Source organism: Melospiza georgiana, chromosome 1 (genome assembly GCF_028018845.1).
Source record: "Melospiza georgiana isolate bMelGeo1 chromosome 1, bMelGeo1.pri, whole genome shotgun sequence".
NCBI classification, from domain to species: Eukaryota; Metazoa; Chordata; class Aves; order Passeriformes; family Passerellidae; genus Melospiza; species Melospiza georgiana.
This window is the reverse complement of record NC_080430.1, coordinates 127,885,660-127,946,607: the sequence shown is the minus strand read 5'-3', so window position 1 is coordinate 127,946,607 and position 60,948 is coordinate 127,885,660. Positions and strand designations below refer to the sequence as shown.

At 38.4% G+C, this 60,948-nt stretch overlaps 1 protein-coding gene across 1 annotated transcript; it reads left to right on the top strand.

The window, feature by feature from the left end:
- Positions 1 to 8,989: 8,989 nt before the first annotated feature.
- Positions 8,990 to 46,430, top strand: EMC2 (ER membrane protein complex subunit 2). Its single transcript, XM_058022609.1, has 11 exons — positions 8,990 to 9,077; positions 15,023 to 15,136; positions 15,780 to 15,844; positions 20,043 to 20,128; positions 22,898 to 22,955; positions 33,515 to 33,600; positions 33,773 to 33,832; positions 36,291 to 36,372; positions 37,514 to 37,624; positions 38,514 to 38,618; positions 44,556 to 46,430. The coding sequence occupies exons 1-11, from the start codon at positions 8,990 to 8,992 to the stop codon at positions 44,640 to 44,642; spliced, it is 942 nt and encodes a 313-aa protein (XP_057878592.1). The 3' UTR covers positions 44,643 to 46,430.
- Positions 46,431 to 60,948: the final 14,518 nt, after the last annotated feature.

Here is a 60,948-nt window from a genome sequence, read left to right as displayed (position 1 = left end):
GTTCCTGACAGGAAAAGCATGATGGGTCTTCATGCCAGTGAAAAACTTCCTTCAAGGACACTCTTTTTCAAGTCTGGTGACTGCAGAAGATACGCATAAACTGAGGAGCGTGATAATTTCTTTAACTCACCCCTTAATAAAAACTGGCAAATGTCACTTTTTTACAATAGCTTTAGAAGAGAAGAGTATCACCAGTGTGAAGAAAGAAGATGCTCAGGAGCTTTGTGTTGAGAACTTTAACAGCCTATTCCCTAAGAGAGAGAGATCTCCTAAAAGCAGTTTCTTCTGTCTCGTTTTCAGTGGCTGTAGCAAGGCTTAAGAAAGGACAGGATACATCCCTCTAGAGCTACTTCATCTAACTAAACACAGACATTGTCAATGAAGACATCTGCAGATGAGTTATTCTTTTCAATTCGCTTCACAGTTAATGGAAAGAAAAAGTTGCATTTGGCTGTGATTCAGCTTATGCCTTGGACACCTTCTGTAGGATGAGATGTACCCCAAAATGCATAATTTGCTCCTCTGAGTACAAACTGAACCTGAGATAAATAGCTTGAATATAGACATCTAGACTGTATGGATTTAAAGCAAAGTGAGAGGAACCCTTCTGCTTCTGCTGCTGGCTTTTAACAGGAACAGTTTCCATGGATGGAGTAATTTTATTTGCAGGCAAAATCACAGCCTTGTTTTGATTAACTTTTTTCTGGAGCTGCAGTCCATTTACACTCACTCATGCAGATTGTAATGATGTATTGTATATTCTTTTTAAATCTTATATAACAGCTCTAGTGTGCAACAATGTCACGGTAATTGGAATCACAGTTTTGACTATCATGAAGCATTTTCTGCTTGTGGTTCTAAAATATAATTTCTGTCATTTGGCAGCTACACTGCCAAGAATGTAGCAAGGTGTGGGAGATGTGTAAACAATTTACTCTAGCTTCCATTCCAAATCAAAGCTAATGACACCCCAGAAGAGTCAAAATCATCTGTTTCCACTATCAATCCATGGGAAAACTTCCTCCCCTCCAAAATTTTTCTTCCAAGATCAAGCAAAGAAGGCAAAGTTGAGCCTTCCTAGTAGCAGAGGGTGCAACTTAGGCTGCACTACAAAATGCATCTGTGGAGAAACTCCCCTGGCCATCTCATGGAGCAGGCTCAGAGCAGAGGTTTGCACCTACTGAGGGATACCTCCTATTGCAGTGTCCATGTTCTACTACTGCTCTTCTTCTGTTCCTGCCCCCACAAAGAAGCCCCAAGCTGAAGAACTGAATGAAGCAAAGAGTAGGTTAGCATTGAGAGAACCAGCAAGTGTCCAAATTCAGGATTTTGTAGCAGGGTAAATAGTGAAGACATTCTTGGCCCTTTAATGAATTTCATTTGATTCCCAGCTGAGCTGTTTCAATATGTGTGTTGTGCTTGTGGCTCTGGTATAGCAAAAAACCAGCTGAGGCGGCTGCTATTAATATTGACGTGCTTTACTACTGCAATGATTGTGCTCACTGCAGCTCCCCCAAACATGCCCCACTCTTTGGACTCTACTTTTCTAACCTGTGACTTGAGTATGAGAGCAACTGGTTGGACTGGTAAAACAGCAGCTAGCTGGCAGTGTGGAAGCTCGTAAAGGTTGGCCAAGTAGCCTCCAACAGTTTGTAAGGAAAATGAGGGATTAAATTACAAATAATGAGATATATATTGCCACTAAGTTTCTAAGAAGTCAAGGCAGGAGAAGGGCTGGAATACCTAGAAAAAGCAATGTTGAAATTTGACACCTCACAAACTTACCCAAACTGCAGCAGGACCTGGCAGTGCATGAATTGAGTAGCATGTCAAAGAAATGTGTGTGAATACTAAATAGCAATATGGTCAAAACCAGGAATAAGGACTTTCAATTTGGACAGTTAGATTATGCATAAATTGGGAGTAAATACTTTGTTTTGCTTTAGGAGTTTAGTTAAGTTACATGAACTCCCTGTATTTTAATTTTCTCATCTCTAATACTGAGATGAGAAACATGTATACAGAATCCAGTTATTTTTCTCAGTATGAGGCGATGCCTTGCTCAAGGAACAGCATGGAAATAATTTCTGCCTCTGCTGAAGCAAGAATTGATTATCTAACAATGACAAACTGTCACCATCATTTTGCCTTGGCAAGTAGAATAACTGAGTCCTCTTTCTTTCTTTTTAGGATAAAAACACAAATCACTTTATACATGAATAAAACATGCTATCCTACAAAGAGATAATTTCCTCTCCAAATCCAGTGGTTGCCCAGACAAAATCATCTCAGAAACACCACAAAAATAATGAGATGTAGCTGAACAGAAGGAGAGAACACGACAAAGGGAACAAAGTTAATAAATAAGGATGGGGAAAAGCACAGGAGAATTCTTTTCTGTGAGACAGACACAGGGTTCAGAAATGAGAAAATTTTTAAATGGTCAGGATGTCAGGAGGGCGTTAAAGAAACATTCAGAGAGCAGACTTCAGTCCAGAGAGAGTACTGTAATTCTCTTAACTTCAGTACAATTTATTTCGAGTCAGTCAAAAAAGATCCCAAATGTATATGACACACTACTGCAGCTATGAGGAGATGAGTGACTGGGCTGGGAGCAGTAGAGGTGAACGCAGGACGGAACATCAGACCCTCCTCGACTGCTGCCTGCTGTGTCCCCGCCATCCCTGAAGGAAATCCACGGGACGTGCTGAGCTGTGGAGCCCCAGATCAGAGCCCCTCCTGTCCCTTCCCGAGGCTGGCGGCTCGGGAGCTGGCACGGCTGCTGACCCGGGAGCGAGGCGTTCTCAGGTCCCAGCGCTGCTCGTCCTCTTTTCTTGAGCAGGAGACAAGCCCTCGTCCCCGCCGCCACATAGGCATGACATTTCTTCTGCTCTGCCCTCTCTCAGAGGGGCACTGCCGCCTGCAAGCACGGAGTGCGAGCCCTGGAAGGAGCGCGGGGCCTGGCCCGGCCCGGGCGGTGGGAGAGAACTCGGCGGAGGGCGGCGGCAGCGGGGCCTGCAGCGTGCCCGGACTGCTCCGTCCCGCACCCGGCACGGCTGCGGGGATCGCTCCGTACCAGGCCCCGCTCCGTGCCAGGCCCGGGCCCCGCTCCCTGCCAGGCCAGGGCTCCCTGCCAAGGCCTACAGCGTGCTCGGAGCGCTCCGTCCCGCACCCGGCACAGCTGCGGGGAGCGCTCTATGCCAGGCCCCGCTCCGTGCCAAGCCTCGCTCCGTGCCCAGGCCCCGCTCCGGCCACCTCCGGGCGGGGCTGGTCCCATGCCTGGCGCACACCGGCAGGGAACGGGGGCTGCCCTGGCCTGATGTCCCCTCCTCAGCTCCCGCCTGATCCCGGCAAAGGCGTCTCTTAACTATAAATTGTTTCACTTTGATATAAGGAAAAACAGCTTCCAGCACTAAATTTAAGCCTCGGCAACATATTACGATTCGAGAATTCTTACACCTCTTTAATGCCCGCAGGCACAGTTAAGACTCCGCAAAACCTCTTAATTAAGTATGCAGAGAGGTGTCTTTAGGAGAGCTATTTCAAGCTTTTGTATACTCAGCTAGTAAACACGAACTTACACTACAGTAGTCTGTGGAGTCAGAAACTTGGATCTGCAGTGTTCGTTCGCCTCGCTGCCCTTTTAGAATCAGTCTCAGAAGGCTCTCAGGGTAGGGTTTAGAGTATCAAGCCATAGAGGAAGTGTTGTTTGACTGGCTTAAGAATCACTAACATTGTCAATTCATCAAGTTGATTTATATTTCTTTTCCCTAGCTTTCCAAAATTGTGTCCTCTTTGCCTTTTCTCACGGCACACTGAATGATGTGATTCTGACATGTTCTCCATTCGTGATTGTCAATAGCCAGGAAGATTTATAGCCTAAGGTTAAAAAAATTCCTCTGGCTATGCTCTCCTCTTGTTCTTTAGCTTAGGAATCCAAAACGGGGAATTAGTTTTAAACTGACTGTAAATACTAATGCTGGATTTAAAATTCAAAATGATACCACTTTGCTATGTATGTTTCAATATATAATATTTTGTGTTGGTCAAAATTATATGAAAAAGCCTCAGATTTTTCAGGATGACTGAAAAAATTTTACTTGCCACTTTTTACTGTGGTAAAGCTGTGATAAAACCTAAAAGTATGTTAACATGTTCTGTATTTATTAATCATCATAGTAATTCTTTTAGAGCAAATATATTAATTTAATTTTTACCTATTTTTTTCACTTTGTTAAGTTTTAAATTTGATGTAAGAAAATATCTGAAGCTCTAACATTAAGAAATGAATGCTGACTAGGATCAGACTCAAAGTCACCTACATTAAAGCACGAAGCCCTTTAATTGCATTATTCACATATTTTTAATTCCCTATATTTTTCATCCACTTATTTAACTTCTGGGAGTGATCTTTAGCATCACTAAACAAGACAGTAATACATATAAAAGCTTCTCACATAAAATTAAGACTGTCCATATCTTGCATCTGAACAAGCAAATGAATCATTGATTCACACAGAGGAAAAATTCTCACTTTTTTCATTCACAACATAAATGGATCCTACATGTGTACATTCTTCCTTGTGTCATGGCTGTCCTGGAGTTATTTCTCTTATGTCCTACTTTCTTGGAGGATGCCACCTTTGTTACATTACTAAATGAATCCCCCAACATTACTGAACTAAAATGGGTCCTAGATGTTATTTGGTGAGCCCAAATGTCTCTATATGCCTGATATCTCATCCACAGGATGCAGACTTCCATACTTTGCTTCCATTTGTGAGCTGCAAGTTAAACTATTCTGTGTTTCTTCCTTAGCAAGTATCACTTGTCTGAACAGCAATTCTAACTGGATTATTATTGAACTAACAGACTAATTTCACAATAAAGAGAAAGGTTTTTAATAGCACACTGAGAAAAAAAAAAAAACAACAAAAAAATTACTTTTTTTTTTCATTTTCAGTTGTTTAAATGAAGAACTAGCTGTGGTACCTACCAAATGCAGGTGGCAAGATTTCTGTGCTTTAAAATAATGCCCTCAAACAACCTTTGCATTTACAACTTATTATGTGAAATTGGGATCCCTACCTTCCTACTTGGTTCCCATAGAAGTGGCAGAAAATAACAGATCCAGAAAGGAGATTTCACACACTGTTCTCTTTTTAAAACATTTTAAGCTTTATTAACAAAACACTTTAAACTTTGAATTAAGTGATGAAGCTCCTTGGCATCAGAAAACAGCTTTGAAAACCACTTTTTTAGTTTCCAAGAAGGAAAAGCTTAATACCAAAACCATTTCTGTTTCCAACTATAACAGTATCTGGCATAATGTGATATTGTAACAGCAATTCCTGTCTCTTGGTGAGTGTGGATGGCTTTCTGTTCCACAGTAAGAGCAGAGGTATGCAGTGCAAGGGTCAGCTTTGAGCTTGGCAGAACACAGCATTTGTGATTTTAGGCAAGTCGTTCAAGACCACGTCCAAGAAAGGCAGCAGGCAACACTTACAGTGCATAACTTCAGGGCCTGGTCTCCTCTTACAGCTCAGGTGAAGGACTGCACAACTGGGGAATTGTCTAAATCTGGCTAGGACAGAGGTCACTGAGAACAGTAACTGGACTGAGTGCCTGTGGTGTGCCATTGCCTGCCCCTTGCCAAGACAAAGTCGTGGGCAGGTGCACGAGCGTGGAGCACAAGCACGGAACCAAAAGTCCAAACCCCTCCCAAACGCTTCAAACACACATTTCTGAAATTTCAACTCCTTCAGTGTTAGATGATAGCTGATGGAGCTGTTAAAAGGATAAAAATATTGGATTTATATGCCTAAAAGTTCTGTGTGTCCCACATTAGGCATTCCAGCAGCACTGAACTCTCCAAGTTAATTTCTCTTTTTACCTCAGGTACTTTAGTGTTACCCATAATGTGCAGAGCCATGTGTGTGCTAAATTCTTTTTGCATCTGGATCATAATCATTCTGTATTCACTCCTTTATACGTGGAACAAGAATATCAGTTCCCTACTCATATACTATGAGAACAAATATATAAATATTTTTGTAAAGTGTTCAGATAATACAGACACTGGCATTTTAAAATTAGATGGAAGTACAGCTATGCTGTATATATGCTTATACTTCCATCTAATTTCAGTTCTAAACAATGTAGTCAGTTAGAAGATCAAAAATCACTTTAGAGGGAAGAAAAATCAGGCACTTCCCCTCTTTCTATGCCACCATTTGAATTCTAGATGAGGCCTTTTAGCTATCCAAGTTGTGATAGGTAATTACACTGTAGATAGCATTAAGAATTACTAGTTTATTCTAGTCAGAAGAGGAACATAAATGCAGAAAGCATTCTTTCTACTAAGGTTCATTTGTTGATGGAGCTAAGGGATTGATTTTGATTTTGACTGAGAGATTTCCCATGAAAGGTCTTGTCAGAATTAAATGTCAGACAATTAAGTTTCTGGTGATATTTGCTAAACCCCAGTTTCTTTAGTGTACATGAAGTTAAAAATCCATTACCTTTTTTTCCCCAATATGTTCAGCACAGCTACATGTATTTCTTACCAATGATACAGTATTGAAATCAGGAGCCTTATTTACTAAGAAACACTTTATCTCCACAGCAGAAGCTGTGATGCCAGAAGGTAAATAGTGGAGAGGACACAGAGGCGGGCACAGCTGGCCCCACTCCTGTCTGCAGATACCTCAGAGCTTCTGACCATGGTTGGAAATTATCCCTGTGGTGGTTCACTGCCCACGGGGTGTCTGGGGCACATGAGTGTACTGGTTTTGCACAGCCTGGTTTCTGGTAGCAGAGGGGCCAGAGGTGGCTCCTGTGGGAAGCTGCTGGAAGCTTGCTGGCCAAAACTGGGCCAGTGAGAGAGGCTGGTAACAGCTCTGTGATGACATATTTGAGAAGGAAATCACAACAAAGTCAGCTTTTTCTCCTAGTCAGAGAAAGAGAGGAGGTGAGAACATGTGAAGGAAAATGGCATGGTGACACCAAAGTCAGTGGAGAAGCAGGGGCAGGAGGTGCTCCAGGCACTGGAGCCGAGACTCTTCTGCAGGCTGTGGTGCAGACCATGGTGAAGCAGCTGTGCCCCTGCAGTCCGTGGGGATCCACGGGGGATGGAGATCCACCCACAGCCTGGGGGATCCACGGGGGATGCAGAGATCCACCCACAGCCCCTGGGGATCCACAGGGGATGCAGAGATCCACCCACAGCCCCTGGGGATCCACGGGTGATGCAGAGATCCTCCTGCAGTCCGTGGGGATCCACGGGTGATGCAGAGATCCTCCAGCAGTCCGTGGGGATCCACGGGGGATGCAGAGATCCACCCACAGCCCGTGGGGATCCACGGGGAATGCAGAGATCCACCCACAGCCTGGGGGATCCACGGGGGATGCAGAGATCCACCCACAGCCCCTGGGGATCCACAGGGGATGCAGAGATCCACCCACAGCCCCTGGGGATCCACGGGTGATGCAGAGATCCTCCTGCAGTCCGTGGGGATCCACGGGGGATGCAGAGATCCTCCAGCAGTCCGTGGGGATCCACGGGGGATGCAGAGATCCACCCACAGCCCGTGGGGATCCACGGGGAATGCAGAGATCCACCCACAGCCTGGGGGATCCACGGGGGATGCAGAGATCCACCCACAGCCTGGGGGATCCACGGGGGATGCAGAGATCCACCCACAGCCCGGGGGATCCACGGGGGATGCAGAGATCCATCCACAGCCCCTGGGGATCCACAGGGGATGCAGAGATTCACCCACAGCCCGTGGGGGAGGTGGCCATGCTGGAGCGGGTGGATGCCTGCAGGAGGAGGTTGTGATCCCATGGGAGACCCGGCGGAGGGAGAGAGCCCTTGCTCCCAGGCTGGAGCAGCCTGTCCGTGGAGGACTGCACCCCAGGGAAGTGACCCACACCACAGCAGTTTTGAGAGGATTGTCTGCCTATGGAAGACACTCACATTTGCAGCAGCTGTGGTGGGAATCGACCCACGCCGGAGAAGTTCACGGAGAACTGTATCCCGTGGGAGGGACCCCACGGCCTCACAGGAGTAGGATTCCTTTCCTGGGGCAGGATGAAAATCTCGGTGATGAATTGACCAAACCCCCACGCCCTGTCTCCCTGGACTGTCGGCGGGAACGAGGGAGGAGCTGAGTGGAAAAAGTTGTTTTAAGGGCTTATTTTATGTCTCGTTATCCTCCTCTGATTCTGTTGGTAATAAATTTCACTTTGCAACCTTAAATTGAGCCTGTTTCCGCCTTGAAGTGTTTCTCTCTGTCCTTACCTCACTCATGAAACTGGTGTTAATTTTTTTTCCCTCTCCGCTGCCCAGCTGTGGCCGGGGAGGGTGAGCGAGCGACTCTCGTGGGTGCCTGGAGATGGGCCGGTGTCAAACCACGCACAGAGAAACCGATGGTTCGCCCTTGACGGTTCATGCCCGTCACCAGGATCCTGGGGGCAGTACAAACATTGGCAGTTCTCATGCTGAACCCAAACCACACCGGGCACCTCTGCGCTCGGCGTGTGTTTAAGGTGTACAACCTCATCCCGTGCGAACTGGTCCTGGACAGTTTATAAGGACTGTACCACAGGAAATTAACCTGCAGCCCTTAGTGCCACCTGCAGTTCGGGCTCTGAGGTTTTAACGCCGGTGCCCGCGGGCGGGACAGGAACGGCGCGCCGCGGACTGCGGGTCACGCGTGGCCCCGTCACCCCGCTCCCGACGCGAGCACGGACTAACGGAGCCCAAAGAAAGGCCCGGCGAGACGGGCGCTGGCTGAAGCTCCGGCCTTTCGGGGAGTCCCCTCCAGCGGGCCAAGGCTCTCTCTGCTCGCCGCGACGGTGCCGGAGGGGATGGAAGGAGCCCCGCGCTGCCCCTGCCGCGCTGCGCGGGCGCTGCGGGCGTGAGGCGGGCGCGCACCGCTGCCGGGCTCTGCTCCGCCGGGCCGGCCCCGCTCCCGCCCTCCCGCCAATGACGGCCGGGGCCGTCACCGCGCTGCGTCACGGCGCGGCCGCCAAGATGGCGAAGGTGTCGGAGATGTACGACGTGACTTGGGAAGGTAACGCCGCGCAGCCGGCGGTCCCCGCCCGGGGCAGGGGCTGTGCCCGGCCCGACCGGCCCCCGGCCGTGGGGAGAGGGCGGCGCTCCCGGATCGCGGCGGGCTCGGGCCGGCGCCGGGCGGCCGTACCCAGGTCTGGGGAACAGCAGCGAGGGGCGGCGGTTCTGGCGGCCGCCCGGCTCCTCGGGCTGTGGGCAGCCCGGCCGCACAAGAGGCGACCTGTGCTCGGCCCTTCGGTGCCCGCGGGTCCCGGACGGTGCCGCGCACCTGGCCGAGTGTCCCGCGCTGCCCCGTGCGCGGCGGGCCGGCCTCCCCTCGCCTCCGCTCCGCGGGGACCGGCCCCGCGTCTCCAGGCACGGTGCGGCCGCCGCGTCGCCGCTTGCCGGCCTTCTCCCCCTCGGTACAGCGCTTGCCAGCAAACATGGTCTCTTGGCAGGGTCAGCAGTTCGCGTCATAGTTCATCTTTTGGTGAATTAAGAATTTCCAGATACTCTCGTAAAGTTCGATTATAAGCATTTATGGGGCAGCTTCAAGAAGGTCTGAAGTGACACAAGTTTTTAAGAATCCCACCCTCCGGGTCTTTCCAGCTTTCATGTCTGTTCGATCAAAATGGTGATTTATTTTTCATATAACAATACTGTCTGAGCTTTATTTGACATTCTCAGTGGTTATTTTTCCATAATCGATATTAACATGTGAGCTCAAGACAACACTCAAGCCCTATCAAGAATCCTCAGTCTCCTATCAAGAATAAATGAATGGTTTAGAGTAACAGTTTTGGCCATAAAGGGGGAACCTTTTGCTATGTACTATGCACTGCAAGCATCATAGTGTAGAGAAGATAATGCAGACAGAAGTTGCGTGATCTTGGGTTTTCATTTACGTACTGCCAATCTGTGAAGAAATAATTGAGTAGTAGAACAATTCCCCAATCATCAATTAATGCTTAGTTTGATTTTATAGCTAACAGGAGGAACGTTGGGAAAACCTTGATTAACCATTCTTTTATATCTCTTGAATGAAGGTATAGGACTTGTGAAGCTCAGCTTGGGTGGAGATCGCATAGATCATTACTGGTATTACTGTTAGATTTTCACAGAAGTTGCCCTAAATCACCTTGTGTTGAAAAATTTTCCAGTTTTTATTATTCTTTAGCAGATGTTGTTGCAAAATGCAGGGACTTAGTTGTTTGGGGGTTTTTTGTGGGTTGTTTTTTTTTTTTTTTTCTGTTTGTTCTTGGGTATTGATGACAGAAAAGAGCAATGAGGTTTTTCACAGGGTGGGTGACACACATGTGGACATCTCTCTGTACATTTAGCCCTAGATTGTTTTGGCCCACAGTATTGCAGAGTGTATGCTTATACTCTAACTTGGAGGCCGGTTACAATATTCAAGCGTACTGCTTCTGGTCTTGAGTAATTCATTATTTTCTACTCTTAGAAATAATCTTCACATTTTGTTTCCAAGAATTCTGATTGACAGTTGTGGCACTGTGCTAGGTGTAGAGTTTTGTATATGGGTGGGTTTAAATGAGAAATTTCAGAGGACCAGCTTATGAGTTTTATCATATCAACTTCTCAGTCTGTAAGTATTCATCCAGATGAAAGGCTGGTGTGTGTTGGAACAAGGGACTGACTCCACTTTGGAAGCATGCATTTGAAAAAGTTTTTTTTTTCTCTATTGCAAGAGATGAAAAGTAAAGTGATAAAGGAATCTTGGAACAGACCATGCAAGGACTCTTCTTTAAAAAGATAGCTTTTCTCTTCTCTGTGTGTGAGCTTTAACAGATCCTGGTGAAGTGATCCAGCAGTGTTGTGACCTAGTTCCTAGCACCACAATTCTAGGAATTTTATGTAGCTCATTTTGAATCTCTTTAAAATGCCTAATTTATGTGAAACTGGGGTATGGTTCATATGTCCTTTATATACCAGGCTTGTCTAAACAAGACATTTTATACTTATATATTGCTTAAATATGAATCTGCGATTCAAGGTTAGGAGAGAATAACATGTAACAAATGAAATAGTTTGTACCTTGCTTTGCTTTTCACTCAGGTTCTTTGAGACAGAGGTAGGAATTAAATTTTTTTAGGTACCTGCATGGTACAGGTGGTTAGGAAAGATAACTGAAAATAACTGTGTTTTCCAGTGTGGAAGCTGTGGTTTTTATTTTTTATCTCTTTACTTTGTTCCTGTATGTCAAGCTTTAAAGTGTGTTTGGAAATCTGTGTAGCAGGAAAATATCTTGTTTAACTTTATGGTCTTGATCGATGGACTTAGATGACCCAATACCACAGAGCGCTGTGGTATTGAAAGAGAACTTTATATGTTGCTGTGTAACATATATTTTACAGTAAAGCTCATTTACTTGAGACAAAGGTGGTATGTTGATCCTTTCTTTTTTTTTTTTTTTTAGTACTGGTTGTAATTATTCTAGAGAAAATGGCATATTTCCTGCTTCCTTCATAAATAAAAGAGTTAGAAACAATGTGGAGTGACAGGAAACCAAAAACTGTGGGTGTAGCCATGGAGTGTGATGTAGTAGGTTTGCACATCACTTGGTACCTGGTGATGTGTAGCCTCTTACTAGGACTTTCTTAAGCTATGTAGAACTTTGTAGAATAAATATTTATCATATTTTCAGTGATACATGAAAGATTAATTTGTCCCATGAATGGAAATATTTAAAAAAGCAAACACCTGTGTAACTTCATTTTAGCAGCAGGTTTTTGGAGTACACAAATGTAAAACTAGCACAATCTGCAAACAGGCAGCAGTTCAAGAACTATTAAAATAACAATTAACTTTCACAGAAGATGCATCTGACATTGTCAGAATTGGACAGAACGAGCCAGGTTTTCTTTTCTTAACCTTGCACAGCAGCATAATGATGTTAAACACATCACACGCTGCTGAAGGGAAGCGGTGCCTTTCAGCTGTCACTGCTGAACTTTTTGGGGATCTTTGAGTGCTGTCACAGCAATTCTTGTTTCAGTCAATTATTCTCTTAAGTGGTTATCAAAATGAAAAAGAGAAAGGAATGGCATATTCTTTAAACTAGCTTTCTTTTGATATAAGTTGAAAAAGTGAAGAGGTATTTTTTTTAGATTTTTATTAGCTCTGAATGCCTCTTGCTTAAGTTCTCTGTAACATTAAATTAGTACTGCTGCTTTCTGTATTAAAAATTGCACTCCTTAAAAATTTTCATTACTATGTTCATGTGAGACTTTTTTCAAGGAACTCTTTGTCATTTTGGAAAATATCATAAAATGCTTTATAAGATGAAGTTTACCAGTGTTTGTATTTCTTGCAAATATGTGTATCTGGGAACATGTTATATACAAAAAAAAAAAAAATCCAAATTAATTTAGAAACTGAGAACTTCTGTTTTTAATGTTTGGTGGCAAACTTTCTTTCTGTGACTTAGAAACAGAATTCATATTGATTTTGTATGGCAAGTCTCTAGGAAATAGGGAACAGCCTAGCATTTCATCTCTGTAATAATCTATGTGCAATTAACTGCTTCTGATGTGGCTTTGTTGTGTTCTGTGCTGTCTTTGCTTTCTTTTAGCTGTTCCTAATTTTCAGTTGTAATCAAAGGGTCAGATCAGTTTCCTCTGGGTTTTATGTATGGATTTTTGGGATTACAGCAGGCAAAGGTGAGATGCTGTTTTTTTTTTTTTAATTGAAGCCCTTTTGACAGCAGAGTTGCCAGGATTTGAGGCAGCATCTGCAGCACCCAGAGTGATGGCTGTGCCTCTGCCTGCACCTGCCACATGAGAGTGCACAGAGGTGGGCTGTGGGTGAAGGTTTGGTGTCTGTAACAGAGATGTCAATATACAAATGAGCTCTGGAAATACAATGGCTGTGGGGTCCCTGAGTGGCTGCTGTGGTAGCTGCAATATACCAAGGTGACGTTCTGGAGTTTGCAATTTCTGTCTACCCCAAAGTGATGATTTCCTTCATTTCATCAGGTGCTTTTAGATATCAAGAAAACTATGATCCAATTCATCAGTGAAAGTGTAGGTACTTATAGGAGGATTATTTCATATCTGGTTGCTCAGGCCAAAGGAGCTGGCACCTTCCTGGACACAAAAGTGAAATACAGGTTGTGTCCCTTGGCTTGCGTGGTTTTGGGCAAACGCCAACATTGTCCTGAGCCTCCCTTCCCCAGACCTTGTAACATTTTGATTTACACGTGCCATGGGTGCCAATTTAGAAAACCCCAAATCTAAAACAAATGTATCAATTGTTCAGCACCAGCCTATAGGTGACCGGAGAAGTTTTAATTAAAACGTGGACATTTCTATACCTTACTTGGTTTTTTCTTCTAAAATCTGTAATTGTGTCTCCCCAGCCTTTTATTATGTCTCCAAGACTCAAGTTATTATTGTTCGACTCTTTGATAGATTTCTTAGTAAAAGATTCATTTTTTGACAACATTGTAAATAGACTTGTATAATTTTACTGCAGTTCTTAGTGTTTTGTTTCTTCTACCTTTTACATAAAATTCAGTATTTTTAAAATCAGTAAATGTTTTGTTCATCAGCTGATGTTCTATTCTTTGTCCTAGAACTTTTTTTTCCATTGCTGTAAATGTTGGACTTGTGTGATGAATGGTAGATGTACCTTCTGTTAATACATAATTCAGACACTATTCCATTTGGAATCACACTGGAATGAAGGCATTGATAATTTCCAAGTAAATGAGTGGGTGGAAATCAGACAGCTTATTTATTTTTAGGCGTTTAGCTTGTCAGCTTTTGTGAATGTTTGTGTTCACTCACATTCTTGCCGTCTAACGTTGAATTTCCAGGGACCATCATATGTCTAGAACCATTCAGCTTTGCCCATGTATATGAAATGTAACCCTGTGGTGGTTTTGGTTGAATTTCAAAACACAAAATGTAGCACAATAACAGTCTTATGAGCGATCTGAGATCACTTCAGGTAGATGGAACAACTTTTAGTGCTTAATTTTTAACTGTCATTTACATTAACTCTGTGTTTTGAAGTGCAAGAAAAACTGGCAGTGTTTAGATCTATCGCTGTATTTGTTTTTCCAGATGTTGTAAAGTTTTAGAAAAATACTAGCAACAGTTATCCTGGTACCCTCTTATTACTAAAACCACTATCTAGTAATGAAAACTATTTTCCTTAAGTTTTCTCAAAATTTGTTCTTGTGTATAGAACAGCTATACTTATATAAATGTATGTGCATATAAAATCACATTCTTAGCAATTTCCTGGTCTAGAGGATAAATAAAGCTCAGGCAAGGTAGTGTTCTCTACCTGACTTAATGAATCTGTCTGCTCTCTTGGAGATCTTAAATGTACTCTTGAAACAAAAATCTTAATAATAAAATAAGCTGTCATTTCTACCTTGCCTAGGTAACTAGTGATATTTTTTGTACCTTTGGACACTTCCCTCGTGTAGAAAGCCTTCACATCCATGTGTACTTTTATTGAAGCTCCTTTCTCTAGGAATGTGTAGATTCCTTTCAGAGGGGAAGTTCTATTGTTTTTCCTAGAATTTCAAGTGAAAATTTATCCACCTGTAGCAGAAATGCAATTTTAGTGTTGTCTGTAGATGTGTGAAACTAATCAGGAGAAATCTCTTGTAGCCTCTCTTACCTAAAAATGGATAAACTTTATTATTTATTGGATAACTAGGTATACATTTTTTTACTTCATGTGTTACTGTCCCTTCTGAGAGACTGCTAACTTAGAATTTGAATTGATAATGTTAGAGCATGAGCATAGTTTGGGTAATAAGGTTTCAAAGATCTGTTCTCTAGTAATTTTTTAATTTTAGCAGAAGTCACTTTTGTAGCTCTGTTGCTCTTTAATCCCATTCTTCAGATGTGTGTCTTATTGATCATATGCACTTTCAAATGCCATTACTATCTGAAAATCTCAGTTGTTTTTTTGCCCCTTTGCCCACAGAAATGCGTGATAAAATGAGGAAATGGAGGGAAGAAAACTACCGAAACAGTGAACAGATAGTGGATGTTGGAGAAGAGTTAATTAATGAATATGCATCTAAACTTGGAGATGACAGTGAGTGAACAATTACTATTTTAAAAGTTACCTTGTCTGATTCAGTTTTCGTTTTTCAGTCTTATTTTAGTTAACAGCCTTTATATGGTCTTCCAGTATGTGCTGATGTTGATGAAGTATATATTGCTTTCTTAGTCTAATAGGCTTCCAGAATTCCAAGTGCTTATTTCTTCCCCAAATGTGGGCTGCAGTGAAAACAGCCCTAAAAATTACATTATAGAACTGTTAGCTTGCTATATTAGTATTTAGACTGCAATGTGAAAACTGAATTTGAAACTATTACTAAGATATTATTTGCATGATTTTCTGTTCATCAACACTGTGACAGAAATTGAAGCAAGTCCTCACAGGGATCTGTCTAGAACATGGCAGTTAGGATGTTGGGAAAAATAGAGAATTAGACCTTTCTTGCCTTTCAAGATGTCAGAAAGTACTTTGGCACTAAAAGCGCTAAATTGCTTAAATAAGTTGTTGATTAATTCCAGCAGTTTCTTAATTTGTTCATGTTTCAGCCATGATTTGTGGGAGTAGAAGAGGAAAAATGTACAGACAGAAATTAATCCTGTTTACATGATAGGTGCTTCCTATTATCTTAAACAAACCCCAAACCAATTATCTGCACTTATTGTCTCTTTGTGTCCAGTTTGGATAATTTATGAGCAGGTGATGATTGCTGCCCTGGACTGCAGTCGAGATGATTTGGCATTGGTAAGTTTTCAAATGACTTTTCTTTCACACTGTATGTATTCATCCTGGGTGTCTCTTCCAGATAGTTTTCTGGAAGTTACAGCATATTCTGAACTCCAGAGCTGGGACTGGTAGAAAGAATATCTATCAAGAAATGCACAGCTATGAAGAAACTGCCACCACCTACCTCCTCTAAGGCATAACTTTTGTTTAGACAGATCACATCTCTTCCAATAGCCATGAAAATATTTACAGCTATTCTGGTATGGGCTAAAGGTCAAGAATAATATTGAGGTTGCCATATTTTACAGAGAGTGTTTGTTTATTGAAAATCTCTCAAATTATATTGGTTTTCTGAATGTTTTGAGGTAAAATGACCCATCTTACATATATTATATGTCATGTTGGCTACCCTGAAAGAAAATCACATATTGGAGCAGGTCTTCAAGATTAATATGAGCTGCACTGCATAGTGTGTAAGGAAAGGCTGTGTTAAATCTTAGGAAAGCCAAAAATGATTTCTGAATACTGATGGAAAGTAAGGTATAAAGAAGGTGGGCACATATTTTCATAGGTGTGCAACAAAGACAAGTGTGAGACATAAGCTGTAACAAAGGCAATTCCACTTACATATTATGAAAAATTTAGTGAATTCTTTATGACAAATGGCACATTGAAGCTATGGAATCTCCTTTGGAAATGCTTAAAAATAGATAGGTATATGGCTCTGCACTCCCTTGGAAACTGGCTCTGTTTTGAGTGGGGATTTGGAGCAGGTGGTCTCCAAAAGTTCATTGCAATCCATGTTGTTTGGTGATTGTTGGTAAAAATATTGTTAATGGATATTTGAGTCAATTTTTATGCAAATTTATTTGAATGATATAAATAAGAATTGAGATAGAATTAACTTACTTTGAACTATAACCTGTTTGTTAAATTAAAAACAAAAAAAGCCACTGAAACAAACAAACAGAACAACCCAGTCAGCTTAGCTGATCCTTGAAAGGCAAAATCAGGAAGATGCAAAAGTTTGTGTTACAGGAAAATGTTAATAATCTTTTCACCGCTCTTTCACAAAACAGTCAGAAGAAAACAGAGGCTTACCTTGTGCCCTGAATGCCATCAAGCTTGAGCTTATTCTAAGTGAAAAGCCATTTTCAGGGCTCCAGGTCTTTCACTGCAACTGCTCCTCCAGTGCCTTGTTCTCCATCAGATGACAAAATACCTCATAAAATCTTTGAGATTTGTGTGATGTCATTTGGGTAAAACTGAATTCAAGGAGGGTGAAGATAGGCAGAGCTAGATAGGGTTATCTCACCATATATATATATATATTTATATATATATATATAAATGGAATATGCTGGAAAATGTAGTACAAGACTTTGAACTTGTGAACCCACTGAACTTCCCTCTCTTTTGTCCCTCAGAAGAAAATACTGTTGTAGTATAGCTGTTTGTTTAAACAAAAACAAATAGACTTACTGTTTAAATAAATACATTTCTGTGTCCTGATTTATATGTAAAACAGATTTGGTCTTTATTTTCAGGGTCTTTTAAAGAAGACTTTCACAAAATTGTTGACGGAGCCAGTGTTGAAAGATCAGTTGTGAAACGTTCTTTGTTTTTACTAACCCTTGCAGGGAGTTTAAATTTCAGTGTCTGCCCTTTAAGGAATATTGCTTGAGATGAGAGAATGCAACATTTGGTATGCAGCTTGGAAATGAGATTAAAAGCATAGGTGGAAACTTAGAGGATTTTATTTTTAATTTGATTGATTTATAATAAATAAGTAGTTAATTCGAACAAGTTAACATCATCTGTGGCATTTTACTAGAGCTGTACCTCCAAAGTAGACAAACAGCTTTGGCTCTTCTGTTTTTTTAGCAGTGAGAGTTTGACAGCTGGGATGCATTTTGCTTGGGGGATAGGTATTGTCTACTCCAAATGAGAAGCTGAGGTAGTTTTCAGAGTGATTTCTTTGACTTTAGTCTTTTATTTTCCTTTCCTTAATCATTACTTTGTCCTTTCTGTCCTGCACCAAAACCCCATGTGTACTGCGTGCCCCTGCTGTAGCCAGCCAGTTGGTTCACACAGGTGGTTTAGTGTAATCACCTATTGTTGGCAGCACTTGCATTACCAGTGTCTTACCTGCTGAAGTCCAGGTTTATATTTCTCTGCCTTTGTCTGATGTTTAAAAAGTCAGAAAGCAAATGAAGTGCAAGTTGAAATTTCACATGCAAATTGTGTTTGCCGTTGTAACTGAGAGAATTCTGAGAGAAAATCACAAGTAGATTACAGACATGGTGCAAAACCAGTCCTCAATAAAATAAATTATTATGGAGAACAAGTCCCAGTTTAAAAAGAGGACATTCAGTGCTGCTGAGTCCAGAACATTTTGAAGATGATAGCTGGTGTAGTTTAGTCATATGCTTTTGGTTTTATCAGTGTTACAGTGAGTTGTTCATGACTTTCCTACAACTTTTTCTGTCCCTTTATTGTGTCTGATAGCTTAATCTACAGTTCATTTTGACCACTGGACTGCTGTGTTTAGTTGAGTAATGGTTGTGTAGTGAGATCTAATGTGAACAATTCTCATCTTGCATTACTCCTGCACTTGAGCACTACTTTCATATTGTCAGTGAGGATTTTTTAGGTGTAAAAGTCCATCTACAGATTGTGGACTTAAGTATTGTAATTGTTGGGGTTTTTTTATTTGTACTTTTTTTGAGAAAAATACTACATGTGTTTATAAAAGTCACTGTCTTCCAGGGTTCACTGATCACTAGACCACAGGATGGATTTATTGTATGCAAAAGTTTTTTTTAAAGTGTACAAGGTTGTCAGGGTTTTAAAAGCTGGAGTGAATCTACTTTTCTGGAGTTTTATATAATTTCTTCTGTCTCTTAAGAATTTTCAGAGATTAGTTCTGTCATCATGTAACATGCTGCTAAGTACGTGTAGTTTTTTATGACTAGAGCAACAGCAGTTCACCTAGATATCACTCAAAGTGCCAGTAAGCAATTTCTGTGCTAAACCTGAGCCTTTCTATGTGAAATTGCATTGTAAGGATCTTGGTTCTTTGCAAATTAAGTTGATTTTGATGCAAGTAGTCTGTTCTTGCTTGAGGCTAAGCATCACAACTTTGGTCACTGTTGCTTTTCTCTCTTCTATTTCTTAGCATCTGGGAGAGATGAGAATATTCCTCTTGGATGTGCTTTAGCAACCTGGTTTTCTGCAAAAACAAAGAGGGATCCTACTGATTGCTGCTGATTTGTACTTTGTCCTTTGACCATTGGATTTGATGAGATGGAGCAGATTATGTGGATAGGCCTCTGTTCTTCAGAACCTTATGTCTGAAGAACAAGTTTCTAAGTTGTGTTGCATAAATAAGTGCCTGGAAGAGGATTCAGTGTGAAGCTTTTAATGTGATGCACACCACTGGTCTGTTTTGAAAGCCTGTGGACTGTCCTGCCTCCCACTGTCATGAGTCAGCTGGGAACTTCACAATGCTATTTAGCCAATCCATGATGTTGGTATGAGTTAGCTTGCTGTGGGGAAGTTGTGACTCAGTCCCTCTACCAAACGTCCTCTGCTAATCCAGAAAAATCTGCCTGGGATGAATTCTTTTTATCCAGCTCAGGTGTCTCATTGATTTCAGGAGTTAAAAATTATGCCTTGTCTGCCAGCAGCCTGTACCCAAGCCAGTGGCAAACATTTTCTTTGGATTTCAAAGTTTTATTTTAAAAATAAACACAGAGCATTGTGTTAGTATAGTTTGTTCCATTGTGAAATATCCATTTATTAAAGAAGTATCACTTAAGGTCTCAATGTCTTTGTTTTTTTTACTGTCTTGTGTTACTGTGGGGCAACTAAATAGAATTCAAGGTTTAATAGTGTCAGAGCTGTTTTAGTAGGAGATTTAGTGTAATTTTCTGGGCAAATAACTATTTCAAAGGAGGCCTGAGCATCTAATGCCCTGTATGGAAGATACTTCTTAAAATCAGTCATCTAACATACAGAATTTCAGTTTCCAGCCTTCTGTTTGTCAATGCATTTTATTGCTTGTTTCAAAAATTGGTATCTACTTTTACTCACAACTGGCATGGCAGACAGTTGAATTATGAGCGAAGGCCTTTTTTTTCTGATTTTTTTTTTCTTCTTCTAGCTTCTGTGAAGATAATTATATTCACAATAGTATTTCTGGTTCTTTGTGTAGTTTTGTCTTCAGGAGCTGAGGCGGCAGTTTCCTGGAAGCCACAGAGTTAAACGATTAACTGGAATGAGATTTGAAGCCATGGAAAGGTAAAACCTGAATTTTAAAAAATGTACTTCCTCTCTGAACGCAATGTTTGCTCTTTCTTAAAAAAACATTCAGCCATTGCAGAATGGCAAAATAATGCTGGGCAGTTTCTTTATAGCAAATAACAGTGTCCATGATCATATTAAGATTTTTAGACATCTGTATTGCGGTTTTGCGGGTACTGTGCAGTGTTTCATTTTGCAATCTTCCCATCAGAGATCATAGATTAGAAGGATCTCTTACTTCACAGCATAAACCATTATACTGCACAGTAGAACACAGCACAGTTTTTTGGCAAATTCTGTGAGGCCTAGGTTTCATCTCAGAGAGCTAGGGCAGCATGTGAAAATCAGTGCCACCAGTTTTTTTGCTTCAACTGTTCTTCTGTACTCCTGATTACTGCAGGGTGTAGCTCTTTACCCTTCTTTCCTAAATGTGGGTAAATGAACTTGAAAAGGATTAAATCTATAGAGTTTGTTACAGAAAGAGATCAAACAACAAACAGAATTGAATGGCTGAACATAAAATTCAGACTGACCTTTTTGAAATATCATTTGGAAGGGTTATAACATACTAAGTTCAACAGAAATTACTAAAATAATGAACAGATCTTGCACCTTTCCATATGAATGACCTCAGGACTTGAGGATTAACTTTATTGTACACATTTCTCCTTGGATACATCTTTGTTGCCAACATTCTGTTCTGTAGCACTTGTCTTGGGTGTTAAGAATGACTTCCAGTGCATTTGAATGGTAGGAAATCTGTTCCATGCCACGTTTTGCACAAAGTTGGTGAGTTGGGAGCCTTTGGGCCATCTTGATAAAAAGGAATTGGAAGCACTGCCTAAATGCTTTTTTAAAAGATATTTACTTAGCATATGTTCTTCATCCATTACATTCGTGCAAAATTAGCTTTGAAAATGATATTTGATATGAAACACTGATAAATGTCCATTGCTTGGATCCAGAGTGAATAAATGGACTCCATTCACAGGAGCTGTCTCAGGGCAGCCCGATGCTCTGTTTCACACTCACTTTATATAAGGTGCATATTTTTGAAGAATTTCCATTAAACTTAGCTCTCTTGTCTTCATTTTATATATGATAGGAAGACAGAGCATTACAGCAGTTTTTCCCCCTTCCTGAAACCTGTTCAGAAGTACAATGGATCATAATTCTGTTCAGGCTTATGTGTCTGCATTAAAGATGTTACTGCATGGGACCTGATCTTTGTGGGAGATGAGTGCTGCACAGACATCATGTGTGGTTTCTCCAATAAAGCACTATTGAGATCAGAGTATCAAGGAGCAGAGAAAGTAACAAAACCCGAAGTTTTGTGTCCGTGGGTTTTCTCTAGAAGTCAGAGCAGAAAGAGGCTTCAGCTTGGGGTTGTTTTGAACAGGAACCCATCTGCAGGTGCTCTAAACCTTGCCCCAGAGGAATGTGTCTGTCTTCCCCGACTTAAAAAGAAATATTTAGGCTGCAGGCATCATGTTTCACTTCAACTGAAGTGAATTTACTAAATTCTAAGTGACTTGTAGGATCTAGGGAGGATCCTGCTTTCCCCGACAGGAAAAGGAAACAGTGAAGACCATTCCTATAGACTGGGACATCCTCTAGGCACTTGCTAATAAAAAGAATAACGTTCTGGAACTTCACCATGTAAAGCTGGGATTATGGCCATCAGATTCAGTCTTCTAAACGCATTTGACAAAGCAGCAACTAAGAGAGAACACAAATAACCCATTTTACAGCACGTCTGCTCAAGTCTGCAGCAGTTGCCTTCTGCTTGTTTCTGCTTTTGTGCTTCCTTTCACAGTAGTTCCTACACCTTAGGGTAGCTGGAGTGGACAGCTGAGCTGTGGTAGCATCAGCAGTGCTTAGGGAACAGGGCAAGTCTGTAAATGAGTGTCTAAGGTGATGTCTAAGGAATGTGGAGCATCAGAAGTCCATCAGTACTATCTCTGACAAACTGCTTCATGCTTGTCAAACTACGCATGAAGACACAATGTATGCCCATGTTCTGTGGCGATAGCACAACAGCTGTGTAGTGAAATGTGGTTTGAATTGAATTATTTCATTTATTGGGACCGTGTACACAGCTGACTGAACACACAGAGTTGTTTCCCAGAAGGTTTGAAGTGCTCATAGCACCTGAAGTAACCTGTTTCAAGCACACTTCAGATAGCAGAATTAATTTTTTTCAGATAGCAAATAATAAAAGTGGGAAATGGTGGAAAATATTTTCTGTTAAGATTTGTGTTATAATCTGTGGTAGACTCCTATAGGAGTCTTTCCAGTTTCCTGTATGCAGCTACTTACACTTTTTAAAGTCACAACAGAAGGAACTTTACATGAAGTTTCAAGTTACAACAATGAAGTGGAATGTCATTATTTTGGATGGCTTTTCAAATTTTGGAGTTTCTGTTTCTTGGGAGATGTGAAAGGAGGAGTAGGGATGTGATGGTTGAACCTATTCAGTAGACATGAAGAGAACAGGCAGGAGAGTGAGATGCTGGGTGTAAAATATCCAAGTTGCTCCTGAAACAGTATTTCATGAAGCAATTTCCATGTGTTTTTCTTAATCGGTGACAAAAAATACTGCTGTTTATACTAAGCACTCTCAAAATAATTTTCTATAAATACAATTTGCTTAGCATATGTATATTATATTTCAGTACAAAAAATGCAGGAGGGTTATTAGCTATTGCAGGGAGAGTCAGAAGTTCTGTATTAGCAGAAATAAATGTGAATGATTTCTTTGTGCAGGTATGATGATGCTATCCAGTTATACGACAGAATTTTACAGGAAGATTCAACTAATACAGTAAGTTTAAAAGATAATTCTAAACTGCACTGATGCGTTGTTTGAAATTGTGACTATATTTTATGTTTCAATGTGGAAAAATGTATCTGTATTGCTGTATTTGTTTCCTTTAGTTTTATGTTAAAATAACCAATGTTACCATTTCATAATGGGAAGATGTGATCTAATACTTTCTTAAACACTGATTTTAGGAGACAGATTATAATTAGTGATCTTTCCAGAAGTCTTAGTGGTGTTTAGAGCTGGGCCTTTCAACTCTTTCACTTCCCAGAATATAGAGTATTTAAAAGACTAATATAGTGTGTCACGTCTTCTATGCTTCTGTGCATAATCTTACTTAAGGATTAACTATTAATACACTCAGGTACTGCTTGAATAGCAGTTATTTTGATTCATGTCTGGGACATTTTACTAGCTCTTGAATCAAAATGCATAAAGCATGCCAATTGCATAAAACAAAATGTGAGACAGACTGTACTGTTCTTCTAAGCATTTTTTGAATACTGTTTGTAAAAGCCACTGTGAGCTATTAGCTGACAAAATAGAAGTCTAGAGAAACTCGTAGCAATATATTTTCATTGATGTTATTTCCCTCAAGGATAAAACTTGAAATATGAAGAAACTATGGAGTTTCAGATTTTTTATAACCTAGATATTTATTGGAAAATAAATAAAATATTATTAATCATTGAGTGTATGTTACTTGGTTTTGAGGAGCTGTCTGTTGGGTAAACTTCTGGGTAATTGTAATACTTGGACTATTTCAGGTGTTTTGGCAATCTCATGTTAATCTTCCTAGGTGCCAGTTGACCTTGCCTTGGTCAGCTTATTTTATGTGGTCTGCTATTCAGGAGGGGAAAATCCACAGAAACATTTTGAGCACTTGGACACCAGTGATTGGTTGGAGGCTGTCTGTTAGCAGTGCTAGAACTCACAGATTTTGTGCAGGGGTAGAAGGAACTATTTCAGTTCTTCACTGTTCTTTTTCATTCTCTCTGAAATAGTAGAAGCTTGAGCTCAATGAGTTTTGAACACAAGATGCATAGGTGTCCATAGTAAATGGTGGATTTTATCACTGCATGGCCCAGAAAGTTTGACATGAAATCTTCAGAGTCGTGTTGGACCCATATGGAACCCATTTGCAGTGAAATCACAGAATGGGTCACCTTGGTACATGTTTTATGACCTTTTGCTGACACCAGTGGGAAATGGAGCACCATATTACAGTGGCTTTTATGGACCACAGATCTTTGAAGTATGCATTTTTGGCAGTTTTACTTTTTGCTCATCTCAGCATAGCTAACATCACCTGAGGGCTTTGTTGGATGGCATTACAAAACAAAATTATATTTAAATAAGTAAAATGCATGATTGTTCCTTTATTTGAGTTTTCTCCATAACCAAATCATAAAGATCTAAATATTACAAAATCATTGTAATATTTAGAAGCAGATGTTGTAAATATTAGAACAATTGTGTGGTTGAAGTTCTTAATTCTAATAATAGAATTAGAGAATGTTAAATGCAAAGGAATCTTCCTTGTTATATAACTAGAATTGGTTGGGAAAGGCTTGCATGTCAAGAGTGAAAGTTAAGTAAAAAGTTTTGGTAAGTTGTCATGTGTAGATTTCTTTGTGTCATTTACCTGTTAATTATTTCCATGCGCACATGTGGCTGCTGTAGGAAAATAAATATTTCAGGATTTTAGAAAAGCAACTGTTGCTGAGTTTGTCTTGGCATTCACCTAACTTTATAGAAATTTCTTCTGGTCTGCTGACACATGGAGTTGCTTATATGCATTAAATGTTTTGGCAAGTGCTTTAAGTGAAACATTGACATTTGTTCACACAAATCATGTAAAACTCATAGCTTGCATTGACTGATCAAAAGGTAGCAAGGAAAAAGATTTTTCCAAAAAATTCCTTCTTTTAGACACATAGCAGAATTTTCCATTATAAAAAGTAAAGTTTGAACTCAAATTATGTAATGGACATTTACACTTTCATGTGAAGTTTTGTTGCTGAAATTACATTAACAGTAATTACTTAATTTCTTAGGATAGAATTCAAAATGGTCTTTATTTTTTAAAATCGGATCATCTCTTAAGTTTTCTCTCACTCTACACTTACTTTCTGAAAAAGATGACTCATTTGACAATGGAACAGTGTTAATGTCACCTCAGAGATTTTGTTTCATTTTTCAAAGCATGTAGATGTTGAGTCATAGCCTCTTTTCTAAAGACTTTAATGAGTGAAATGTGACTCTTGTGAAATGCATAGCTTGCACACATTTCAATAGGGTGAGAATTAGAATCTTTTCCATTCTTGTCTGTTTTGGTTGAAAGATGGTCAAACTGACAAATTCCTCTTATTAAGGCTGCATATTATTTTCTATCATAAGGCCCTTATATTAATTAAAATTTCATGTAGTGTCCAATTGAAAATGTTTATAGTGATGCAGAACATTGACTGATTTATTTGTAGATCTTCAGATAAAATGCTTATTCTGTTTCTCAGAACAAAATAAAAGAGAGTTATTGATTTTTTTTAGTAGCATTGGTAGAAAGGGTTTTTCTGTTTGCTTTTGCTCTTTATGTATTTCATTGAGAAGTCCTTATCCTGCTCTGCTTTGGAGGAAAGTCTTTTAGTTAGACAGCTAAATATTTTTAATTAGTTGGGCTCTTTTTGAGGTGATCTGTTCAGCAGAGCAGAAAAGCTTGTTGACGAGAAAGGAAATTGATTTCATGTATTCCAGACTTATATTGGAGTCTAACCTGCTTCTGTCATCCTAGTGCACCTGCAGTGTTTCTCTTGATTATTCAGCTCAGCCATCAAGAAAATTGCAGAGCACTTGGTCAACACCAGGGGAAAATGAGATAAGGCACAAAGTTCTGCCTTAATTCTAATCCATAGAATCTGAAGTCTTTATTACGATAATTCTTCAGCTGTTTTTCTTGACATTTTTCAACGAAGCTTTTCATGCAAGAAACTGTCTGCTTCCTTAGCTTAGAACATAGTGGATAGTCTCATTACCATCATGGGTTTAGTAATATAATTGTGTGAATATAATTGTGTGAATTTAAAATTTTTGTAGTAAGGCAGTGTTCTCATCAACTCTGTTGTTTATAGGAGTGGACAGGAACAAGTGTATGCATATGGTCACATGCAGTTACCCTTTTTCTTATTATTTTGAGATTCTTTTTGTAGATGAGCTGGACATATTTCAGAAGAGGCAGAGGAGGTGGTTGAAGACCTCTGGAAATCCAGAATACTGGAAGGATTCAGAGCAATATCTTACTACTTAGTGTCATGCAAATAGACAGCAGTTATATACAATGAATATCTGAGTGCATCTCTTTCTGTGACTGTGCATTACTGCCTTCTAGACTGTATGGGTAACCTTTCTTTCCCTACCTCCTTGTCTCCACTAATAAGATGAGAATAATGAGCACTAAATTTGAGCACTGGATACCTGTTTATCATCTGAACTGTGATATTCCTTAAAACTGCTGCAGTAGCTGTGAATTAATTTTTAACAGGGACCTCCTGTGGAGATCTTGCAGCTTTGTACATTTATCTATAGGTTGCTCTGAGCTGCAAGAGGGAAAACTGCTCACCCAATGAAACATCTACTAAAGTGCTGAATTTTCTGAGGTGATGTGTGTTTCCTTAAATATATTTGCCACACTTCCAGGAAAGACAGAACTAGACCTGAACATAGGTGTGTACAGTGATAGTTTTAAAGGGAGTTGAAAAAGATAGCTTGGCACTGACTAACACAGGATGAAGTTGGTGAGAGTTGTGAAGAATGGCTGCTACTACTACAGTTAGTTCCAACTGAGGGCTCATGGGGACGTTGGGAATGCACTATGTGGTCCTAAAAAAATGGAGTTTTTGGTTTTGACACAGCATCATTTAACATTGCAGGGTAAATCTTTTTTTGCCTTACGTTCAGTCATGATCGGTGAAGTGAGAGAGCAGAGTGCATTCCACCATTTGTCCCATGTTTTGTGTGCATAGCACTTTTAAATGTTGATGGAGATTTTGTCTCTTGAAATTTAAGTATTTGAGAACAGAAGAGCAGCTGTACTGTAGTTGTGGCAAAAGTCCATTTTACTTGTCCTGGGTCTGGCAGATACCAGAAGTGTATAAGAGCAGAGCAATGACAGTATGCTGTGGTCTGTTCTGCCAGGTGCTATTCATCTTCATGTTGCAGTTTTCCTGTGCCAGAATTGTTAACTCTCTTTTTAATAGCTTTTCATGAAATTTCTGCATAGATGTATTTTTAAACTTGCTTAAGTTTGCCATGCCTACATCTACAATATAATTGAGAAATCAAATGTTATTTTTAATAGATAAAAATCTATTAATCTACAAATCTCCCATTTGTGGTTTTTATTCCATTCCCACACCTTCAATCTAACAATTTTATTTAATGCCTCTGAATTTGCCTGTTACTGTTAGCAGTTGTTTTCACTTTATTAATACTCATCACTTTAGGGATTTTTTGTGCTTTTCTTCCCTCTAAGCTAAGAAGTCCTAATGTGCAGCTGTTCTTGTTGCCATTCTGTGCCTCAAAACTCTGCTACTGTTCTCTGTGTCATTTCTGTGGTTTTTCCTATATTTGGGTGGGAAATGAGGGGACTGAATGGCAGTCAATATTAGAAATGCAGGAGCATTATGGACTTACAAATAACAGTGATGCCACGGATGTGTCTCTTCTGTATTCTTTTCGGATCGCTCCAATATCACAGTATTTTCAGTTTAAGGTTTTGGGGCAGGGTTTCTTGATTTTTTAAGATGGTTTCTGGGCACTGAATTGATGTTTTATATAACTGTTTATTGCAAGTCCAGTGTTTCCCTCCTAACCAGACAAACTCAGGTTTTTTGTGTACATTAAATTAGTGTTGTTTGACCCTATATGCAGCCATTTATGTAGATTAAATTTCACGGGTCGTTTTATTGTCCTGGTAGAAGTACTCATTATGATTAATTATTGTGAATGCTATTCTTTGGAGTTGTCTTTTGTTCTTTACACTTAAATAAGTCCTTATCAACATTTAACTTTACATCACTATTAGTTCCCTTGTTAGATCTCTTATCAAGAGTGCTGAGCAGTAGTTTTTAATACAGGTGATTCTGGGATTCTCAGTGCAGAGAACCCTTTTCTCTCTTTTATATCTTTTGACTTATTTATCCATGTGAAGACCTTCCCTTGTTAGGCTTTGGTAACTCCAGATTCCTTCAGAGCTTTCAGCTTCAAGGTGAGACATCTTGGTGAAATTATATTTTAAGTCAAAGATGACTTTTACATGGATCTTTATTCATCTACACTTAAGGACTCCTTGAAGAACTCCACTAGATAAGGGAAGCCTTACTTTTCTCTGTGTAAACTGTTCTTACTTTTTGTTGGTATGTAACATTTTTCATGTTTGCTAATTCCATGCTTTAGCTTTTCAGCCTGTACAGCTCCTACCCATTTGCTCTATGCTGGTTAGACTTTATAGGTTGTTTATTGGATACAAAAAGTTATGGTTTGTTTTGAGGTTGTCCCTAAAAGGGCAGCTTCAACCCAGTAGCTCTGTGCCTGCAAAGGTTTGCAAGATTTAACTGTCTTGCATTACTAACTTTGAAAAAAGTCTGGATTCTGGTAGAAATAAATTTGTTGTTGTGGTTGGTTTTGATTATGGGATGGTTTTGATAACGTGCTTTTTTGACCTCTGTGTAATTTTTCCCTGTATCTCAGTTGAAGCTGTTTACACTTCTGTTTTGATTTGCATATTACAATTTGAAGGAAAATATTTCAGTGGATCAAATTCTTAGACCAAATACACATTTTCTAAAATGTTAAAAGAAAAGAAAAAAATTCTTTTTAAGGTGAAAAGTATCATGTGTTAAATCATGTAGTAGTTATACAGATAAGAAATTCTTTCTTTCCTAGGGGTCTCAATCACTGACAATTCTCCTCCTAATACTTTCTTTAGAGCCATGAAATTTAGAACAATGTTAGACTCTCTGTTGGTATGTTTTATTAATGAAATGCAGAAGTTGATAAATGTTCAAGTCCTCACATCATTTTGAGTCTACTTAATGCTAATTAAAAAGAATCATGACAAATGGAGGATTAGTTCTTATGTCCCCCAGATTGGGGATTACTAGTCTTCAAAAGAAATACCTTAGAAAGGTTCACTCCTTAATAAATTTGTACATACTGAAGCAGCTTACTCCATATGATACTGATTCTTTAAGTATTTCTTTAAGATGCATATATCTTTTCATAAAGAATTATGGATTTACAGAATTAGCCAATAACCATTCTAGTGTTTTGCTTTAAACTCTGGAAAATTGAGGGGGAAATCTGTGTCACAGTATCTGTGTGTTCAAATTCTGCAGATCTTGTTACAGCACTGGAGGTTTTGCCTTTTCCTTTTTACTTAAGGTGGAAGGAGAAAGAAGATTGAGTTAATTTAGTTGAGGCTTGTTCTAGGAAGTCTTACTGTTGTGATGTGAAGAACTGAAATGGACCCCTTCAATGCTATTTTTAAAATTTTTGTCAATGTAATTGTTTGTGACTATTTTAGTCGGCTTCTTAGACATCAAAATAATTTCAGATCCCTGTATTTAAAAAATAATTTCTCAAGAATATTCTTGGTGGACTTGAAATTAATAATTGAACAAATCTGAACTCTCAATTTTGCAGTTTTTTAATATCTTTCAATAGGTCCCTTAAAAATAAGTTTGTGTTTTGAGATGTGAGGTTTTGGTGAAGAGGGCCTTTAACATAGTTGAATATGAAATTGCCTCGTTTTCTTTTATCAGCTGGTTGTAAGGCGGTTAATAAATAGGAAATATGGTATAAATGCTAGGTAAAGCTTCTGAAGAATTGGTGTGAGTCTGGCTTTACTTAACAAATAACTATTTTTGTATGCTAAAGTGGTTATTAGTGTTGGCAGCGGTTCTGTGCAGTAAAGCATTTTGTTTAATTTTTATGGGAATAAATAAAAATTGATGCTATGAGTGTAAATTGCCATTCGTTATGCAGTTGTCCTCTGGATTCTCAGGAAATGGTGTGAGCTCCAGCTCACAGAGCAGCACTTAATCTGACTCACACAGTGAGCTCAGGAGCAATATAAGTGAGAACAAGAATTAGATGTTTACAGCACACAAACTGTGGTCCATGTTTTGTTTGTAATGCAGGCCTTTTTGTATATATTTTTCTAAATGTACTGACTGCTGAAATTATTGAATTTTTTTAAAATTTAAAAACTGATAGACTTCATGTTTGAAAGAAACTAGGAATAGGAACTCAGATAAAAGAGTAGTTTGTAAATACCATTAAAAGCAACAGTAGTTTGTTTTCATGTCTTCATTTTTTCAGCTGTCATATCAATCCTGTGAATTACTGAAAACCTCTTTGCATATCTCTTGGCTTTATGACTTTATTCATGTAATGGAAAACGTTGAAATCTGGGTTAAAAAAAACTCTGCATTCTCACTGAATTCTTTCCAGTGCTTTTAAAAAGACTTTCAGAAATTCTGTGCTACTAGACAATATTATGTTCTTCCTCAGGATGTTAGCACTGTTTTGAGTGGCTGAGCCTCTCTTTTGTAAACTTGGAGTTCTGTGTAAATAAACTTATCTCCCAGCATTTTGAGGGTGAAGAGAGTGCAGATTTAAAGCCCAGATGTTGCTATATTTTTGGTGATGAGGAAGGTCGACAAAAAAGTTGTAAAAGTGTAATTTTGAATAAATTTCTTGGGATTTGGTGCAGCAGGGAGATTCTGTCAGATGTGAACGTAACTCATTTAATTCCTAAGTGCTACCGCCAGAATATGTTAATTGTGTCTAATGCTTTTGTCCTTGTTATTTGATTGCATTAGATTACATGCTTGCTATAGGTAAACATCAGTTTATATTTGTGACAAGAAATAGTTGTAGCTTTTCATAAATTAATGTCTGGAGGCTCCTGTGATTTATGTTACTTGTGAGTGCTGTGGTTAAGAAATAAAGCAGCTATGGAAAAAAATCTGTTTCCAGACTCTTTTGGAGGAGTGACTTGGATGCAATTGAAGAAGTTGCATTGGAAACAGAGAGTGACTTATGCAGACTGTTCCTGTTTGCCATTGCAAATTAAGTTTTCATATGCATTGATTGATTTTATATATTTAATAGATTATTTTCGTTCTCAAGGGTTTACTTTAATCAGCCCCTTGATTTCTTTAAATTTTGAGAATAACTGTGTTGTTAATCCAAGAGCTACATTTATAAAGTCAATAGTCTGTTACCTGCAAAAACCCTTCTGTCTTCCTAGGCTGTAATTACTTGATGCATTCCTTTGGCTGAGTACATTGTTATCCCCACTTTTCCTCTTTTCATGTTTCAGGCTCAGTGGGCTGTGTATAATGTCAGCTTTGGGTAGTGGGTTAACACTGCCCTGGTGTTCCCACCATAGAAGGGGTGACCTGCTTTACAATTGCTTTGAGAACTCCAAAAAATGTGACAGCAAACATTGGTTTGGTTGAGGTTTTTTTGTTTGTTATTTTGTGGTGTTATTTTGTTTTGCTTGTTACAGCAGCATGATAAACATGTGGGATTGTTCTTTTTGAATTTAAAGAAAATAAATTTAGTTATGCTGTTATTTTTAGAAAAGCAAAAATAAAAGAGAGTATGTTATTGTTACAGTAATAAATGTGTCAGCAGTTAAAATTTCCTGTTATGGCTTTTAGCCAGATGTCTCCCAGTAAAAGCAGAATGATGTATGTACCTTCACAGGTTGCAGTTGGAGAAAGAAGCAGTGGAAACCACACTTGTTGTGTTCTAATTTGGCCTCTGATTATTCTTCTCTCTGTCTGTGTCGTACATTTAGTCAGAAGGGTGAAATATTTTTTTTCCTCACTTGAATTGTTTTCTCTGAATTTCCATTGAATACTTATTTGTGAGGGAGATAAAGGGAATGAATTAAAAGGAAATTAATTAAATGTCAAAAGCATTTTTAGCTTTTCTGTTTTGGTGCTTGAAGTAATTTACCACTCTCTTGGAAGTAATTGATTTGCTCACAATGGATCAAAGGGTAAAAAATTATTTAGGAGAGTAGTTATGTTTAAAATGCTGTAAATATACAAGAACTTTTGTAGGGTATATGTGACTGTGAACTTAGGGTACATCATGAAGAAGGTTATTTCAGAGCTATCTGAAATTCAAAGATTAAAATTGTTCAATGTTTTGCTGAAGAGTTGTCCTATCAAGGCTTCTGAAAGATGATACCCAACTATATAAACTCTTTAGAAGATATGAAATAGAATGAGAGCTATGAAGGGGATAAACAGTGGGATTTAATTACTAGAGAAGTGTGCTTTATATTTTTTGTCACTAATATTATCTCATGGAGAAGTGGCAAACGAGGGTGTGTGTGTGTGTTGACATCATGGACACCAGACTGTTGTCTCATGTCTGACCACAGTAGTTTTGTCACCCAAGAGCATGGGGATTAGAGGCAAGGAAGGAGGCTGATGGCATTCCTTTTTGTGTTATGTTCTGCTGGAATTGTGTTTTCCTTCCATTTGGTCAGATTTCTGATCTGATGATTTTCAGGCTGGCTGAGGTGTACTGTTTGCTCCCAGCTGGGAAGATTCCTTTGTTTTGAAACACACCTCAGGTGTATGTTGATATTCAGTTGGTTTGAGCATGGTCCTGGTAACATCAAGGTCACAGGTTCAATCTCTGTGAGGACCATTCTCTTAAGAGCTGGACTCAATAAAATCCTCGTGAGTCCTGAAAACTGTAACCAGCATCATTTAGAAGCTGAATATTGGATTAAAGTACAGAATAATCAGCTATTACAATCCTCTATATCTTTCCTCCTTCTGGTCTCTGACGACTTTTATAGACTTCAAAATTTAAATACATTAAAATTCTTATAACTCATTTTTATGTTGTTTAAGTTGAATTACATTTTCTATCCACATATCAAAGTACTGCTCAGTTTTTGGCATTGAAATAGAGATTTTGTATTCCCTTTGCATTGCAGAGCCTACTTTGTGCTCCAAGAATGATGAGAGACTTGTTTAGGGAATTGGTGTGTATTTAGCATTAGTTAAAGGTGCCATTCAGCCCTTCAACAAGAATATTTTATAGTGGCAGAAAGCCATACTTACACAGGGACAACCAAGATGCCTCTGTGGGATTCTCTAGGACTCAGTCACCATTTCTTCTCTACAGTCACAGATCTTGTGAATGACAAGGTGGGGGTAGTTGGAATGGCTAAAGATTAGCATCCCCTGCTGTTTTGTAATTATCAGAATCTGGACAGTCATTTATTTGAATGAAATAATGCATACAGTTTGTGCCTCCAAAGAAAAGCATACATAATGTGATTGTAAGAAGAGATTTTCAGTCTCTCAGTGGGATGTGATAGGGTATGTTTATAAACCTCAACCTAGCAGTGTCTCTGCAGTGGAATTCCACTGGTATTGAGATAATAATTTGCACAGTCAAATTGCTTTCCTTACAAAAACCCAGGGAATTATGAGGCCTAATCCTTTATTAATGTCAACCCATAGGCAGCAAGAAAGCGTAAGATTGCCATTCGAAAAGCCCAGGGGAAAAATCTCGAGGCCATCCGAGAGCTGAATGAGTATCTGGAACAGTGAGTGTCTCTTACAAGAATACGGATTGTGTTTTGCTATTCTGATAAATCTTTTTAATTAAAGTGGAATTTGCATTTAATTTACGCTTTTGCTTCAGTGCTAGTCATTTACAGAATCCCTTGCACATTCTTTCTTTCTTTCCTTTTTCCCTCTCTTGTATCCTCTATACAGATTTGTTGGTGACCAAGAAGCTTGGCATGAACTTGCAGAACTTTACATCAATGAACATGAGTAAGTTGTTTGCTAAGTCTGCATAAAAAATGTTAATTTGAAACCCACTCTGTGTAAGTCAAAAACCACAGTGATTTTTTTTAAGGACTAATGTTACAAAAGTATGCTGTCTCATTTCCAATATACTAGGCCTCAACTGGAAATAATTACCAGACTTATTTGGCTACCAAATACTTTAAAAAGGCATTTGTTTGTCAAACAAAAAGAGTTTACTTAATTACCTGTATGTTTCAGTAGTTCTTAAAAATCTGATATTTAAAAGAAGTGGTTTGAGGGCAGCAGTGAACAGCACATACTTCCCATCATTTTTTGTTCATGTTATGTATTTTACTTCTTAGAGATGTTAAATTCTCTACTTCTTAAATCAGTTGATCCCAGCAACCAATATTCCAATTTTCTTTTAGCCTACCTCTCCCAGAACTTTTAGTAACCTCTTAAAAAAAGCTCACAAAGCAAAACATGGATCCAGAGTTGGAGGCATCTGGTCGCCTGGGTACAAAACCCAGTGCGATCAAGAATGCTGAATGTTGTAGTAACTTGCTTATTGGATATTTAATGTTTTTGTTAGCTTTTTTTATTGCTGTAGTGACAGGAGGAAATCCCAGTGTGAGAGGATTAGCTCCAAAGCCTTAGTGCAAGTTTTCTAATATCACAGCATTAATTCAGACCTCCACCAAAAGGCGTATCTTTTTTTTTCCCCGTTTTCTTTGGTTCTTCAGGCCAGCCTGAATTATATCACAATTGTTTCCTTCTTTCCTTTTAAGAGGGTAGTAAAAGAATCAAATTCTCAAGGAAGAAATAGCCATTCTCACCCCGAGGAAAAAATTATTCCCCAATCACCTCTCCTTGCACCCCATTCTCAAAGAAAATAGTTATTAAACTCTTTTAAATGATGACTTCAGGAATAAACTAGAATTTTGATATCCACACTTCGATTTGTTTGGGGAAATCTACCAGCCACTTTTCCAAGAAAATAGCTATTAAAAAAAAAAAATTGGCTGGAAACATATTTAAGCTTGTCAAATCTTTCAGTACGAAAGTGAATGATAGAGTGGTTCAAACATACGTATTCCATTATTGGGTTGGGTTTTTTTGCTATAATCTTTATTATGAAATTGTGCAATAAAATCCGAGAAAGAAATTGCTTTTGCTTGTATTTGTTTTGGTCTGTAATTCCAATAAAAAGCAATATGTAGAACTTCAGTTGATGGAAAGAATTCATTGTCATCACTATACTTCCATAAGCATCATTATTATCATTTTGATATTAAGGAAAAATCAGGCTCTCGGCTAAAAGCAACTAAAAGTTAAGTTTTAAAAGAGAATGCAGTTCCTCAGTTTATATGTTTTATCAGGGTCACAATCACAGGCTTGTGAAATGACCATGCTCTCATTTTTGTTCATAAATACACATATATGTACAAGGTTTACACAGTCCTCAGTTCTGCCCTGTTCTGCAGTGAGGACTCTGGCTCCTGCTTTTGGAGAATGAGGTTGCTGCCCTTTTATCTCCAGATTAATAAATTATACAGATACATGACAATCATAACATGCACTAGAGAAAACCACAACATATTTATTTTAGGATACAAGATTTTACAGATAATATGGCTTAATATGGTCTCATAATTGCTAAATTGCTTTTACTGCAATATTAAATATCTGCCCACACAGTCATTATAAACCTTGTATCGCTGAATTTTGGAATCCTATGGCATAAACTGAGTAATAGTGCTATAACATATCACTAAATGATGCAAATTCTGCAGACAGTTCTATTTGAAAGATTACAAAACTAAGGTTCTTCACAATAAACCTGCATTTTGAGCTTGATTTCCTAGTTCTTTCTGAAAATTTACACTAAGAAACTCAAGGACTAGCCTTCTCTAATGATAAGGATTTGCCCATTTGGAGAGGTCTGATGCTATTTTCATGCATAGATTTGGAGTGTTTGAATTTTAGAACTGTTCTTAGTATGTTGGTTTTTTTTGTCTCAATTCTATGGTTCACTGTTGGTAGGTAAGGTTAATTGACAGTGTAAATGCTGTGATCAGTAGCTGCATTTATTAATCCTCAGGTAGTCGAATTTTCTTAGGAAAAAAAGGAATTATTTTGTAGTTTCAGTTCAGTATCTTAAAATACCTAATACCTATTTCTACTCATCACTAATTCTGATGAGAAACTGCACTTATTAATAAGAGATTTATATATTAAATGTTTTTTTATGAGCTATTGCAGTTGTACCTAGACCATTAGATTTTGTGTATTTTCTCCCTGTCTGTGATATAAAAAAAGCAACTTGGTTCTAAACTTTATTTTTAAATGAAGCATTTTAATTAATTGTGAATCATGTGATTTTATGAGGGGAAAAGTAAGGCTTGTGTTGTGCTGGAAAAAAACTGAAGCAAAGAGCTGTGTACTCATGTCTCATTTTATCACTGTTTTTTGTATTTTGCAGCTATGCAAAGGCAGCCTTCTGCTTAGAGGAGCTTATGATGACTAATCCACACAACCACTTATATTGTCAGCAATATGCTGAAGTAGGTATTTCAGAAAAATCAATTACTTCTGATTACATTTTCTGGTTTTATGTTAGAGAAGTGGTGAAAATGGTTTCTTTAATTTTTTCCCTAGGAGATTTTAAGAGTTCACAGAGAATGCTAACATCTCATAGAACTGAACACGTTCTGAAAACTGTGTTTTCATACTCAGTGACTCAGTCACAGTGTGACTAAGCTAAATATAACAGTTAGGAGAAGAATTATTCAAGATAAAAGCTAATTTTAAATGAACTCTTCTTATTGAAGTTTTTATGCACTTTTCAAAAAAGTGCTTGAGAAGCTAAACTTTTCTACAACAATGCTGTCTAGGAGGTTATGATACATTGCCTGTTACTGTGGACTCAGATCTTGGAATCCACATATGAAATTCTGCCTGAAGGAGCTCTGGTGGAAGAGAGGTAAAAGCTAGAGGTAAAGTTAGAAGTTTTAGCTCAAGGTTTTAGCCATTTGAATTTGTCTTTTCTCTCCAGATTATTTTTTCCCCTAAATTATACTGTTAACTGCTTAGAATAGGTTTAATTTGTTTAGTTAACATGGGTAAAATTTGGTTGACATTAAAACTTGAAAGCCTAAGTAGCTTTCTCATAGAAAGACTTTGAAGCATATCTTCTAGTATTTATCTCTCTTTTTGTTGATCTAATATCTGGAAAAATGAATAGAAAAACAATGGAGTAATCCTCTAAACTTTGTGTGCTATTTTGAATACATAAAGAAAGGCATTATGTTGTTTTGTTTTCATGCTGAACTGTTTTCATGCATGCTGTGGGAAAATAGTGTCAGTATGAATTTCTAGTAGTCAGAATTAGGATTTAAAGTTTGTGCTGCTTTTCATAAGAGACAGTCCCAAGCTTTCAGGTATTTATAGATTAAAAATCTTGTAACAATGCACTAATGAAATTTATGCTGGGGTTTTTTCTCTTATAGTTAAATTTTTTAAAATGTGTACATTGTGAAGAGCTTGGATTTCTCCCAGGCCAGTATTTGGCCTTTGATAGGACTCACCTGATTTGAAATGTCATGTGAAACAAACTTGGAGTGAATTTTTGTAATATCATTGCTTCAGAGTGATTGTCTGAGGTATGAATGGCATGCAAGTTTCAGGCATTTACCATTTTTGCAGGTTAAATACACTCAGGGGGGGCTTGAAAACCTTGAGCTGTCAAGAAAGTATTTTGCACAAGCACTGAAACTTAACAACAGAAATATGAGAGCTCTGTTTGGACTTTACATGGTAAGCATAATTATGTATTTTCCATGTTATCATTCTGAATATGTTTATGCGTGTATATTATCCTTTCCCATTTGCTGTTTTCCCCCTGATTTTTAACTTAATAGCTTAGATTATTAGCTCTGTTTTAAAATATGGGGTATTTTTCATACCTTTGGAGTATGCACAATTTTGTGCTAGTAACTACTCCTTACTGAAGTGCTCTTCACCTTTAAGTCTTGCCTGTATTTTCAAAAGAATTATTGTTATTGGCTCAGGAAGGTAACTTCTTGAAAAAGGATTTAAAGTCATGCATCCTCTCTAGAAGATGATGAATTGCTGAGAAACACCAGCACAGTAGCAGTGATTCCTTGCACAGTGGATTTATTTATATAAGTAAAAAACTTTGTTTGATTCTTAAGTAATATTTTTTATTCTTTCAGGTGAGGGTGAGCATATTTTATCTAGAGTCTTATCTGCTTTTGAAATGTGTTTTCTGATGCTACAGGGGAAAATGTCATGTTTTTAATGGCAGCTTGGACATACAAGTGATGTATTTTATATTGTCTCTGGTAAAAAATCGGATGTGGAAAACTAATTCATAACTTTCACTTTAGGAGAAGCAAATTGGGTTAGCTGATCATGTCCAGGTTTGGGTCTTAACTCAGTACAGAACTGAACTGAAATCTAATGTAGCTTTAAATAGAGCAAACAATAGTTTAAAAAGTCTAGCTGAATCTTATCTGGATGCTGCTTGCTGGTAATAACTTTTAAATTTTTTTTTTTTGTTATTTTCCATTATCACTGTGCATGGGGCTTGGACTGTAAGGATGCTCAGTGTTCTCAGCTTATTTCATGCACATAAATTTTATAATTACACTGGGTTTTGTTTTTTATTTTATTGTATTCCTAGTCTGCCAGTCATATCGCTTCCAATCCAAAAGCAAGTGCAAAAATGAAAAAAGATAATATGAAATATGCCAGCTGGGCAGCAAACCAAATAAACAGAGCATATCAGGTTAGTACTTCATTGCTTTATGATACTCTTAACTTGATCTATAGTTCTTTTCTGCACTTCTATCAGCTGCTTTTCAAGAGGTTAAATATTGCATGTAAATCAGCATAGTCTGCTTGGTTTTTTTTTTACATTCTGCTTCTGTTTGATTTCCTGGAAACCTTCATTAATAAAAGGTTAATGTTTCCTGGAAACTTTAATTAATAATTTAACAGTTACTAATTGCTATAATTTACTTAATAGCTTTAAACATATTTTTCCTACTAGCATTAACTGAATGTACATTACTGTAATATTGACCTTCAAGACTTGGTTCTACAGCTATTTTGGTAAAACTTGTTATATCTTAATTCTTACAGTGACTTTGTTATCCATTTCTGCTTTACTAGAAAACAAATGAAAATTCTAGGATTTTTGTTTTCCTTGAATTTACTCTAACCTTTCAAAACCATATTTAATTGCCTTAATATTTGTGGCTGAAGTTGTTTTTGTGTAGTTTTGTAGAAAAGTGCTCATTGAGTTGTGAAAACTTAGATTTTGTAAGCCATAATCAAAGCTTGCTGAAGTCATTGGGAGTGTTTCCAACTTTTCAAAAAGTTATGTGTAAATTTTTTTATTTCTTGTTGTATTATAAGCCTGTATTTCTTTCTATAACTATGAGTGAAAACATGTTTTAGCTCATAGGCTCTTCTGTCTGTGTATCCCAAATATATTATGTGTATTTGACTCCCTTACAGCTATTCTTAATGATCTGCCAATCAAAGTTTATATAAAAGTAATCCTGGATATCAACATCATACTGTCCAATTCTTCCCACAACTTTTTTGTTGAGCAAATGTATTGATATTAAATGCAATGACTTTGTATATATGTAGCTCTTCTTAATCCCTGCAATATTTCAGTATTGGAACCCAATATTTAATTTTTTTCTTCTTGCTACTGTTTCACAGTTAATACTACCAAATGGCCTTTTTACAAGCAGCATCTATTAGGGAATTAAATTAGATTTTCCTTTTACAGACAGTGCAGTTTTCTTAATATTTAATTGCATTTCAGTTCCTTGCCAAGCGTGCAGCTTCTTGTGGCTGATGTGTTTTTGATATATTCCAAGTTAGAGATATTTTCCATTTCTGCTACTTGGCCCTGTAGCTTCTGACTGCACAGTGAAGAGCATTTATCCCTGGGGACATAATGAAGCATTTTTTAATATGTGCCTAAAGTTTATTTCTCTTCTGCTCTCTAAATCGCTCTGCTTTTCAGTAATAAACCATTTACCTGCTCATGATGGTAAGGTGTTTATGAATTAACTACTTTGTCTGATGTTTCATAAATAACCAAGGCTTCTTTTGACTTGAAGTAAACCTGACATTCCTGTAAGCACAGTGCAGATGGAAAATTCAAGTATTGCAGGACTAAAACCAAACAAAACCCAAAAACCCCCAAAAAACAGCAACAAAATGCCCCACAAAAACAGCAAAACAATCCAAAAAAAGAAAAAAAACCAAAAACCTGAACACAAATCCAACCAAAACAAGCAACCACTTACAAAAAACCGTTCAAGAATGGAATACACCACGGAATCATAATTGACAGAACAAAACAGTTTTTAAAAGATGTGTGAATTTTTAGTGAAAACCAGTATTCCATGTTTTACATCTTAGTAAAATCAACTGCTTAGATTATGGGTTTGCATATGTTTTAAGTAAATATTGTGACTAGAGTTCAAAGTACTGGTAGAAACTTGTTAGCACTTCTGGGAAGCAGTCCCTTTCAGGGTGCATGAGGGTGGAAATTTAAAACCAGTGACAGCCATGGAATGGCCTAGAAGACCTGGAAATAGGCATCTCCTGTTTCTAAATATAATGGATGTTGAATTGTGACAGTTTCTAGTTAACTGATTCCCATCCAGATAAGCACACCTGTTTGGTTTTTGGGGGTTTTTCCCTTCTTTTCTGGCCTTGTTGTGGCTTTCTGTTATCATCATAATGTCTCAGATAAAACACGAATTTATCGGGAGAGATGTGGTGCTGGGGGCATTTTTAAGTGCAGGGGCTTAGGGATTTTGGGGAGGATTGTTGGTTTGTTTGTTTTCTTTTAGTTTGAAATTTCTATTACTATTTTTGTGGAGTGCTTTGGATCCTACATTAAGCATTTTTGGTTGTAGCTTACCAGAACAGGCCATGGCCGTGTTAACATAACTAACGTACATACATACATACATATATACACACACACATACACACACACACACACACACACACATACATATATATGTACACATATACATACATACATAGCCTCCTTTGCTGCTCTTGTTAGCTGTTTGGGATATAAAGTGAAGAACATTGTGAATGATGAGAATCTTAGGGGAAATTCAGCTCTCAAGAAAATGGAAGTGCTGAAGCTCAAGCCAGGATTTGGCAAATAAATGGGGTGAATACCCCCATTCCCCTTCCCAGAAGAGCCACAGTGAGCTCCAGTGAGCACAGCTGGGCAGGATATCCCCAGGCCAACCCCCCTGGGTTGTTACAGCGCTGCAGAAGCTTTGGCTACTCCAGTCCCTGTGCCAGAGACTCAGAGCATCCAGCAGCTGCAGCCAGGGGTGTTAGGTGATGCAGTAGGGGGCAGTCACCCTGTGAGTCAGTGCTGATTTGTTGCTCCCTTGGTGAGCTGAGCAGTTGGAAATTGTCACCATTTGGACCTGAGGATGAAATGTTGGTCACTTAGTGCCAAGGGAAACTCTTACAGTGTTCCTGCCTTAGACAGGTTTTATGCTGGATATTTATATGATCTCTATAAATCCCCCCACTTTCCATGCATTATCCACCTGTGAAGTGCAGTAAGAGCCTTAACAGCTTGTTGGGTTTGACATTGACTTGTTTTATTGGCTGGACATTCTCATACTGCTAGATGACATTTTTCTGGTGGCCATGTTCTAGAGAGCAAGATGAATTTAGAATCCTGATTTGGATATCTATACAAATTATTTGAATTTGTGACTTTAAATTCCAAATTATTAATGCAAAAAGTTAGTTTTGAGCAACTGTCTTGCAGTGAGGTCTTTCCCCATTTCCAGTTTGGATTTGAACTTGAATTACCAGCAGTTTGCTCAGTAATTTTGGAGAACTGCCTTTATTTTTTCAAATGACTGGCTATAGTTGCTTTTTAATTATTTAATTATTTAAAATTTTACTTTATATGCAATTTACTTGAAATATTTTTACTGGTCCCCTTCTTTCAATTTATTCTGTCATTCAAGCAGTATGCTTTAGGACTTGGTTTTTGTTTTTCATGTGCATTCCTCTAGGAAATCAGAGGAACTTCTTAGTTTGTTGCCATTTAAAGAAAGCAGTGTTTGAGTATAGAAAGAAAACCTTACTTCCCCAGTGTTGGTTAGACTGTGCAGCACCGTCTTTACAGGAAAACATGGTGATAAAGAATATTTAAAAAATTGTCTGAAATGCACAGATATTTGACCCTCCAGCTAGTTAATATACTTAATTTGATGTTAAATATGTAACCATCCATGCTGATTAGTACTTCTCATCTGTGTCTAATCTAGGAGAAATGTAAACTTCTTCAGGAAGACAGAAAGGTTTTGTAACTAGGGCTGCTGTATGGAGTTGGAATTCCTGGCCGCTAACACATCCTCTGAAAAAAAAAAGTCATTATGCTCCAGGCTTCTTAAATGTAATTGACTGGGTGGAAAAAAGACCCAAATAAAATTTAATTTTAATCTTTTATTTCAGAAGCTAGCGAAGTACTCCTTATTCAAAGAATTTGTTTTAAGTTTATTATTATTATTATAAGCTTAACTTTTGCCTTACGACTGGGAAACTGGATCATTCCATGTGTGCAGACCCTGAGAAGAACTTCTGTCTGTTCTAACTGAGGACATGAGTCACAGTTACTTTAACACCAAAACAAAATAAGGCTACCTGATGCTCTTCAATTAGGTAATTGGTTTAGCATGTCCTCTGGTAGAAGCATTTCAGCAGAGGCAGGCAAGTTTGATTAATGCTCACAAAAATCTTTAATGTGATCCTACTCACAGTAATTTTCCAGATACATGCTTCTTGGGTACATTGCTAAACTCTTCTGTGTTAGCAATCTACATGTTATTTATGGCTGGAGAGAGGTGATTTTGTTACTAACCATTTGGGAAAGAGAAAATTAAGTCATGATTTAAGAAATGGATTCCAGCTCAATCAGTCAAATTGCTGTGTAATGGCTGAATAGACAAAATAATTGTTCGTCAGGGCAAATTTGAAGTGATTACATTTCCAAGTGTGCTTCTGGTTGTTATGACGTAAAGTTTGGTTTTATTTGTTCAGTTTAAACTACATGTCAGTATCATGAAGGCAACTGCTCTTGAAATTACCAAGTAGCATTTTTTTAAACCAATGTCATATGTCAATTTTGTTTCCAGTGTCCATGTCAAGAATAAGTAAAATATTTCTTTATTTTGAAGCTTTTCTCTGCATGCTTTCTGCATGTCTTGCCAAGTGCTTTTTAGCTGCGGTATATTTAGGCTTCTGTGCTTTTTATTGAAATTTCTGAATGCTTTGAGTTTGAAACAATTTTTCACTTTAAACTTTTGACTTTTTTTTTTAAACTTACTTATTGTTGTGAAAGGATTTGGAATTTTCAAGTGTCTCTTTAATGTGGACAAAGAAAGGGTATTTTATTCAATCAGATAAAAGCATAAGTTGCTGCTTTCACCTTGGAGTATCTTGGATTTTCCTCTGAAGTTGACTATTGCATGTCACTTTGGAAACTGCACACCCTGAAGAATGGGTTTATATATGCTACTAGAATCAAAACCTGGTACACCAGTGAATGACCTGGAAATATAAAACATGAAAATAGAGTGTTTTCAGTACATCTTTAAGCTGTAAAGTGTTGTTACAGTAACAAAATTTCTCCTAACTTTGATTTGAGATAGCTTATTATTTACTGTGCCAAAACTGTTTAAAAAAAAAACTCAATGCTGATTGGGAGTTGCAATGCTAGATTGTAGCCTAGGGGTCAAAAGCAGGTTAACAGGTCCTGCAGCTTGTTGCTGGTGTGATATTACCTGAGTTTGATGACTTAATCTTTCTTAACAGGTCATGAAGAGTTTGCTAAATTAAGTTAATTATAAGGGAGAAGGGACACATTATAAATCAAGGACTAGCTATGCAAGACACCAGTGGTATTTAAAATAAAAAACTTCAAATTGAAAATTTATTGAGTGTTTAGATGTTACCATTTAAGTAGAGGATCGGTTGTTTTACTAAAAGCAAGTTTTAGTTAGTTTCTGTAATTTCTTTACTACCCCTCCCAATCTGAAATACAAAACTTTTTAGTGGAGGTGTATTAAAAATGGTTAGGAGTTTCATTTGACTAAAGACCAACCTGGTCAATGAATTTCCTTTGTTAGATATGGCTTATGAGTGATGGCAATTGTCAGTATCCTTAGAAAAACCCTTTTGAGTTCAACATGGGGTGGTCAGCATTTCCTCTCCTTCTAGCTCTTCCTTTTTAAAGCCACTAGTAGTGTTTGTTAAGCTGTATCTTTCTTCCTTATCAAGACAGACTTAATTTCAAACGTTCTCTGAAACTGGTGTTTTGATAGTAGTCAAGTACAATGTCATCCACCATGGTTACTCTGAACCATAAAATATGATTATATGTTGTTCGGATTATTTTATAGTAAATTTTGATAAGTAGATTTTTTTTCTGTCTTACTTTAACAGAAAGTATTTTTTCTTTACTTCATAGAAGAAGGTAATATAGCTTGTATTCTGGTAAAAATTCTGAGGTTTAGTTTTGTGCTTTTAAGTTTTTAGTAAATAGAGTTAATTATTGGTATTTGGTGTGTAGAACTGTTACTTTCACAGGATTTAGACATAGAATTTCATATATATGACAAATAACAATCCTTTCTTTTCTGTTTAGTTTGCAGGTCGTAGTAAGAAAGAAACTAAATACTCTTTGAAGGCAGTGGAAGATATGTTGGAGACTCTGCAAATCACTCAGTCTTAGCTTGGCACAGAGATCTAATATGAAATTTTCCAATACCACACTAACCTATAATGACCTGTGGGTTATGTTACTCTAGTGCTGTTAAAAGTTAATTTTGTATTGATTACGTGCTATATAAAATAACATTTTATGAAAAGTAAAATGCCTATTTATTGCTGCTATAAGAAATGTGATGAATACCCACTGAAATGAATAACTTATCCACATAAACAACACGAAGAAATGACGTGCTGCACATCAGTATCCTCAGATTTTTGTATGTACAGTACCTGCTTCTAAGCCATAATTTGTAGAAATAAACTTGTTAAATGATTAAGAAAATACAGTGACTTAAATTTATATATGTAGATTAATAACATATGGTAAATATTTTTCTTATTTGCACATTTAAGAGTAAAAACATGCTTCCAGGGTACTTTCTGAAAAATACATCCAGGAGTGATTATGAGTACACATTATTAGAGAAGAAAGTTTAAGTGTTTTCTTAATGAGTTCATATCTAGTACTGTAGAAATGGTGAAAACGTACTCGTGGACTTTGCTTCAGAAGTGCTGTTGTACTGGCTTAAGGGCACAGACATTTTTCTCTGTGGCTTTGTGGGTAAATGCTTCCATGTCCACATAATTCTCTAATTGGTGTATGCATATTCCCTTTTTTTCTTCCGTCTGTGTGTCCTTTTTTGTACATGTGTTCCACATGGGGAATTTCATGTGGGGCCCTGTGCTGGTCTCTGCTGTTCTGTGTCCCTGGTATGGGCACCCCTGCTGTGGTGCTGTGGCCTCTCCACATGGAGCAGGGGGTACTGCACTGAAGGGGTGACAGGAGAGCTTGCTCAGCTGCCTTGCACTTACTGAGAGATAGTGCTTGTTACACCACCAGCGTGCAGCATCTAGCACACTGTAAAACTCTGTTCTGCTTGTCTTCAGGCACTTCTTTATTTGCTCAGACAATGAGTCAAACACCCTCATTCAAGCATTTTGCACCTCTGATCGTTCTGGATGTTGTTCAGATGTGCAGTGTGGCAATTCAGTAGTGCAGCCATCATTTCATTTCCTGCAGCTTCAGTAGGATTGCATAACAGCATCAGCGTACCCTTGGCAAATTCTAGTACCAGTACTGCAATGTTGTTTTCATGGCTGCTACAACCATCCAAGATGATTGAACTTTCAGATTTTATATTGCCTAATCTATATAGATGGACAAGTTAAAGTCTGTGTATTAAACCCTATGATCCTTGGACTTGATGTAATAAAACACAGCTGAGATCCTTCTTAAAAACAAACCAGCAACAAAAAATTCCTTCAAAGCTTCTAAGTTTGTATAACTGAGCTAGTTTTTGCTTGAGACTGGGCCTTCAAGAAGCATGTAGGATCTGACTCTAATCCATGAAGTAGGTTGGAGTGTGACAGAATGGATGCCATGCCATGAGAATTAATTGTATGTGGAATCATAAAATAGCTTAATTCACTACTGTTTAAATACAAAACTGCATATACTGCATAGTGTTATATTAAATCATCCAGTTCCAACTTGGGGGAATAGTGCACATCCTTTTATAATAATAATTCCAAACTGGCCTTGGAACAGTATGTGTGGCTAGATTGTATATGCTTTGGGTGGATCATAGTGAAAACATATCATACTTGGTCCTGTGTATTTCTGTCATAGTCTTTGATTGTATGAGTGTGCCATCTAGAGTTTTAAGCCTTCATTAGTATTTTTTTCTGTTGTGCCTACACCTCATGTAACTTCGTTGCATTTTGAAATTAAAAATAGTGGGAAGTTGTACTGAAGATTAAAATTACTTACTGTATAACATTTTACCTCCAATACTTAGTATATAACATTTTACCTCCAATCTATTAAAATTGAGCAGTGCAGTATTTTTGTGTAGCAGGCACCTCCTGCTGAAATATGCTGTATATAAAGCTTTGTTCAGAGGCAGCTTTTAATACAGCAATGTCAGACTTGGGTATTTAGTATATCAGTTTCTCTGTAAGGAAATTTGTTCTGTTTCTTGTTTTCAGTTATTTGATGACAATTTTCATGTCATTTGGCTGCTTAGCACCTTCTCATTTTCATTACTGTTTAGCATCTCTTTGAAATTGCTATTTAGCACTCTGATTTGTGCCCGTGTTTTGGCAAGATTTCCACATAGTAGAGCTTACAAGTCAACCTTGCAAATATTTCTGACAAATTTGTGTTTTCTTCAAAGGTTAAATAAATTACTCCAATGAAAATGCATGAGCAGTCTCAAACAGAACTATTCAATTGCAGCAATGGAAATTGAGAGTATTTTTCATATTGAAATTTAAAAATAAAGTTTAAAAATCCTCTGCAGGGGAAGTAACTGCTTGAAATGCCCTGCACTCTCAGCAAGAAAGTGCTTGCTGAGAAGAGAAGCTGTCATATAATATGATCTTTGAAAAAGTAATTTTCCAGTTCTAGTAAATGATTTTGTAATGTTACGGATACTGTGTTGCATTAAAGAATAGGTTTTCAGAGAATGGGTTACTTAATTAACAAATGAACTTCATTAAGTTCTGTATTGTGCTCTGACAGTGACAAATGCTACACAAAAATATTATCAAGCATTCAGCCTCTTTCCAAAATAAAAGGCCATGTTTTCATATTGTTTCAGTTGACAGTGACAGCTTGGGACCTTTGCAATGCCAGGCTGAGTAACAATGGCTGTGTCTTTATTTTCTCAACCATGCTTTGGTAATAGGCTTCAGAGGGAGAGCTCAGTGTTACCTGATGAGGTAGAAGTCATTGAAGAGCCACCAAAACCTCCAGTTCTGCCTTTGTGATACAAGTTATTGGTAACTTCTTCAAAACCGTTTGTCCAATGTTATACAATTCATATTATGTAGTTGCAAAAAGCACATCTTGTTTAGAACATATCCCTAAATCTCTTCAGTTCAGTGCCCAGAATGTCTTGCAGTTGCTATTGGAAACTGTTATTAGTCAACGGAGCACTTCCTCTTGGCAGTGCTGTATTTGTAATGGCATCCATGTTTGCTAGTCACTGCATTTACAGTGGAACTTGTGTTTCAGCCAGCTTTAGAAGGGAGGGGAAAAGGAAAGCAAATTAAACTTGACTTACTGGCATGAATTTGTTAGCTTCTTGTTACTTGCACTCTCATCTTCCAAGAACACTAACTGTAGCTGCAGTCAGGTTTGCAATAATAATTCTTGTAATTTAAGAGCTTCTATATATTCAGCTCTAAACTGAAAACTCTATATAATCTAAACCACAGAGATTCCAGTGCAGCAGTGCTATGTGATGTGCACATATCTCTGTGCAGGAAAGGAATACACTCACCCTCCTTCAAGTTGGTGTCAGAGTAGAGTGGCATTAATACAGGTTTTGACTGTGGTTTTGTCTGTAAAATTAATGCAGCTTAGTATTTCTCAAAATATTGCTTAGTACTTGTTCAGTGTATGAATAGAATGTCAGGAGTATTGCTTAACTACAGCAAGTAGTCCACTGTACTACTGTCTGCAGTAGTACAACAGACTACTTGAGTCTACCCAGAGAGTAGTTATCAGGAATAAATGGGTCTGCCTCTTAAACTGAAAATAAACTGAAAATAAACCCCCATCAACAAAACCCAATCCCTGCCCCCCAAAAAACAGAAAAAAACACCAGCCCCACACCAAAACAACAAAAACCCAACCAGCCATAAAAGAAAAACCAAAAAGCTGAACCAAACAAACAGAATAAAGCCACCACACAAAAAACCCAGAAAAAAACCCCAAAGACAAATAGAAATCAACCCCACCAATATCACCTGGTAAAGTTGTTTTTCAGCTGCTGGATGTGAAATGAAAAACTTTCATCAGTGCATTTCATAGGTGAATTTATTTTGCCTTGTGATGAGGAAGTCCCCTGTACTAAGCAGTGCAATCCTTTCAGTGCTTATCAGGAGGGAAGGCTGGAGAAGCACACGGCCTGTTCAACCCAATGCCATAGTAGTTTCCACTGGCATGTTGCTAAGAGCGTGCCATTCACTTGCACTCAGGATCCCAGAGCTGAGCAGTCGTGGTGAAAAGGACTAAATGAGCCTGGCCTGGCCCAGCCCAGGGCCATGTGCTCACAGACCCAGCACAGCACCTGAGCTCTGCCCAGCTCACTAGGGCTGCATTTGCCATGAGTCCCCGAGTCTCCCCACAGGATCTTGCTTCTACTAAGGACTGTTCTGTCCTCTGCTTTGCTTTTCTCCCCTTGGCATCTCCACAGCTGGAGAATCTTGCAGAAGATCTGTTTTTGATTTGGGACTGGCGTAGAGGCAAGGGATCAGTTGCTGGAGTGATCCTGGCTCTGTGAAGGTTTTGTGCACTGTTGGCTTCAGTGCACTGAGTGACCAGTGCCTCCCTAAAGGTCAGTGTGTAGGGTTTTGCTTTGGACTGAGTCTGCTCAAACCCTTTGTGGGTGCCTGACAAAAGAGTGCCTGAGGTTGGATGTGAGCTGTGCTGAATGACCTGGAAGTGGGGAGATCTGTTACAGTGACATGGTGACTGCAGTTTGGGTCTCAGTCACTGGGCCTTTGTGTGTGTGTGTGTGTGTGAAACAGCATGGGGTGAATCACTTCAGGAAAACCATTCCAGCTGGGAGGCTCGCTCTTTATCCAAGTCAAAGGGATGGCTGGAGGGAGGACGAGCTGCCTTTTCAGCTTGAGTGAGTGAGCAGAGGTCCACTAGCTCTCTGCCCCGTGGAAGGTGACAACATCTGCTGCACTTTTGTATTGCCAAAATAATGATAGGTGCTAGGTTGTGTTTAAAAAAAAAATTGTGATGCAAAAATGTTTCCCTCATCATCCCTGTGTATTTTAACTGCTTTCAATGTAAACTTGATGTTATGATTCCTCATGACATGTGAGCATCTCCCTCAAGGCAGTGGAGAAAGACACATTTACAGTGACTGCTCACATGGCGAGTTTCTGGTGGGCTTCCATTATGCCAGGCCACAACCTGTTTGCACTTCTTGTCTCATAGATGGAGCTTGCTTAAATAACATTCCTCTTAGGATCCAGGCTAATTTTCCCCAGAGAAGGAAGGCTCTTTTCCCAAATTTATACTTTTTTTCTGTAGCAAGCTTTTAGGTTTTGGACATGATGTTTGGAAGTGAAACTTTAAACCAGGCAGATGTAATCCTCCCAGGAAGAGACTGCAAAAATCAACAGTGAAGCAGTTTCAAAAAAGTGAACAGCAAGTAAAATTAACCATTGCCTCTGTTTATTTAGGTAATTGAGCTTGACACCATGGTGTGTCTGACAAGTTGGTTTGTGTTTTTTATTCCATTAAATACAGATACGACACTCATAGCTGTCACTGCCCATCTGAGAATGTTTGTTTCAGTTTAAACATGGAAAACTGTGTAAATGTGGATAGATCACGAGGTGGGCAGCAGTAAAAAAACTACCCAGTAGAACTGTATCTCTTTCCCTGGACAGCTGTTGCAGTTTACTCTGTTTAAGTTAGAATCAAGAATGAAAACCATAAACATTTATTATAAATCTATTAAAAGTCAATAGCTGCTGTCTGTTCAATTCTGAAATCAGTGTTGTTACTCCTTTTGTTAATTAAATGATTATTCTTTGGGTTGCTTGGCCATTATTAGGCTTTATTGTAAGCTTGAATGTTTGAAAGATTCAAGGAGAGGATGCAAACTCTGATAAATCTATAAATACCCTGGTATTTATGCAATTGAGATAAATTGTATATAAAATGAACACAGAATTTCTGTTTTAAACATATCAATACCATTTAGTGCCTTGTAACAATATTGTAATTGTAGTCATGCCAAGCTTTTTGATCAAAACTTCCCAGAAATGTGATATCTATATAGAGCCAAAAGCTCTAATAAGCTTTTAAGTAAAATTTGATTTAGTTAAGTGTAGGCACCACCCAGACTTAGAAAGGAGCCTTTGCTAATACAGAAAATTTGCTCCTCTTGGGAAGCTCCCATATTCAGGTAATTCTGAGCCTGATAGCCATAGGAAAGAAACAGCTACAACTATTAGAGTAGTTTAAAAGAAAATCAAGGCCTTTCCACATACAAACCATCTTCTCAGTGGAGATGTAGATGTGGTTATTTGAGAGCAAATCAATACATGATACCATCATTGGAACTGGATGGAGAAGCCTAACAAGAGACATCTGATTTTTCTTTAGAACTTTTTTTTGTGTGAAGTTTGCTGAAGAAAGAGGAAGTTTGGTGCTTCAGCTGAATACATAACAGTGAATTTTGGGGCTGTGAGCCAGACAGGCTGGTGGGTGGCGGTAGTCAGTGCAAGGAGCAGTGTCTTGCACTGGTTCTGGGTTGTTACCACCTGAGCCTTCTATGCCAAGGCAGTAGGGTCTGGTACCCTGCTCCAACATTTGTGTTGGGGATGAGAACAGACCTTCCTGTGTCTTTTCAATGCCCAACCATCATATTCAATCTTCTGAATGCCCAATAACATGAGCAGTGCTTTAAAAAAAAATCTAGTGATTTCCCAGTGCAGAGGAGATCAGTGATCCAATTTATTCCTTCCAGCTCTAGGCAGCATTCATACAAATATTTTGTTCAAAATGAGATCCTGGGCCCTATTCCTGGATTCTTATTTAGACAACAAAATTAGAGATGGAATTCTCCAAGTCATCACCTCCCAGCTGGCCTTGCTGGCACTTTCTTGATTCCAATTTTTTTTTTAAATCAGACCACATATTTAAGTGCTTAAGTGCTTAGACATGGATTTTATTCTTAAATTTAGGCACCATTTTTAAAAAAAATATTTTATTTTGTGTCCTTCATTTGCCAGACTCCTAAGTGGAAGCAGAACAGATATTGTCTGAATCACCCAGGCTCTGTGTTTGTAAGCGTATGAAGAGTAACTTTTCATAGACAGCCATCTGCACCTAAAGTGGAGAAAGAAAGCAATGAAAGTGATTGCTGACTAAAGCAGTAGGATCAATATTTTAAACAAAAATATTGCAAAAATGGCTACAGGTACAGGAAATTGTAGGAGTTAGTGAGGTTAGAGGTCTGCTTGAAGTATGGAAGGTATAACAAAATCTGTGCACTGCTGGGTTCTGGAGATGCCCTAGTCCTTTGCCTTTGTGTCTCCACGTCTATTCCCACAGTCTCTCTCTCCCCTGTTGCCTCCCACCAGTTACATCCTTTGTGGTGGTTCTTTGGGTCAGGTTCTGCCCATGTGCTGTGGCCACCTGTGACACATATGAGGATGGAGGGATAAGGTCTGGATGGTTTGTCTGTTGTTTTGCCCTGTTTCTTTTTCAGTGGTGGGTGAGACTTGAGAGTGTGTTCTCTGGCAGTGAACAAGAAGCACCAGAAGACTGCCATATATTGGCTGTTTTCACTTACCTCTGGTCATTTCAGGTACATGAGCCAGAGAAATCAAAAGTGTCAGAAGGAAATCAAAAGTGATCAGAAGAAATCTGGGACCAGCGGTTCAGTGCCACCATGGGAGTAGGAGGAAGATGAGCACAAACACTCTGAATAAAGAAGACTAAATAGATGGAGATTATACTACTGAGGAATGACTAGCATGCAATAATTCCATTTTACAAAAAAATTGAGGTTCGACTGCTGCTTTTGTTCCATAACAGAAAAAAAGAGAAAGCCAAAAGAAACCTTTTCACCACTGAAAAAGCCATACCCACAAGGTTTAGTCCACACTGGATTACCAGTAACCCAACAACTGAGTAATTTCCTTCTGTGGTAGGAGGTGAGGGTTTATATTGTCTACCTGATTGCAAGAGACTTTGAACTTGTGTTTCTTGTATTCCCAGCAAGTGACCTATCCATCATGTGTGGAGTCAAGTCTCTGGCCCAGAGAGGGTTGGAAAAAAGGGAGAACTCAGTATGAGACAGCTTCTCTTGGCAGCTTGAAAAGACAAACTTTTCCTTGCTTTCATGGTGAACTTCATGTATCAGCAAACTACTGAAAGGTTAACTGAGCTTGAAAAAAGTAAATTATCTTTCAGACATACAGATGCATCTTCAAATCTTTAAGTTTAACTTAGCACATTTCTTGGCTCAGACCTCAACTGACATAAATGGTGCTGGCAAGGAAGGTGCATACCATTGCAAAGACATCTTAAAACATAACTTCATTTTTCTTACCTGCTTAAGTATGGTGGGTTTTCATTTTTTATATGATTTTAATAGGGTTATGTAGATAAATTTCCTTATAATACTGATCTTCTATAAAGGACATGTGTAAATGCTGTTCTTTGTTACATTAGTAATGTCTTTTTTCTCCAGTCATTCAGTCTGTGGGGTTATTCCTTTTACCTCTCTCTCGGTAGTTTAAAATATCTCTGATGAAATCTGTACGCAGAAAATAGGTAACTTCACTGGAAATTATCTTTGATTAGGTATTTTTCCCTTGTGCAGTGGAGTTCCTCAATCTTTTTTAATGACAAAAATCTTGTGGGTAACAGTAGAGTTCTGTAACCAGCTTGAAGCAAGCTGCCACTTCCCTTGTTTTGTTACTGGCTGGGCTCTGCAACAAGGTTCAATTCAGTAATTCAGCATTTTTCTCCTTCAGATTTCTCAAATGGAAAATATAACCAATGAAATCTTTTGCTCTCCCAAAAAATCACTGCTCATAGGTGTTGCTTTGAAATTAATGCAGTGCTTATCAGTTTTATCCTGCTTTACTTCATTAATGTTCTATTACTAGTTGGCTGATCAAGAAGCTAAATCTGTCTGGGGAAAGAAGTAATTTCTCACAGGTAACAAGAAATTTATGTCATATGGGTCATTCCAGGCAGTGCTTCAAGTGACAGGAGAGTGTAGGGTAAATTTGGCAGAATTCATGTACATTTTATATCGACTCCAGATGTTTTAAACATTCTATGCATTTATTTTAAAAAATGGTCTTTTAATAGTTGAGGTGGTTATTAGTTTTTCTGCTCAAACTGAACTTTAATGTGAGTAGTTGAGGGATATAAATTAGCATGTCTTGCTAACCTAAAAGTTTTTTTATTTATCCATGGTTTATTTTCTATAGCTGTCAAGAGCTTTTGATCCTGTAGTCTTCCTTGACTGTATAAAAGATAATCTGTCATTTAGATTAACAAGAGAAATATATTTGAAATATTTTTATGCAGAATTTTTATATGATCAAGTGCAAAACGATACATCACAGAGTAAAGAGATGTGGAATAAAGTATGAAAAGTCTTGAAGAAAAAAAGAGAAGTGGTTCTGAATGTTAGTGGGGTCACAACTAATCCTGAAATTAATTATTCTGCATACTGAGAGTTAATCAGCTCAGATTTAACTAAGGAGGAGTTTTAATTTTGATCTGAATGTGAACTTGATGTTCTGAGTTTTAGGTCAAATATTATATTCCATTAAAAAACTAATTTATATTTTGTAAATAATTTTCATTTATAATCATAGGTTTCTCTATATTGAAGGTGCTGCATTGCCAAATACCTTGTAATGAGTGGGACACATGATAAGTCAAGTATTTAAAGTACATGATAAAATAAGAAACTGATCAAAAATTTTCTCTTATTTTTAAACTATTTTTTCATCACAAGTCTGAAAATCAGGTAACTGATTTTTTTTTTATTGTCATTAGGCAGGTCTGCTAAAATTTATGTTAAGAAGTTTTGGCCTGTTTATGTGTGCTGAAATTTGCCAAAATTGGTAATGTGATATTCCATCTTTAGCAGGACTATAGAGCAATAAATAATGACACATGACTGTACGTGAGTGTTGTTAGTTAATTTTTTTGTGGCGTTCATGAAATGCAACAATCTTCCAACCCAAATTCTGCAGCATTAGGCAGCAAGTTGTAGTCTGAACTAAACCAGATGCTGATCAGCTCTGTTCCTATTATCGACTTGGGGCAGAGATGGTAACCAGACCTTATTTGCAATGTTAACATTTGGAACAGATTAACAGCATTTAGGCTGAAATGAGAAACCTCCACTCCACTGAAAAGGTTCAAAACATGTAATGCTGTAAAAATCAGGATGTCTGTAGTATGTTAGATAGGAATAAATAAGTTAACTGTAAGCCGCACTTTCTCCTTCACAGGATGTGTTGTTTCCAGTTTATGAGTGACTCTTTAAAGGAAATGTTTATAAGGTATAGTCAGGCTTAAGTCCTGATAAACCATCTACCTGATGAGGTAAAGTATATCCAAACTTGCTGTGCCTGTTCATTGTGAGAGAGCCCTCCCCAGAGCCAGGTTGTACAGAAGATTTTTGTCTGGGGGACAAATCCCACATGCATTTGTGAAGTGCAGAGACTCAGGATACTTTTGACTGCTGGCCTTCTGCTACATTCAGACCCAGTGGGGAACGTGCCCCAGAAGTCCTGTCAGAGGGCATGGAACACATGGTGGCCTGGAATGCCACTCTGGGCCAGGGATGTGTCTCTGTGCCTGCTTGTGCTATCTCAGAGGATCCACTGTTTGAACTGGAAGGGTTCAATAGGAGTGGAGCACAGGCCGAATGCTTTTTAGGCTGAAATTGGGCTAAGCTTCATCACTTCTTTGTGAATATTGTATAGATATTGGTGCAACCATAAGCTTCTACAATGCATTATTTCTGGTGGTGTATTACCTTCATCCTCCTTTCCTGTGCTTTTTTATTGGGAATATTGCTTTAGCAGGAACTGAATAGCAAGCTTCAATTACAATGAGAGTATTTCTGCAAAAGTCAGTTAGAGATGTTGCTGGGTTCTCATTTTGTCACCTGCTGTGTTGTTTCCCTCCAAAGAAGGGCTCCTGGAAGCATGGACGAGTGCCTGCCTGACGTTCCCATGTGCAGTGGGTACATGCTGGTGTGTGCTTAGACCCACACTACCCGGGGTTTTGCTCCTGGCATTCAGGGACAAGAATAAAAATGTTGCCTCCTAATTTGTGTCCATCCAGCATGGATGTGAGGCAAGCTCAAGAGCAGGTTCAGACAGCCTTGGATCTCTGCTGCAGAGGTCTGCTAGTTTTCCCTCCAGTAGTTCGCAGCTGCATCACACAGTTCCTGAGTGAATCCATTTATAGGTCACCCAGGGATATGGGTGTAGGTTAACTTCCAAAATTTATTATAAAAAGTATGTTTGCCTTTTTCTTGACCTTCTAGGTATTTGGGCCTTATGAAAATTGATCAAGCTGTTATTGAATTACAGGTCGGTGTGAAGCCATTCCTGGCCATGGTGTTGCTTAGAAGCTTGTCTGAATTTCAGTTTGCAGCTGGACCTCTTCTGTGCTCCCTGTATTTTAAATCAGAAAGAATCATTTCAGATGCAGAAGAAAAGCTGAGACTACTTTGCAAGTAATAGTATTTTCCACATAAAAGTGAAAAAGTAGTGAAATACAAATCTGTTAGTTTTTCAAATAATGATTTCTTTGAGATGGTGTATATCTGGGAGGCACAAAGGAGGGATTAATTTTCCCCCTCAGGTTAGCAGCTCTTGCCAAAGAAGCTTGGAGAGAAGTGTTTTATGGCACTGGCACTGCAGAAACAGGCAGATGGGTAGCTCTGAAGCATGGTGGATGTTGATATCTCTGCTTAAAGACTCTGAGCCGAGCTGATTTTAGGGTATCTAGCACAAGCATATACTGCAAGGTGGTGAAGCAGGAGCAAAATGCCAGCAAATCACTAGAGCTCAGCATGTCAGTATGCACTGCTGCATGGCTGTGGTGTTAACAGCTGCCACACTGAAATGGCTGCAAAACAGTTTATAAAGTAGAAGCATGGCTTCAAGCAAGGCAGAGTTTTGAGAAGAAAGCTTGGAAGTGACACTGTTGAACAGAAAGTTTTGTGTGCCCCTTCTTTCATATTTTCAGTCCTTCACCTCTCTGCATTTCTCTATCTCTCAGACACATAGTGGTTCTAAGGAGGCCCTGCCCAGCTGTCATTTCAGCGTCCACAGGACCAGTAACCAGGTCTCATTTCTGATAGTAATATTTTGCTCATCCTTTACCTTGGTCACTTAAAATGTTTTTCTAGGCAGTGGCATATTTGCATGGGCAACATTTTGCTCTGCAGACAAAATCATGCTATTTCTAACTCTTGCACTCTAACTTCTCTGCTTTACCTTTGCAATGAGCATTCCTATTGTAGAGAGTTCCTTAGCCCTTTTTAATATAAACCATTGCTTTTAAAGGTCCGTTTTGCCTGTAGTAAGAAATCTGAGATATTGGAATTAGTGACAGAATTTTAAATATGGAGGTGATATGCTGTAAAATCTCAGTTGCAGTTTGCATTTGATTTAGATTTAAAATGAGCAAAAATGCAATTGAGGGATAAAAGTTGGCAATACTCATAGCCTAGGAATTATGTTTCAGACTTTGGAAGGAAAATGGTTTGGCTTATTTTTTTTCACTTTCAGGAACTCTATTATTCTCTTACTTAATGGTTTCAGATGCTGTTAAATGAAAAAAATATTTCTGGAGTAAGTGAATTTTGCAGGTGCTTTGTCCTGGGGTGTCTCTTGGAGTTTTACAGTATGACTCTTTATGAAAGCAGCAGGTCACAAACCTTCATGAAGTGGCTTCCAGCCAGCCAGGAGTGACAGGTGAAGTTGCTGGCGTTGCAGTGACCCTGATGGAGTGTGACCAACCTGCCCAGCCCCGTGTTTCACCATGCTGGGGGGTGGCTGCAGCAGGAGAGCACTCAGACATCCCTTTGGAAAAAATGCGTTGTATTGCATGCAAAGAAGAAGAAAAAGGATTCAGACCTTAAAGGCTCAAGGACTAATAATGGCTTGGCATATTGAACATATGTGGCCCGATCTTATTGAAGTATTGACTGGATTTAGTTGCTACAACTGGAACTTTGCAGGGCACCCAAACCAGTGGGAGAGGTCTGCTCTTAGCAGGAGCTCCCCATGGGCATCACCATCTCACATAATTATTATTTATTTCTATATAACAATATATTATTACTGTCGCAGGCATGCATTTGGGTTAGCTATGAGATTAATTACAAAGAAAAAGCATAATTTTTGTGGTGATCCTTAGAGGAAATTATTGTGCTATCCTTTCCCTACAACTGAAGAAGTAGAGCCCTCTGTATGAACCACACTGCCCTACCTCTCCCTCCTTAAGAGCCAAGCCCCATGCTGTGCTCACAGCTCCAGTCACAGCAGCAAAGGGGCTGTGGAATTTGTGGAAACAGTGGAATTTGGTGGAGTGAGAGCTCACCCATCAAAGACCAGCACTGCTCTTAGAGTCACTCCAAAGCAGCCAGCATCTCCATCCTGGCACAGAGAAGGCAAATTTGATCAAGAGGCATTTCAGCTGCTTCTGCTAAAAAACACACATAACAAACCATGTGGTCATGAGGTCTGAGACTTCAGCACATTGAACTGGGAGGTGGAAATTATCTTGGAAAGCTGAGGTTTAGGCTATCCCTTACAGCATCATATGTCTTGTGGCCACTCCCAGGAGCAAACAGCTCTCTTTGGGGAATGGTAAAAATGACCTAAATATTTAACTTATTTTAAAGTCAGCCTATGATTTCAGATATATGATTGCTTTCCTGCCTTTTACTTGTTTCACTAAACATCAATTACATTTTTTTTTGCCCAAATACTTTTTTTTTCCAACAAAAATTTGCATGTCAAATGATAGAAAAATGTTTTTGGTGTTTTTGAGCCATTTAGTTTTTATCAAAAAAAAAAATAATCCTGACTTGTACTCAAACATGTTAATTCTTTAATTTCTTAGATGCGTATTTTTGGCTCCCACTATCTCTTTTTAAATGGAGAAACCTTTTTAGGCTTATGCCAGATCAGATGCTCTTTCCTGCTCGCACAGTGTCACTGCAGTAACACCCAAGGCACTGGATGGCTGAGGAGCTTTCTGGAGCATTTTATCCCACAGGAACAGTTTCTGAAGTCACCTGCACGTTGTTCTGAGGCTGGACCAGGCTCTTAGAAGCGTCTTGATTTTGTTTTATTTTCAACTTTTATACATGAAAGAGAGGTAGGAGAAATTTTAGTGAGAGATGAAGGTTTTACAAGTATTTCTCATTCACCTGATGCAAAATAAATTCTTTACAGCATAACTGGAATGTCTTTACACGTGTTCCAGGATGGTTGTACCCAGCTCTGAGAAGAGAGCAGTGCCTTTCCAAGTAACACACAGCTGACTCTGCCAGCTTTACACGTAGCCTTTAGTCAGAGACATATGTAATTTCTATTTTACAGCTGTCCAGACACACTTCTGAAAAACCTAAGCCATATATACCAGATGTTACTTAGTCCAGTGTGGTCTACCTTGGACCCATTCCAAACCTGCCTGCATATAATTTTCAAGTCCCAACAGCCCTGCAGTGCCAGAAGATAAAAACTGACCATAACTGTACCCTTTCGTATTACTTAGAGCTCAGTTTAATTATCTGAAATGCTACCAGATATGTAGTTCAATCACAGGAATTCCACCTTAACAAGAACTACTACCATATCCATTTTTTTTTTCTAATTTGAGACAGGTTTTGGTTTACTGGCTCTGAATTATGCAAAGTTCAAATCAATGATTAACATAATTACCTGAAGAGGGATTTTTCCTTAAATTTTAAATAATGGAGTGTGTTTATATGGCCTTATTGAGAAAGGCAGCCCATGAATATATATGATTTTGTTTTATGTACACGTGGGTGGGGTATGTGTGTATGATTTGGACTTGATATTTAAAAAACCTGATTGACGGACTTGCTAAGCAACCAGCAGTGCTGATAAAACCCTCTCAAGTAAGAAAGTTTCTCAAATTTTTTGAGTCAGCCCTGTTTAAGCATTAGCTTATAATCAAATGGATGCTGAAGTGCTTCCATGAAGATGTCAGTAACCCAAAGATGGTTTTAAATCAGGGCCTTCTGTGCCTGTAAAGTTTCTTTCAGAGTCCTGATTCTGACTGTAGCCTAACTCTGAAAAGCTATTTAGATTTCTAGCCTAAATAGCCTCTGTTGTGGGATTTTTGTGCTTTGTAAGCCTTCAGCCCTTGCCCTGGAAGCATAAGGATAAGAAATATGAAGTTGTGTGGAGAGCCCCACTTTATTTAGACAGTATTTTCAATGTATTGATTATTATCTCATATTACAACTGTATTTTAATATGAAAAAAATTAGAAAGATTAATAGTTTGGTTCTTTTGTAGTCATTGCTGGTTTTCTTAGTATTTTCCTTTATCGGTATGAATTTTCTGCATATATTGACTGTGATTAATTTATCTCATTTGTCTTTGCTGTTTTTTTTTTTTTTTTGTCTTACACAACTGTTTATTTAGTTTTGGATCAGGAAAGAGTTCAGAGAAACAACAAACCAAGAAAAATATTAGTGAGAATTTGTAAAAAGTGATGATTGATGCTCAAAATGAGTAACTGATGGAAAGAGCAGCCATTTGGTTATGAATTAATTTTATCAGCACACATAAGCAAGACTCATGTGACAAATCAGAATAAACAAACACGTTTGATTTTGATATTAAGTATTAAGCATGTTCCTTTTATAAAGTAATCTACATCTTGGCTGTTATTTGCCTGAACGATCCATTACATTTCAAGTAGTGGTACTGCAGGGTAAAGTTAAATCAGATAAAAGTGGTTAATGAAGGAAGTAGATATTTCTATCTCACTCTGTGAATAGCTTCTTTCCTTTCAGATTTTAAAATAGAACTAACAGCAGTTATAAGAAGTATTTCCAGCTAATATATTATATTTTCTAGATTTCTTATAACCTACATTAATTAGACCCCTTGCTTCTCATGTTTCTCCTTTTTGATTTATATTATCTTATGTTTTAACTTTCTTTTCAACTTTAGATTCTGTGGTCTCCTTCATGAGTCAGAATTACAGAGTACTGAAGATTTTTACTTCTTTTTGTCTTGCACTTTAAGAATACATTAATTTCCCAAACTGCCTTCACATTTGTGGCTGCAAGCTCCCTACTCCACTTTCTCAGTGCTCCATTTGAGCTCCTTCTAAAACTGAAAGCTTTGGGAAAAATAAATCTAAGATGTCAATGACTTAAAGCCCAGTGCTGTAAGTTCAAGATGTTTGCCTAATATCACATCACCGAAATGGAACAGATAAAGATGAAGTGTAAAGTATATGTAACGTGGCTTGCAGTTAAGTGCAGTAATTGGAGAATGCAGGCAGCAGATCTGGGAAGGTGATAAGGTAAGCAAAAGCTTCTTGGGAAAGGTAAACTGTCTGAAGAGCTGACAGTGATATGCACTGACTGGAAGGAACCCAAAATTGTTTTAGCCTTTAAGCATCCAACAGACATTGAAGTAATTGAGTAATCATACACTCTGGGTCCAGTATTCCTGTCACTGAT

Bases quoted from the DNA above. Each gene is read 5' to 3' on its own strand.
- EMC2 (XM_058022609.1), top strand. From the start codon at position 8,990: ATGACGGCCGGGGCCGTCACCGCGCTGCGTCACGGCGCGGCCGCCAAG. The intron at 33,833-36,290 runs GTAAGTTGTTTG...TGTATTTTGCAG, and splicing joins CTTTACATCAATGAACATGA to CTATGCAAAGGCAGCCTTCT. The intron at 38,619-44,555 runs GTTAGTACTTCA...TTTTCTGTTTAG, and splicing joins AAATAAACAGAGCATATCAG to TTTGCAGGTCGTAGTAAGAA.